General features: G+C 44.5%; 3 protein-coding genes and 1 long non-coding RNA gene across 5 annotated transcripts; all 4 read left to right on the plus strand.

Annotated features, from left to right (window-relative positions):
* The first annotated feature begins 2,626 nt into the window (after positions 1-2,626).
* Positions 2,627-4,750, plus strand: LOC130401513 (uncharacterized). The gene is made up of 5 exons (XM_056605321.1): positions 2,627-3,585; positions 3,685-3,811; positions 4,107-4,405; positions 4,562-4,652; positions 4,736-4,750. Exons 1-5 carry the CDS (start codon positions 3,320-3,322, stop codon positions 4,748-4,750), a joined length of 798 nt encoding a protein of 265 aa, XP_056461296.1. The 5' UTR covers positions 2,627-3,319.
* A 144-nt stretch (positions 4,751-4,894) lies between these two features.
* LOC130402671 (uncharacterized) lies at positions 4,895-5,278 on the plus strand. The gene is made up of 3 exons (XR_008903962.1): positions 4,895-4,985; positions 5,068-5,143; positions 5,219-5,278. It is a non-coding gene; the product is annotated as an uncharacterized LOC130402671 (long non-coding RNA).
* Positions 5,279-38,020: 32,742 nt separating this feature from the next.
* On the plus strand, positions 38,021-50,135 carry usp30 (ubiquitin specific peptidase 30). Of its 2 annotated transcripts, XM_056605621.1 has the most exons (13): positions 38,022-38,351; positions 39,175-39,281; positions 39,439-39,612; positions 40,797-40,900; positions 41,001-41,099; positions 41,230-41,275; positions 46,493-46,587; positions 46,679-46,738; positions 46,818-46,904; positions 46,983-47,063; positions 47,402-47,627; positions 47,856-47,970; positions 48,975-50,135. In XM_056605621.1, exons 1-13 carry the CDS (start codon positions 38,281-38,283, stop codon positions 49,222-49,224), a joined length of 1,515 nt encoding a protein of 504 aa, XP_056461596.1. In that variant the 5' UTR covers positions 38,022-38,280; the 3' UTR covers positions 49,225-50,135. The 2 variants fall into 2 exon arrangements, with proteins under 2 accessions (XP_056461597.1, XP_056461596.1); XM_056605622.1 differs by lacking the exon at positions 41,001-41,099 and having other exon boundaries at positions 38,021-38,351.
* A 3,684-nt stretch (positions 50,136-53,819) lies between these two features.
* On the plus strand, positions 53,820-58,491 carry LOC130401697 (uncharacterized protein K02A2.6-like). Its single transcript, XM_056605618.1, has one exon. It carries the CDS (start codon positions 54,088-54,090, stop codon positions 58,006-58,008), a length of 3,921 nt encoding a protein of 1,306 aa, XP_056461593.1. The 5' UTR covers positions 53,820-54,087; the 3' UTR covers positions 58,009-58,491.
* The last annotated feature ends 12,831 nt before the right edge of the window (positions 58,492-71,322 follow it).

A 71,322-nucleotide genomic window follows, 5' to 3' on the forward strand; every position in this document is an offset into this window, starting at 1 on the left:
TATTATTATTACTATTATTTAGGGACACGTTTCATGGTTGCATTTCTTTCCTGTGATTGTTATTATGTAGTATTTGTGTGATTGTTGCATTTTTGTTTATTGTTTACTGTTTGTTTTATTGTTGCATTTCGTTGTTATTATTAGGGTTTGGTGTTAGCTTTGTTGTTGGTTGTTGTTTTTTGGTATCGTTTGATATTTGTTTTTTGTATTATTGTATGCTTGTGGTATGTTTGTTTTTTGTGTATTACCTGCTGCCACTTTACTTGGTATTGTCTGTTCGCGATGTAAGGCCGGGGTGGATGCCACCCCCTAGGTGGGGTGTGTATGGCATACCCATGTCTGAAGCATGGGTGGCGTTTCTCCCACGTGGTTCCCCATACACCCGGTCCAGCGACTTATTTTAGTCCCATGCTCATGGTTGTTTGTTTTTATGATCATTTTGCCTTCTTTCTGTTATTTCTAAAAGTGTTATGATGGTAGTCCCGCGCTGAAGTCCTATCCCTCGTACCCCTAATGAGTAAAAGTCGTCTTGCGATGACTTGAGGGGGATATGTTGGGCAAAATAACCTGCTCAGCACATATAAATATAGCTAACTCCCACCCTAGCTTGAGGAGCACAACACATGGCAGTCACGTTACAATATAGTCAGCTTTTAACACATAACACATACTTGATAACATAGTCAGGTGAAGGCCAGAACCAAGGCCCCATTTCTCCTCCCAGCAAATGGTAAACACTCAGACAATGCACCGTTTCATCCTCAGAACAGGAGGGCCACAAACAGGAGATTCTGTGAGGTTCTCCCCCGTCAGGAAGAACACAAGAAGATACACATGCATACACTAGGGCCTGGGAAGCAAGGTCAAGCAAAGACACACAGAACCATACACATCTTAAACGCACACACCTCATCGAGAGGAAGATACAGCATAAAACTATCACACAGGGACTCTGCCCCCCTTTCTTCTGAAGCAGACCTTCCACGGAGGCGAAGCTCTGGACGAACCATCAGCGCTGATTAGGGACTTAGACATATTCGATCTCTCACGCTTTATGACTCTGTATAACCGTTGCCACTTTACTTAATAAATCCAAGGTCCTCGTGCCGACAGACTTTATTACCTCTCCGTCTCATTTCATCTGGTCCAGTAACTAGACAGACCGTTTTTCCCAACACCAGTAAAAGAAGGACCTGTCCCTTCCAGAGTGAGAGTACCACCAGTGTACCTAAAAGACTATGACTGTACCTAAAAGACTAAGTCCATGACCGAAGAGAAAAGAGAAAGTGATGTGCAAATGTTGTAAATGTTGATGCTTGTTAGAGTATCTATTTGTTGAAATTGAAATGCAACTGTTTACATTTGACATGATTTCATAGTTCCAGTAAGACTGACATAAAGGTTAAAAGTTTATGAGATTAACATAAAACAGTCTTAGTTTAAAAACCTGTTTGCTTGAAAAGATGCAAGTGTTTAGTTTAACTCTCAAGAGGAGTGAAAGTAATAATTAATGTTTTATTAACAGGAGTTTTATTGTTTTGTTATGCATTTTCTTAGACAGCATCCTTAAAGGGCATGGTGCAGGTTTCTATTTTCTTCTATTCTGGCAATTTTCTAGTTGGTAATAAACATTTAAACAATTATCCATTGTATTTGATGTTGTAGGGTATCGCAAAATATAAATATTAGGAAAAGTAGGTGATATATTAGTGGTTATTAGCCACAGGTTAGCGATGATTCTTATTTCTCCCACAATGCATTGCATGACGTCACATAAGGTACTCCGCGCTTTTGGACGACAGCCGAAGCCGCTAGTGAGAGAGTGACAGTGTCAGATTATATAAGTAAATACATAAATAGAGATAGCCTAGATATAGATAGATAGATAGATAGATAGATAGATAGATAGATAGATAGATAGATAGATAGATAGATAGATAGATAGAATAGCATAACATCGATAGATAGATAGAATAGCATAACCTCGATAGATAGTGAGGGATAGCATAGCATAACATAACATAACATAACATAGATAGATAGTGAGGGATAGCATAGCATAGCATAACATATATATAGATAGAGAGAGAGAGTAGATATATAAGTAGATAACATGGTTTTCTACTGTATTTGTGGCGGGTGCAACAACTCCAGCAAAAGTGGACATAGGGTACATTGCTTCCCCAAGGACAAAGGGATTCTCCGAAGCTGGGTGCAATTTGTCAAGTTTAGGCGGGCAGATTTTTCAGCTAGCTCTGTTACCGCGTACTCCAGAATATGCAGCGCGCATTTCAAGGAGGAGGATAACCACTCAGGGGATGCCAAGATGGTCTCACTTGGTTTAAAGAGTAAGAGGACGGCGAAGTTAATTCCTACAGCCGTGCCGTCTGTGCATGCAAACCACTCTGCCTGCCCTGTCCCGAGGTCGAGAGACACCGTCTGCCTCAAGCGAGAGATTGCCACGGTAAGCATCATGCTATAGCTGCTAATTACAAGCTGCGCGTTAGCTAGCTCTGTGTATTTTGCATATCGTGTTCCCTTTGACACAGCCTCCTCTACAAGCATGATCAGTCTGACATTAGAAGAGCATATTTATTGATTCACGAATATGAGCCAAAACAAAATTGCCCTGAAGTAAATGTCCATATCGTCATGAAAGCTTCATGGCTAGTGTTTTGATCAGTGATCGTCATCATCAAGCGGCTTTCACAACAGTGTGTTTGCGTTTTGTGTTAGTGCTAGACTGCTACGGTTCTCTTTCACATATACTGTATTTGACCGTGACCGTGTCGTCAGGGCTGTAGTGGACGCTAAACGCAAGTAAACGCAGTTTACCCACCTCTGAAATTTGAGAAACAGAGTTTATCCACTTCTCACTTCAGAGTTTAGCTACCTCCCAATACAGTAAATGTACTACCATTGGTTGCGAATCACTGATCTAAGTATTCAGTTTACCTACCTCTTATTTCACCACTACACCCTTGCATTTCTTTTTTATATACTTATATATACTATACTTTATACTAATATACTTTTTTATATTTGTTTTCGCAAGATGTTGACAGACGCCTCACAGCAGGAGACCGTGCACAGTGTAGACACTGTGGAGAGTGTCGATACTGGGGATCAGCCCTTGCCCTCCTCCACTTCTGACGCTGGGACACAATGTTATTTGAAGCCCCCCCGATGGTGTCACGGTAAATCTTTGGTATTTTAAGGGGTAGATATTATGTCTAAAACATTGCAAGTAGGACATTTCCATACACATTGATGAAATGAATACATAGCCTACACCAAAACATAGCCGCTTAGATTTGCCATGATTGTCATATGTTTGGGTATGTTTACTGCCTCTGCCACAGCTGTGCAGGTTAACCTGAAGCCCAAGATGGTTAGCGTGGGCACACAGACTTCAATCAGCCCACAAACCTCCACTCCCCTCGCTAGTCCTGAACAGACAGTTGACGACGATGATGATGATAATGCCACTGTCATCAGTGACTTGTCGTGGGTGCCCGAAGAGCCGATGGATGAGGAGGAATTGTTTGATGAGGAGCCACCTTACACGTGTGACCCCCACCACAAGTGAGATAATCTAAAACCAACATAGACCATATTGAATGTTCAATGCTTTGTTAGTTTGAATGACACCGCCCCCCTCCCCCTCATTTTTTGTTGTTGTAGTTGCATTGACAAATTCATTGTTTGCCAAGAGGAGCTGATGGGCCTTTTTGCCATCTGTCCGGCCTGTTGTGAGAGGTCGGATAGGAGCATCGTGCAGCAGGAAGGAACTTTTGTTAAGATCAAGCAGGTACAGTTTTGTTTATGCAGTTTTGTTTACGTGGCCATCTGATTAGAAAATCTGAATATCTAATTAAAATCTGATAGCTCTGACTGTCTTGCCAGTTAATTTACAATGTATGTACCAGGCTGGCTTAAGTCTGCTGGTTTGTGATGCCATCATATTTGAGTGTTATACTGTATTGGTCATGTGTGTTTCATTGAAAATATGAAACCTTTGACCAGTAATGTACAGTACTTACTCTATATTGAATCCTGATATACTGTTGATTACAATGTTTTATTTTATTTTCTTACATATCTAGGTCTGTGCATCATGTGGCTACCACCGTTTCTGGCAAAACCAGCCAATGCTCCACAGGAACATGCCAACCTGCAACCTCCTGTTAAGTGGGGCCATTCATTTTACTGGATGTTTGGCCACACAGACACTAAGAATGTTGACCCTGTTTGGCCTGCAGTGCATCAGTGCGAGCAGTTTCTTTCGCCATCAGCGCCGCTACACCATCCCAGTAATCGTTCAGGCCTGGCAGAATGATCAAGCCAAGAATTTTAGTGACCTACGGGCAATGGATGGCGGGCTAGTTCTTGCTGGTGACTGCAGGTAAACCAGTGTGAGAGCTAGACCAGTTCCACGTTTTGATTTTGTTATTTGTTATCATGTAGGGTGGCTTTAGTTGGCATTTGCAGTTGACATGGTGGATTGTCTTTACAGACCATGGTTTTAAAAACTTGAAACATAAATTGTAATTAATTCCAGGTCAGATTCTCCTGGGCACTGCGCAAAGTATGGGTCATACTCTCTGGTAGAGGACAGAGTGAACAAGGTGGTGGATGTTCAGCTTGTTCAGGTAAACCTGATGTTATTAGACAAAGAAATGAACTCTGCAATTTGGTAAAAGGATTGTATCTTAATATAACATCTTTCCACTAGTACAACCATGCATAGAGCTTTATTGTGTATTGCCTAACTAGAGTAGTGTATCATAATGCCTGGACCAGCAACGCTTCGGTTCATTAACGCCTCCTTCAACACCACCAGCATTCTACACTTACACTGTTATGTCATGTTGCAGAGCTCAGAGGTCCCCAACAGCTCATGGTGTGAGCTTGAAGGGCTCAAGCGCCTGCTGAGGGGAAACGACCTGCATTTGGCAACGCTGATCACGGACCGACATCGCCAGGTATTTACAATAAAAATGCAGTATAGAATGTAAATATCTGAATTGCACTGAAGCTGGATGTTTGCGGTTTTTTTCTCCTTAGGTTGCCAAATGGGTGAGAGAGGAGCTGATCCCTGAAGGGACACAGCATTATTTTGACGTGTGGCACATTGCAAAAAGTATGTATCCATTGTTGGAACCTTGAAGCAGTTTTTGTTAGTGCATATCAATTAATACCATTTGTTCTAAAACAGGTCTGGGGAAGGCATTGGATGCAGCATCCAAAGAGTGTGACCAACTACAGTTGTGGAGGCCAGCTTTAGTGAATCACCTCTATTGGACTGCAGCCTCAACCCCAGATGGCAACCCAGCGGTCATGGAGGCCAAATGGAGAAGTTTAGTGAACCACATCCAGGACATCCATGACCATGACACCCCTGCCTTCTCCAGTTGTGCCCATGGCCCTCTAGACGAAGATCAGCGCAACAAAGAGTGGCTGGACCCAGGTACAGTACTGGTATTATGCACGCTCTACATAGTTTTGTTTTAGTTGCTGTCTTTGAGTAATTGTCTGGATGCTTTGACATGTGACCTTCGTGATGAAATAATTTTTTCATTCCCTGGCAATCTCATAACATTCTGTTTACTGTTTATGTTTGCTATAATTCATATGCAGGACAATTTCATGTGTTTCCATTTCAAAAAGGAATTCTGTCTGTATCCATCTTCCTGTCTATTTGTACGTTTTCCGTCTGTCTGTGTGTCTGTCTGCCTCCCTGCCTACCTGTCTTGGTCTTTTCAGGCTCATTGGCAGCAGTCAAGTTGGAGAACATAATGATGAGGGCTGCCTTGCTGAAAGATGTTCGTCAGCTGTCTCCACAGCACCAGACCTTCTCCCTTGAGGCTTACCACTCCCTCATCTTGCACTTCGCGCCCAAGCACACAGGGTTTTCATACCTTGGGATGTATAGCAGGTCAGTGCTATCCGATGGAATAACACTGCCAATTATTATGCCTTTTATAGTAATAATAGTACCTATTAACGTGCCTATTGTAGTATTTTGTCATACACCAAGTTTCAAAGGTTTTCTCAAATGTGTTATTTTGTAGGCTTCTCTTAGCGGCGCTGCATTATAATCATAATGCCAATCGCGAGACAGCACGGAGAAGTGACGGGACGGAGAAGTACTGCGTGCGGTATCCGCGCTTCAGAAAAGGTGCCCATGTGGTGCGTCCCATCAAAGAGGCAGCCTCATACGGTAAGCAGTGTCAGGCAGTTCTATCATATTTTGAGATGGCGCACGAGTGATCAGTGACAATGATCTTTATAAAGTAATATTATTATTATTATTATTAATATTATTATTATTATGTCTGCAGGTTATGCAACATCATTAATGAAGGCCCTTCGGGAGAGCTACGCCAATTCACCCGCGGTTCTTCGAGAGGTTGGCGCCAATTTGTCCTCCGATGCACCCGCCCCCATCGCCAAATCCTTCGAACAGATTCCTAAGGAGGAGGCCATCAGCCTCTACCTAGCCCGGCAGTCACGCTTCAAGAAAACCTAATTTCACATTATTATTTTTTTCCACGGACAAGTCCAATGATTTAGTTGTTATTATTTGCATGAAATTTCTTTGTATATAATTCAAAATAATTTGGTAATCATTTTACCTGTGCCTTGTCAACCTGTGTGCGGTGTTGTCTGGGCTCACTGTGTGTCTGCTTGATGTGCTTTTGCATGTATCACTGCATGTATGCATGCATGAAATAGTGTGTGTGTGTGTGTGTGTGTGTGTGTGTGAGAGAGAAAAAGAGAACCATCAACTGACCCTCGGGTATGACTACACTATTGCAGAATTAATTAGAATTAGAATTAAACATTGCGGGTCTAGCCCTTCATCAGTGTTCCTTGTATGTTTTGTGCCTAACCATTTTTTTATATAGATTTAATTCCAACCTGTGTCTTTGTTCAGTAACCATTACAAGCAATGCCAATCAACTTTTTTTTATCCAAAATGCATGTGTTCTGTGTACTTTATAACATTTTAAGGGCAAATGAATGATCACAACAGAATAAGCATAACTATTATTTTTATTCATTTTCATCCAAACAAGGCCATTGAAAGCCCTGATAGGTCTGGTCATCATTCTGGAATTGCTGTCTGATGGTTGAAACCACACAAGAGGGTAGAGGCTTCCTTATACTCCTCCCTAAAACGGCATAAACCCAGCGTATAGCTTGCCTGTACGCAGTGTACCGGTATTGCCTAGGGATAAGTAGGAAAGATTCTTACGTTTAAAACTCTGTAAGTAGGTTGGAAACGTCATTTTAAGCCTGTTTCTTATGCATGTTTATTGTGTATGCAACACATCTCCTGTCACCTATAACTGTTGGTTCAAATGACTCAGTGTAAAAAGATTTGTAAAGTAAACATAAACCATGAACATACTCGTGCGTGCTGGCTTGAAGGGGACCATGATCCTGCCTGAAGTGTGTGTATGCTATTTTTAGCACAAACGGATTCAGGCAGCATGCCTCAAATCCAGGATGCTGCGTAAGGCACGTTACATCTGCTGGCCGCGGGGTGAGCTCCTCGACCAGCGACCAAAACGCGCTCACCTCCCTACAACACAAGCTCTCCACCACAGTTTCCATGGGATGGGACGACACCGCCCACACAGACACCTGCCAAACACAGCGACACAGACACGCTTACTGCTCTCTCCCGGTAAGCGGTACCCTGACAGTTTCAATGACAATCAATCACGAGGAAAACGAGTTAGCACTATCGAAAATAATCACACTGAAGACATAACCAGCCTACTCGGCGTCGGCTACGTTTGCAAACAACATTTTCACCGGAGAAAGGTAAAAGCTTAGAATAAACACTAGGGGTTCACAGGTGGGACTGTCAAGCTATTATGCCTTCTATTTCTGGATCTTCTGACTAAGTTTAGGGTACTTATCTGAGCCAATGACATAATCACTGTCACTAGATATAAAGAAAACGTTGACTTTCATTCGATGCTATTCACTGAAAAAATAAGTTATTGTATGCACTGCTGTTCATAGACTACTAGCTCCAGCGCTCCTTGCTACGTTTCTAAATGGTAGCAACTCACCAGGACACTTCACCAACTCTCCACTCATTCTCCTCTGACCATGCATTTATTTGTCTTTGACGGCCATCGGCTCTCGGTATTTCCTCATTTCCCCTCATACGCCTAACCGGTTCGAAATTATATGGCTGTGGGCCATCATAAATGTTGAGAGTGGGTCTTGCTACCTCTTCCGCCATAATGCTAGTTCTAGTATGCGTCTACCCTACGTGACGTCATCGCCAAATTGCGTAAAAAATAACCGTTACTAACCAAAAACTACAAAAACTGGACTTTAACACCATTTTGGAGACATATCTAACTTTATATACATATTTTGAGTGCTTTATGTACCCATTAATCAAAACTTCCGGTTAACCTGCACCATGGGCTTTAAGTCAGAAAGGGGGATGTAGTATTAGAGGTAATACGGTAATACGTCGGAACGTTCTGTATACATGTAACCTAGGCAACGAGTGGCGGGAGCCATTAAAAGAACGGAGTTCATACCATGCAGTCACGTCTCTACGAGTCTCCTTGATATCTTAATATGTGTTGCAAGGCCAACTGAACCGAAGTTATCACAGACAATTTTAAATAGAAACGGGTGGCCAAAAGCTGTCATTTATTAGTTATCACAGACAATTTTCAACAATGAATGATCTGTACGGCGCTCCATAACGGACATTTAGGGAGAACGCTCCGGACAGAACCTTAGTTTGGAAGTCGTGCTTATAGTGACACGACAAATAGCCTACTTCCAATTGAAATACAAAATTTAGAAAATAGGCCTACGTGTCCCTGATCACGTTTCAATAGATGAAATAACGTGACAGTGTCACGTATTTTCGTGAGACCATACCCGTACTTCCATGAGTATACTTAAAGGAAGTATACTATCCGCACTGTCTACTACGTTCATTTTTCAGATGTGAGTGCTGTTCCAAATCGAGTACTCCGTGGTGCACTAACCGGAAATTACGATCAAGTTTGCCGCCGTGGCTCCTCCCCCGCAATAAACATCCCGCTTTGAACGGTGAACTCTTTAAGGTGCGGACACACCAAAAGCGTTACCCGCGTACCACGCGTATAAAATCGGCAATTTTTCCATAGGGAACCATTGGTTTACGCGCGTATGAGACGCGTACACGCGTTACATGCGTATAAGCAACATTTTACTCGCGTTATGGTGCCAACACACCAAGCGCGTACCTCGCGTACCATGTACGATCTCGGATATAAATAACAATAATCGGGTTAAATAACTTCACATGGTGTGTCTGGTGTGTTTCCAGCATTCGTAGTGTTGATCAGCAGAGAAATAGTCCGCCAAGACGTTGAGGTTGCTTAGCAATCAGAGACTCTGTCGATGCAAGTGAACGGAGCGTTCACTCTTTGTCATAACTATCAAACCAAACATCCTTCACATTCACCGAGCGAACATTATGAAAGTAAAATGCACATTTCTCGCTAGAAATGTTTCCAAAAACGCATTTAATGGCGTAACTATGTTACTATTTCCACCCAGAATAAAGAAAGTTGCCGGCCGTGGCTGCCATGGACATGGCTGCGCTGGAGTCCGAGGTAGGAAACCCAAACGCCGCCGTGTTTGGGTGATAGAGTTTAGATCGGGTTAGATTAAATAATCTCGGATATAAATAACAATAATCGGGTTAAATAACTTCACATGGTGTGTCGTCTGGTGTGTTTCCAGCATTCGTAGTGTTGATCAGCAGATATATAGTCCGCCAAGACGTTGAGGTTGCTTAGTAACCAGAGACTCTGTCCATGTAAGTGAACGGAGCGCTCCCTCTTCGTCATAACTATCAAACCAAACATCCTTCACATTCACCGAGCGAACATTATGAAAGTAAAATGCACATTTCTCGCTAAAAATGTTTCCATAAAAGCATTTAATGGCGTAACTATGTTACTATTTCCACACAGAATAAAGAAAGATGTCGGCCGTATGCTTCTGTCCAAGCTCACTACTCTCTGCCAGTGACGTTGGGTCAAGCTCAACGCTGATTGGCTATTGCGGCGCGTATGAGCGTAAAAAGTTACATTTTTTGAACTCCTCGCGTACGCGCATATATGTACGCGCGTATATATACGCGCCTCATACGCCCCTAACGCGAGTAAAATGTTGCTTATACGCATGTAACGCGTGTACGCGTCTCATACGCGCGTAAACCAATGGTTCCCTATGGAAAAATTGCCGATTTTATACGCGTCGTACGCGAGTAACGGTGCGGCCACACCAAACGCGTTACTCGCGTTAGGGGCGTCAAAATTCGGCATTTTTGCATAGGGAACCATTGGTATAGGCGCGTAGACGCGTTACATGCGATGAAGCGTCAAGTTAGGGGCGTTAAGGCTGGTTTATGCTCGGTTACGTAAGCGTAAGCGCAAGCGCAAGAGGCCCTTGCGCGCCCTTGCGCCCCCCTTGCGCGACTTCTCACGTCTTGCGTGCGTCGGGCGATTTTTCTAGACTTGCGTCATTTTTTACGTAAGCTTTTACGCGAGCCGCCCAGCCTGCAAGGCTGTGATTGGTTTGCTGGTCTGGTTACTACTTCCTGTCTGGAGTATCACCCGGCAGGCTCATATACAAAAGCATTAACCTGAAGTGAAGTTAACTTTGCTGCCAACACATTATGTCGTTTTAAAATGTAGAGAGATATGCACATTTATACAACCCCAATGATCAACAACTTCATCACCCCTGTTCCTCTGTCTGTTGCCATCATTCACTGTGTATGGGGAGAACACGATCTGGCACATAAACAAACCAACGACTCCCACAGACAAAGACGTCATTCTCGAGGTCGTCTTCAACGAAAAACTTTCCTCCACATATTACTCCACCTACTGTTCTGGCGGTAAATTGCTTGGCAACACGCGCAACACGCGCAACCTAAAAGGGAGCATGAATTGCTTTGAGTAAATTTTGCGCAACAACGTAACACCAACGCTGAAGCATGCAGCCGCCTTAACGCGCGTCAGACGCACGTAATTACGCACGTAAACGCAGTAACGCGCCCAACGCGCCAACGCCCGGAGTTCAGAAATCTGAACTTTCAACGCTCCAACGCGTGACGCTTGGCCGCGATAGCCAATCAGCGTTGAGCTTGACCCGACGTCACTGGCAGAGAGTAGTGAGCTTGGACAGAAGCATACGGCCGACATTTTTCTTTATTCTGGGTGGAAATAGTAACATAGTTACGCTATTAAATGCGTTTATGGAAACATTTTTAGCGAGAAATGTGCATTTTACTTTCATAATGTTCGCTCGGTGAATGTGAAGGATGTTTGGTTTGATAGTTATGACGAAGAGGGAACGCTCCGTTCACTTGCATGGACAGAGTCTCTGGATGCTAAGCAACCTCAATGTCTTGGCGGACTATTTCTCTGCTGATCAACACTACGAATGCTGGAAACACACCAGACACACCATGTGAAGTTATTTAAACCGATTATTGTTATTATATCAGAGATTATTTAATCTAACCCGATCTTCACCCTGCTACCCTTTGGCAGGCGCTACCGGGCCACCACAGCCCGCACCTCCAGACTGCAGAACAGTTTCATCCCCAGGGCCATCACAGAACTTAATAATAACACTACACTCCTACCCTCCACCCAGCACAACAGCACTTTTGTTAGTGGTTGCACAAACAAATGTCGTTGTGTATCCAATGCACAATGACAAATAAAGTAAATTCTATTCTATTCTATTCTAAACTCTTCACCCAAACGCGGCGGCGTTTGGGTTTCCTACCTCGGACTCCAGCGCAGCCACGGCCGACAACTATCTTTATTCTGGGTGGAAATAGTGACATAGTTACGCCATTAAATGCGTTTATGGAAACATTTTTAGCGAGAAATGTGCATTTACTTTCATAATGTTCGCTCGGTGAATGTGAAGGATGTTTGGTTTGATAGTTATGACGAAGAGGGAACGCTCCGTTCACTTGCATGGACAGAGTCTCTGGATGCTAAGCAACCTCAATGTCTTGGCGGACTATTTCTCTGCTGATCAACACTACGAATGCTGGAAACACACCAGACACACCATGTGAAGTTATTTAACCCGATTATTGTTATTTATATCAGAGATTATTTAATCTAACCCGATCTAAGCTCTATCACCCAAACACGGCAGCGTTTGGGGTTCCTACCTCGGACTCCAGCGCAGCCACGGCCGACAACTATCTTTATTCTGGGTGGAAATAGTAACATAGTTACGCCATTAAATGCGTTTATGGAAACATTTTTAGCGAGAAATGTGCATTTTACTTTCATAATGTTCGCTCGGTGAATGTGAAGGCTGTTTGGTTTGATAGTTATGACGAAGAGGGAACGCTCCCGTTCACTTGCATGAACATGGACTCATCTAGCTGCGTTGGCGCGTTGACGCGTTGGAAGCGTTGAACCGAGTAACCACCCCACAATGATCAAGCGTCAGGTTAGGCGCGTTACTCGCGTTATCCAACGCGAGTAACGCGTTTGGTGTGGCCGCACCGTAACGCGCTTGGTGTGTTCGCACCTTTAGGGGCGTATGAGGCGCGTATATATACGCGCGTACATATACGCGCGTACATATACGCGCGTACATATACGCGCGTACATATACGCGCGTACATATACGCGCGTACATATACGCGCGTACATATACGCGCGTACGCGAGGAGTTCAAAAAATTGAACTTTTTACGCTCATACGCGCCGCAATAGCCAATCAGCGTTGAGCTTGACCCGACGTCACTGGCAGAGAGTAGTGAGCTTGGACAGAAGCATACGGCCGACATCTTTCTTTATTCTGTGTGGAAATAGTAACATAGTTACGCCATTAAATGCTTTTATGGAAACATTTTTAGCGAGAAATGTGCATTTTACTTTCATAATGTTCGCTCGGTGAATGTGAAGGATGTTTGGTTTGATAGTTATGACGAAGAGGGAACGCTCCGTTCACTTGCATGGACAGAGTCTCTGGTTACTAAGCAACCTCAACGTCTTGGCGGACTATATATCTGCTGATCAACACTACGAATGCTGGAAACACACCAGACACACCATGTGAAGTTATTTAACCAGATTATTGTTATTTATATCAGAGATTATTTAATCTAATCCGATCTAAACTCTATCACCCAAACACGGCGGCGTTTGGGTTTCCTACCTCGGACTCCAGCGCAGCCATGTCCATGGCAGCCACGGCCGGCAACTTTCTTTATTCTGGGTGGAAATAGTAACATAGTTATGGAGTTAGATTCATGCCAAAACCCCTCACACACGCAAAACGTGTTTTGCTCACGCATAACGATTCACACGCACACAAAACGTGTTTTACTCACGCAAAATGATTCACACACACGCTCAGTGTGATTTGCAAATGCAAAACATCATTCACAAACTAAAGCATTTTGCTTCAGAAACAAATACAGTATGTTTTACACAAAGTACAAAAAAAAAATCCTTCAAGTACACAAAACAATTCTACAAGTACGGAACACGAAAGCTGCGCGTGGATCGGAATGCATTTGCGCACGGATCGGATTGCATTTGTGTGAGGAACAGCAAGGCGGAAAATTAGTGCCAAAAGTCACGTGACAAATAAATGTCCTGTTATTCACACTACACAACAGCAGGTGACGGTGTTGAGTCAGTTTAAGGCCGCCAGGACAATCTTTTTTCTCCCCAAAATCTTTATTTGATTCCAAAACAGAGTGGCGACACTTCCATTGGACTCACCTGTTGGCCGCTCATTTTGCTCAATTTAATCTCCCAAACTAGCTTTTCTCCGTGTCGTACGATTCCGTGACAAAGGGGCGGCAAGTCGCATAGTATGGAGTTGAATCCACACACGTTTGGCCGGCATCAAATAAAGATTTTGGGGAGAAAAAAGATCGTCCTGGCGTCCTTAAACTGACTCAACACCGCCACCTGCTGTTGTGTAGTGTGAATAACAGGACATTTATTTGTCACGTGACTTTTGGCACTAATTTTCCGCCTTGCAGTTCCTCACACAAATGCAATCCGATCCGTGCGCAAATGCATTCCGATCCACGCGCAGCTTTCGTGTTCCGTACTTGTAGAATTGTTTTGTGTACTTGAAGGATTTTTTTTTGTACTTTGTGTAAAACATACTGTATTTGTTTCTGAAGCAAAATGCTTTAGTTTGTGAATGATGTTTTGCATTTGCAAACCACACTGAGCGTGTGTGTGAATCATTTTGCGTGAGTAAAACACGTTTTGTGTGCGTGTGAATCGTTATGCGTGATCAAAACACGTTTTGCGTGAGCAAAACACGTTTTACGTGTGTGAGGGGTTTTGGCATGAATCTAACTCCATACATAGTTACGCCATTAAATGCGTTTATGGAAACATTTCTAGCGAGAAATGTGCATTTTACTTTCATAATGTTCGCTCGGTGAATGTGAAGGATGTTTGGTTTGATAGTTATGACGAAGAGGGAACGCTCCGTTCACTTGCATGGACAGAGTCTCTGGTTACTAAGCAACCTCAACGTCTTGGCGGACTATATATCTGCTGATCAACACTACGAATGCTGGAAACACACCAGACACACCATGTGAAGTTATTTAACCAGATTATTGTTATTTATATCCGAGATTATTTAATCTAATCCGATCTAAACTCTATCACCCAAACACGGCGGCGTTTGGGTTTCCTACCTCGGACTCCAGCGCAGCCATGTCCATGGCAGCCACGGCCGGCAACTTCCTTTATTCTGGGTGGAAATAGTAACATAGTTACGCCATTAAATGCGTTTATGGAAACATTTCTAGCGAGAAATGTGCATTTTACTTTCATAATGTTCGCTCTGTGAATGTGAAGGATGTTTGGTTTGATAGTTATGACGAAGAGTGAACGCTCCGTTCACTTGCATGGACAGAGTCTCTGATTGCTAAGCAACCTCAACGTCTTGGCGGACTATTTCTCTGCTGATCAACACTACGAATGCTGGAAACACACCAGACACACCATGTGAAGTTATTTAACCCGATTATTGTTATTTATATCCGAGATTATTTAATCTAACCCGATCCAAGCTCTATCATCCACCCAAACACAGCGGCGTTTGGGTGGATGATAGAGAGGGGGGGGGGGGGGGGGGGGGGGGGGGGGGGGGGGGGGTTTGGGCGGTCTCATCTACGCGCGTATGCGTACGCGCGTATCTGACCATTTTTGACACAAAATGGTCAAGCAACATTTTAGCTGCGTTACGCGCGTACATGGTACGCGAGGTACGCGCTTGGTGTGTTCGCACCTTTACGCCTAGCAGCTATAAAAAGCTATAAAAACTATAAAAACTACAAAATGACTATTAATGTGGGATATGCGCCGACTTTGGCTCAGCCTGGCTCCGCCTCTTTCGCTACGTAGCTAAGATGGCTGCCGTTGAGTACGGGGAGTGTCCTTCGATCCACACTTCACGATTAGCCCGTTTTGAGTACGGCATCCGGGTCCTTGAAGTATACTTCTTTTCGCCGGATCTGAATTGGAACGTACTGCGTACTCAAATTTTGGCTAGTAAGTACGGACAGTACGGGTATTGGAACACGGCACTGTACTTACGTGACACAAACCAGCACCGCAAACGTTCTCTCCCGCTTGAGATGACGTCTTTCTTTATAGGTTCATGGGTCTGATTCGCCGATTTCCCATGCTGATATCCCCGGAGATCCTCGGGCATCTTCGACAATTTGGCTATAGATTGTCTCATTACACACTAAATAATATAATTATAGCCTAATTATATATATAGCCTATACATATATATAGGCAATATATATAATTAGGCAATATATATATATATATACATATAGCCTTTGTGGTTTTGGCATAAACATAACTAGGGTGCACTGTACTATCTGCGCACACCCTTTCTGAAGCCTCTCTCTCTCTCTCTCTCTGTCCCTCCCTCCCCCTCTCTCTTTCTCTCTCTCTCGTAGTGTTTTGTGGAGCACGTTCATTGTCTGACAACACTCCCATTCAGAAAGCATTGGTTTACATTTCGTTCTGTGTAGCACGCAAAAAGTCGGACTATCGTACTCTGGAACACGCTTCAATAGATTAACGTTCGTGCGCATGAGCACGCAATCGCGTGATACCGGGTTGCAACCATTTAACTGTTTTGCACCACTTTACTATCTCTCTTGTAAACCAATCCTTGCAGACATTTGGAAATAAACATGTCCTCTGCCGTTGTCCCATGTCCATTGTGACAACATTGGGCAATGTTGCCGTGTCATGTTTTTGCTGATTTTGTTTGGGTTGGGTATTGTGGGTGTGTGTGTGTGTGTGTGTGTGTGTGTGTGTGTGTGTGTGTGTGTGTGTGTGTGTGTGTGTGTGTGTGTGTGTGTGTGTGGGCGAAATTTTTATACACACATTTATAAAAAAGTAAAATCTATTTACATGTTGTAAAGTACAATAAAAAAATACAAAATACAATAAAATGCTTATTTAACACTATTGTGGTATTAGCACTGAATGATTGAAGCATAAAATAGTTCAAAAGCATCTAACAGAAAAAATAGACATGAGCCTATATGATTACATTTGTGTTGCGGTTATGAGGGGGTCCTTGAAATAATTTCTGCCCTATGGGGGGGTCCCCGGCCCCATATAGTTTGAGAACCCCTGCTTTAGAGAAGGTCTAGCACGCAACTTGAATAAGCCATGTGCGATTTTACCCGGGTTCCAGCGCAACTTTCCTTACCAGGTGCAGCCTCAGGTAGCCTAGGACCATTCATACAGGAGCAAGCAAGAACGTTATCTTTTTCTGTCCTTGGGAAACGAAAAGACGGACAATCCGTTTCCACTGTTAGTGCAGTTTATCATTGCACATTTACGAGGCATTTCTTTTTTAAACTATCTTTATTTTTCGAAAAATAGACAATGACAGATGAAATAATTTTGAGCGGGACATTTACTGTATTATTTAAGGTGGTCATACCGTACCTACCATGTATATAACACATTGAACATTGAACACAAGAAATGGAAGAAATTCCATTTATGCCCATGTACTTTCATCATGCATACTATCTAAAAAATAAAAGGGCCTGCAGGAAAATATAAATACAGTACGCAAAAATTAACTTCGACGGAAAGTCGAAGTTAACACCATGTTTCTGATTGTGCTTCAGCTTCAGATGCCGTCAAGGGGGGTCTCTGGTCGTAATCAGTCGCAAGTCCGTCCCTGACCAATCAGCATTCATTAGAAGAATGCTAGCGTGTACGGCCAACAACGGCCCAAACTGTTAGAAATCGAAAGGACATAAGTACTCATTCATTTGATTTTTGATCTATGATCTATATTGAACTTGCGGAATCTACAATAAAATTTGCGATATTTCAACGACAAGCAGGTGAAAGAGACATATTTAGCCGTCTAGCCCCATAGACTCCCATTCAATCTGGACTCGCCCGCGATCACCCCAAGTGGATGTCTAATGGAACTACAACCAATATCGGTAAATTGGGGCGTATAGGAAGTGCCCAGGCTCTTCGTAGACGGGCTCTGTTATAACTCTAGTTCTATGATTGTAGGCGTAGCCATCTAGGCTTCGCCTTATGGGCTTGTCCCGTGCGCTGCTGAAAATTCAAACTATGCACCAATCAGCGTGGGCACCGCCCACATTTCCCACGGTATCGTGTCTATATAACGCGGTGTATACCGTCGCTCATCCTCCACGCTTTTCTTTCAACATTGGAGGGCACAGCAGGTGGGAAACGATAGTTACGTATTGTAACTCTAGATTCTATGAGTATAGGCCCAGCCTTTTAAGGCTATCGCTATTGGGTTAAAGGGCGAAGTACGATATAGTCTATGCCTCATTGGTCCCGATCAGTAACAGAAACACAGCTACATACGCGCTAGTATCATGCGTCAGACGAAGCATAACATACGTCATGCGTCTAACGGCACGTCATCAACGAGCAGCTCCAATGTGTCTGATAAGACACAAGAGCTCTCAGCATGAATATTTGACTCCTCCTCACATTGTCTAATATGCGAGGGGAAAAGTCACACAATCACACTCACTCTGACAAAGCACCTAGAACTGAGTGTGTCATAGAGAGGCGCGACATGTCTCTTAGGTAAAACCTAATAAAAGAGCATGGGGAAGCCCAGGAGGCTACTTTGCAGATATCCTCCATAGGCATCCCTCTTTGCAGAGCTACAGAGGACGATATTCCTCTGGTCGAGTGAGCTCTAATAGTCTCAGGCGGCTCTGCCCCCGCTGACACATAAGCCTGTGTGATAGCATCACACAGCCAATGCGACAGCCGTTGTTTCGTCAGGGGGAGGCCCTGGGAATGTTCTCTGTAATGCACAAATAACTGTTGAGATTTGCGCAGAGCCTCCGTGCGCTTCACATAACAGGCAAGCGCGCGTACGGGGCACAAGAGATGAGCTGTTGCCTCCTCCTCAGATTGATGAGGAGGGAGAGAGAAACCATTGAGTGTTATTACTCTCGATCTGAACGAGCAAGTAATACTCTTAGGTGTAAAAGCCGGGTTCGGGCGTAATATGGCCGAACTGCCATCTCCTTGTATTCTAAGACAAGAAGGGGCTACAGAGATTGCAGACAGGTCGCTCACTCTCTTAGCTGACGTCAGGGCCAGCAGCAAAGCTGTCTTGGCTGACACAAACTTCAAGAGGCTCAAATGGGGCTTTAACCAGTGCGCGCAGCACCAGTGTTAAATCCCATTGTGGAGTGAGAGAGCGCGTCTCTCTCACGGGTCTCTCTATCCTCACACCTTTTAGGAAGCGCTTCATTAAGGGGTGACTAAAAATAGTTTTATCCCCGAAGCCTTCGTGGCATGATGAAACAGCAGCCGCGTACGTCTTAACCGTGCTAAAGGCCAGCCCTCTTTCCATCAGCGTCTGGAGGAAAGAGCACACGCGGCAAAGGGCAGGAGATGGGATCACAACCCCTCTCCGTGCACAATTTCTGGAAAGCCGCCCATTTAGCCGAGCTCTGGTGGGGTCAGCTCTGGCACCCTGAATTGTCCGTACGACCTCCTGGGAGAAGCCGAGACCCTCTAGGCGCTCGCGTTCAGCGGCAAAGGCCCACAAGCGCTTGCCGATCTCTGGGTAATCTATGATTGCTCCCCCTGCCTGTGAGAGAGCGTCCCGCCGCCAAGGGAGTTCCTTCGGCGGCCCCGAGAGCAGACGCTGGAGGCAGGAAAACCACGGTGCACTCGTGTGTTGCGGTGCTATGAGAATCATACACAGCCGCTCCTCTTGGACTCGGTCCAAGACTTGGGGAATCAGGGGGACGGGCGGTAAAGCGTACAGGAGAGTGTTCGGCCACGGTCTGTGAGCGAACGCATCCACCCCGAGTGGGGGATTGTCCTTCGCGCTGAGGGAGAACCACAGCTCGCACTCAGCTCGTGTGTTCTCCCGCGTGGCGAATAGGTCGACCTCCGCCTTCCCAAACTCGCTCCATATCTGATTGATCAGATCGTGGTGCAGAGTCCAATCTCCTGGTTGGGGACCCCCCCTCGACATCATGTGACGTGTCTCCGGAATTTCTCTGCCTCCTCGGAAGCGGCCTGCATGTCATCCACCATAGATGACAGACGGGGCCCGAACAGCACGTCCGGGCTGATGGGGCACTCCAGTAACTGCCGCCTCATCGACTCAGGGTTACCTGAGGGGGTCTGCTGCAGCCACAGGTTCCTCTGTATGAGGTGCTGCCATGCCGCCGTCCGGGCCGCTGCCACCGCGCCGGTGGAGCAGAGGCAGAGGATGACACCGGCGGTTTTCACCATGTCGACTGCCTGTTCGCCCAGACGATGAGGGTCAACCGCCATGGTGGAGATGTTATGCTTCAGCAGGGCGATGTTATTCATAACAGCCTCTTACCGCATCATACAACGATGCGCTCTGTCTGTAAGCTTGGCCGTCAGCTGGTCTTTGGGAGTGGTCCACTCCAAAGACAGCACACAGAGCGGGATCCAGCGGCAGTACCGCCCTGTAACCCCGGTCTGTCAGACCCTCCGTCTTCTTCACCTGGATAAATGTTTTCACCGGGGCACCGAGCCTCCCGGGCTCCGCCGCAGCCCCACTGAAGTACGGGCTGATGGCGGGAAACATCGGCCAGATCGGGTCGAGACGGGTGGGGCGTGTCGCGGCCTCGAGCCCCCAGATGCCACGGAGCTGGTCTGGGCGTTGGGGGCCCTGAGGCATGGGCATCGCAAGGCCAAGGTTTGCGGCTGCCCTGGCGATAATGCCCGGTAGCTCTGCCACCAAAGCTCCAACCACTGGAAGTGAGGTGGCGGAAGAGACGGGCAATGCTGCTGCCCCGGGCCTCTCCGTTCGGAGAGGGGAAGCCGGGGGAGACGCCCCCTCTTCATCGCGGTCGGAGTCGTCTGACTCCGAGCTCACAAGGAGAGAGAGGGCATCGTCGAGCGGGACAGTAAAGTCGTCGGCCCGTTAAGCAATGGCTGAACGGTGTCAGTGTCGGCTCTGCGCTGTCGGGGCAGCATAATGCGGACACAAGCAGGGCGGCGAGAGCGCCAAGACGGCATGTTCATGCCCAAGGCAGCCCTCGCACACCTCATGGCCGCCACACGGCAAGATGTAACCCGCGTTACATGTCTTGCAGATGCCGTTCGCCGTTGAGTCCATAATATCTATTTATTTACTTCAGTATGCTACAGGATCATTCTGAAGAAAATGGGAGCAGAACGTCCGCCGGCGCCCGACTATATCTGAGAAATGCAGACGTCGTTGAGGCACGCCGCACACGGACGTAATTGAGGCCCACGCTGTTGGTGGGCGGGGATTACAAATTTTTCAGTGCTACGGTTCACGCCTAGGGATAACCCAATAGCGATAGCCTTAAAAGGCGAAGCCTATACGACATAGAACTAGAGTTATAATACCATAACTATCGTTCTATTTCATGTAGGCTACGCCGTCTAGGCTTCGCCTTATGGGCTAAGGTGAAACTGCGAGCGGAGCCCGATCAATGTACGGGGTACATTGACCTGCTGGACCCCAGTCAAAACAACCTAAGTCACCAGAGCACATTAAGACTCAAAAAGCCAAGGAAGTGTAAAACACAACAGCTTAATAAAAAACTAATTTTTTGGACCCCAGGACCCCAGTCAAAACGACCTAAGTCACCAGAGCACATTAAGACTCAAAAAGCCAAAGAAGTGTAAACACAACAGCTTAATAAAAAACGAATTCCTCCTAGATCAAGCAAGGCAATGATCAAGAGAGAAAAAAGTGAGTCTGTAAAGACTCCGGCTCTAATCCGTGCTTCATGGAACCCATGAAAAGGAAAAGAAAAACCAGAGCAACACGGTTTACATTAGGTCCGCTACCACCGGGGGCGGAGCTACGGAATCCGGCTCTCCAATAAGGGGTCTCTCTTGGCCGTTTCTCATTTGCACAGCCGGCGAGAGGAAATCAAACCACGTCGCTTTAAAGAACATGTCTATATTCTTAAGCCGTAAAAGGGGTCCCGGACTCCAGCACAGAGTTTCCGAGTGAGCCCCTGGACATGTCTAACATGTAAAAACTGACAAAGGGGCCGGGGGAAGACCAAGACGCAGCCGCGCAGATGTCTTCCACCGAAACGCCCTTGAGTAGAGCCGTTGAAGCGGCCACGCTCCGTGTGGGGTGAGCTTTAACGCCCAACGGTGGCGCCAAGCCCTGCCGAGAATAGGCTAAGCAAACACCCTCACATACCCAGCGAGAAAACCGCTGCTTAGAGAGAGCGCGGCCCCTGCTAGCGTCGCTATAACACACAAACAACTGTTGTGTGGAGCGGAACACGGCCGAGCGATTCACGTACATTGCCAATGCCCGAACCGGGCACAGGAGATGCAACTCCGCCTCCGCCTCACTAGAATGAGGCGGGGGGTGAAAAGTCTTAAGCACAATATCCCTCGACCGAAAATAACTATTAATGTTCTTCGGGAGGAACGCAGGATTAGGTCTGAGCAACGCGAAGGAGCTGTCCTCGTTTAGCAAGAATCCCTGAACAGTCCGTGCAACACGGTGGGGAGATCCCAGCGTGGTGTAAGCACGCGTGAAACAGGCCTAACCCGTCTAGCCCCACGCAAGAATCTCTTGACCAGTGGATGGCTGAAGATCGGGCCACCATCACAGCCTGCATGGCCAGCCGAAACGGCTGCTGCATAGACCTTGATAGTGGAGAAGGCCAAACCTTTCTCCAATAAGTTTTGCAGAAACGAAAGCACGCTTCCCACCTCGCATTGAGATGGGACAGCGTGGTTCCTCTCACACCAATTAGAGAAGGCGCACCACTTCGCCACATAGAGGGAAGAAGTAGAAGGCGCACCTGTGCGCATGCGCTGTCCGCAGGCTGTAGCCACAGCGCGCGGACCCGTCTCCTCACCTTCCACAAACTGTTGAAGGGAGGTAGAGGGGATAATGTGGGGAAGCAGGAGACCGGTACAAGCGGCCGTATCCACGGGCTCGTGCAACGAGTCTCTGATCCGTCCACGAGGCTCCAAGGGACGCCGCTTCTTAGAAGCAGGTGAACCAGAGGCCATGTGAACACGCCATCCGACCGCCACCCTACAGCAACCGGGCTGAGGGGGGGAAAGAGGCAACATGGAGGAACGCACCACAAGCGTAGGACGCAGGTGGCCTAAGGAATAACAGTCTGTCCGTGAGAATCGTTCCCGGTTCGGGGCGATTCTCACGGGCTCCTCCCACCAGTGAGCATTCTGAATTTCCTCGCGGCAACGAATCTGTTGAACACGCGAAGATCCAGAATAGGTCTCATTTCCCTTGACTTAGCGGGAAACCAGAAACCAGGAAGTAGCGGGAATAAAACCCTAGGTGAGACTCGTGGGGGGGAACGACAGTGATGGCCCCCTTCACCAAGAGACGGGCCACCTCCGCTGCCAGAGCCGTGCTCGCAGCCGGGTCCCGTAGCGTGGTCTCCACCAACCCCATAAAGGGTGGGGGACTACGCTTGAACTGTATGGGATGGCGGCCCCATCTCAACGTGTTGTCCAACCACGATGGTAGAACGCACCGCCGACAATCTGTCTCTGGAGGCGGTCGGGGGGCAGCGGCTTTTCGTCTTTTCCTTTCCGGACAGAGAAGCGCTGCCAGGGGAGGCTCCAGGCGAGGGATCCCACTCGCCTGAGTATCGGCCGACCCCTCCACGTTGGTGAAATCCGTGAAGGATTTTCACCGGGGCCTTAGGGTCGAAGGGTCCCCACCGGCAGCAGTGAACAGGTGCTGCACAGGCGGGAACAGGCGGGAACAGGGGGCACTGGGTATCCCGCCGGGAAGAAGATGGGGTGCGAAAGCACTCGCCCTGCATATCATCAGATAGGGGACGAGAGGCGGGGCCGGCATGGGAATCCCCTTGATGGCCGCCGCCTCAACCATGATCTCCCCGAAGAGATCGGCCATCCTGCGCAGTTCCTCACGTTGGAGGACGGTGGCGGTTGTAACCCGGGAGCGGACGCCGAGTCACCGAAGACGTAGTCCAGGGAGGCGACGTCGTCGATGTTTCCGCCGTCGTCGTCCAGGTCAGGGGCCCCAGCCCTGAACAGGTCGATGGCCTCAGCGAGGTCCACCGAAGGGGAAAAGAAGAGATGCCTGGAGAGGATCCCCTCTTCAGGCAGCTCCAGGCAAGGGACACAGGAGACGGGGGCCGCCATAGCAGCCGCGGCGTGGTCGGCACAGAGCCACCGAAAGCACGCCAAGTGCCCGACACCCGGTGCCAGGGAGGCAGGACAGGAGGCGCATAGGGGTCCTGAAAAGGACCTAGCTCCAGGAGCGCTCTCAGGTGGCTCTGAAGAGGGCCGTTTGTCGCCCGAGCTAGGTGACTAGGTGGCGCCTCGCTCTTTTGTTTTTCTTTTTGGTTATACGAGATAACGTGGAGTGAGAAGTGCGTGCTCTTCCGCTCTGCTAGAATAAACAGCAGTTTTCGATCGAAGTCTCCCTTTTTTATGAGTTATTTAGTAACTGATTTGTTGTAGGCAGGAATCCCGGACTTTCCACCTGTGTGTTAAATATATATAGTGCCGTGGAGACCTGGCGTGGTATGGTCAAAAGCTTAGTTATACACTGGAAAAAGGGTTTTAAGCCGTACTTCATCTGATTATTATTTTGTAATTCAATTCAAATAAACATTTTTTGTTTTATTTTTAAAATAACTTTTTTTTATTTCAAAATACTGTGAAATATAGATATTTTTAATTAGGAGCTCAATTAAGAAATATCCATTTTGACAAATGTAAAATTTTAAGGTTGTGTATGAACTGATTAATAATTTTGTCATTCAATCCAAATAAAAAATAATTGTTTTCTTCCTAAAACACTGTTATATTTGACTAGGAGCTCAATTTAGAAATATTTGTTCAGGCAAATGTACAATTTCAAGGTTACGTACAAGCCTGTGCATGCGCATTAAATACAAAGACGCTTACGACTACTGGACCAAACCGCAGTGTTGCCAACTTAGCGATTTTGTCGCTATATTTAGCTACTTTTCAGACCCCTTTGGCGACTTTTTTTCAAAACAGCGACAAGCGACAAATCTAGCTTATTTTTCAGCTGCTATTGGTGACTTTTTGAGGTGAAAGCCTTGACCAGAGTGACGATGACCCACTGGTTCTGTGAGCTAGGACAGTCTGTCTGTGTCTGGAGGGAGGTCTGGAGTAGGTCTAACTTTGCCATTTAGATTGTTCATATATATTGTAAAATGTGTGGCGGCAGTAGCTCAGGTGGTAGAGCGGGTTGGCTGGTAACCTGAAGGTTGTTGGTTCGATCCTCGGCTTCACCAAGCAGAGTATCGAGGTGTCTTTGACACTGCTGATGCTGGAACAGAGATTTCCAACTCTCCAGCAGAAGCGCCCCAAGGCCATGAAGCACCGAGCGGGAAAAAATGATGATGATGATGTATACAAAAAAATGTTCATGTTTAAATGAGAAACAATTGTTCGATTAAATTGTCATCTTTTTGATTGGATAAAACAAATTATTTCTGATAGATATTTCTTAAATGAGAAACAATTGTTGGAGTCAATCAATATTTTTTTGTTTAGGATTTAACATACGATTTAAATGTATTAACTTCATTCAAAGAGTAGAATTATACTTGGTGCCAAGTTGTATTATTTTGTTTTTATGAACATAGGAAATATTGTTTGAGGCAAGCTATATATTTGTCATTGGCTCAAGTTATGTAATATAGATGTGAACCATTACCCTTGTTTTTTTTAATAGGTTCAACAGAAGGCTTTTTCCAGTGTAGTAGTACCGTGAGGAGAATCTCGCATGTTGCCTCCTTCATGCTAACCCTGACCTACACCATTGCACGTTACACAGTATGTGGATAAACCAATTGCCTCTATCAAATAATGCTCCCACTGCAGAATCACGTTATTTTACACCACTACTCACCCCATGTGCATTGTTCATGCTGTTTTATAACGTATATATTGAAGATTTCATGGATACAGTATGTGCAATGTATGTAATGTAAAAAAAAATAGCACTTCAAGAAAAAACATAAATAATCTATTAAACTAAATAAATAACTTCAACTAGAAAAGTGTAGCAAGTATTGTTAAAACTTGGATATATATTTGTGAATGGGATTATGCATGTGTGGGTTTATATATGCAATAGCTAGTAATTATTCAAAATATCCAATAATACAAAGTTTGAGTTACGTTATTTCAATGCATAAATATTCAGTGCTTATAATTCAATGGGTTTTTATTTTCAAAATCCGATGGCACAGATTCACTGCTTAGAGGGCTCAAAATTAACACTCACCAAACTGGGTAAAGTAGTCTTAAGTTATTGAGTCCACCCGCCACTTTGGCTTGACACATCTTGTCCTTCAGCTGCAGAGAGAGCTGAGAGCAGTCAACAGTAGCCTAATAGACACATTTTGAAATAAGCCATAGAAGAACTACTCCAAAACATTCACAACAACCTATTTAATTTATCCTAAATTGTAGAAATATGTATTCTAATTAATTGATTAGGCTGTGTTCAATGTATAAAGTTTGGTTTTAATTAAAAGGAAATGTTCTAAAAATGTTTATCATTATTATAATAATTATGTGTATTGATAAACAATATACAGATATAGATATTAATATTATTGTTTTGGGGGGGAAACAATTATGAATCAGCAAAAGTTGCTATTGGCAGGTTAGGCTCTTGTCTAAATAAGTGCAGCCCTATTAATTTTTTCTGCAATTATTACTGCACACAAGGATATAATATTGATTGTGAATCTCAAATGAGACCAAGATGACATGCTCAAAGGCAATTAGAGTGAAATGCAAGGGTTAAGGTTATGCAAGTTTTCGATCACACTTTGTGTGCTAAAAAAATATTTTTATGCTACTGAATTTTTGTGCTTGCTGGCACCGGTGCTACCACTTAAAAAAAATAAGCGAACAGCCCTGGATATGCATTTATAGTTCTTCCTTAATGTATTTACTGTTTTTATATTCTTGCTTTTAACAGGATGAGTTTGATGACACTGCACAGGTCTGGAACACACACACCATCAGGCCATCGAAAAACCTTAACGTCCCCAGCGGTCGGCCGAACGTGATGTTTGCATTATCTGTGGGACAAGAGACTTCCTTTCCCCAATTGAAGATGGTGATTTTCAACTGTGCAAAAAAATTAATGTATCTTTCGCCAGACCAAACTGTGTGATCCAGATCTATATGAACTATGCAACATCTTTATGGCTGAGTCCAATCTCACTCTAGCAAAAGATCCATATCAGGCAGTGAATTTGTAAATGCACCTCAGAGAGGCCATCAGGGCATGTGTGTAGGTCAGACGTATTTAGGTGTGTCTTGTGTTGAGCTTCGAATACTTATTCTTAGTCTTTCATGATCGAATATCATTGGATTTCAAATGATGGGAACAAAAAAAATGATGTATCTATCGAACTCTGAACTTCTGATGGCCAATCAGTACAAATATTGACATGTTACCGACAGAAAAGCATTTTGAAATTATCTGTGCATTTACAACCTGTAGTTTCAAATACTGAGAGAGGGGTTAAAAAACGACAACACACGCTGTTCATGTTTTTGTTGAGACTGGAACATTTTTATTACTGTAACTATATTGCTATCCCACATGTGGAACTCTGAATAAACAAAAAATTGCCAAACAAGTTTGGTGCCGTTTCCTGATATTTTCAGGCCATATTTATCATGGCCACGTTAGATGAAAAACATAACAATGAATTAATAATTGTACTTGTTCAAGAAAAATTGACTTAATTGTTCTTGTAATCAGACAAGTATTACTTTTCATACTGTGGCATCCCGCCCCTTAAACCTCGGCCCGGGCGGGGCCGAGGTAAAGTGGTAGACGGCGTGTACCGCCGTCACCCACCAGACGGCGACCGAGAGCAGCCCTTTCGCCTCCCCAATCAGTGTGATTGGGGGACACCTGGCCGGTGGCAGGGGAGCCATGTTAAAAGGAGGTCGAGACAGACAGGAGGAGAGCACGGCATCGACGCGGAGATAGAGACTCACGGAGACCCTATAGAACTTGAATGAATGTACTCCATTTGAACAGTGTCTGTCTGGAGCAATAAACGCCGTGAACGGCTTTAAACTCTGACCCAGTGTGATTCATACCTGGAACCCGACCCTCCAAGGACCACCCGGTCCTTGGAGGGTCGGGTTCCAGGTACCACAATACCATGACATGTTCCTGCAGTCTTCTTCTTAATGTCAGATGATCTTGCTGTGATGTCAAGACAGATGATTGTATACAGCAGGGGGTGCGTCGTCCAGCCGGTTCAAGTAGGATGACCTGAAACCTGTATAAAATCAGCTGTCTTGACACCACAGCAACATCATGTGACATTTAGAAGAAGACTGCAGGAACATTAACAATCAAAACAATGTCAGGGTATGAAAAGTAATACTAGTTGTATATTATGTACACTATCTATTATTATCTACACTAGTCGTTAGTTTCGTCGTCTGAGACGTCTCGCTAGCCTTCGTGACACTCCTCTGGGATCGAGCTCTTTCAACAACAGCCGCACATCCTCTTTCCTCACACGCAGTCCATGCTCCCTGCATTTAGCGTACATCCATCGGTACCCGTGAAACTGTCCTGAGCACTGCAGGTGGTCGCTAATAAAATCCACCAGGACCGACAGGTCAGAGTACGCCTTGCGGCGAGAGTGTCCCCTATCTCGCAGTATCCTCTTCAGATGTCTCTCACTTACGTGAAAGGCGTGCCTACTGGCAGGTATTGATTTGATGTCCGAATATTTGAGGCCAAGCTCAAAATAAACGTCGATAAATCTCCAAAGCTCCATCGTTAGTTTTTCCTCTGACCTGGAAGTTAAATTCTGACCCGAAAGTTGGTTTGCGATATCTCGCAAACCAATTCTTTTTTTTCTCTCTGCTTTTTTTTTTTTTTTTTTTCCTCCATGTCCCTTGGGGGGCTCCGTACCATTACTGCTGCCGTTGGACATGGCTAAATCTGTTTTGCCTTCCCGGGTGAGAGTCAGGTATCCAACGAGAATGATGCGCCCACTCGTTTGACCGCGATCTAGCAGCTAGGATCGATTGCTCTTTCTTGGGTCCCCGGATGTTAACACTGAATTTCGTACATTGAATTTTGATGGTGACTTTGGCGGACTGAATTTTGGGACGTTGAAAATATTTGAGTTGAATATTTTTAAGGTTGAAGTTTTTAACGTTGAACTTTTTAACATTGAAAAATAAAGGTGAATATGATGTATGGAAAATGTAAAGAGTTAAATTCAGAGGCAAAAAATTCAAAAAATTCAATGCATAAATATTCACTGCTTATAATTCAATGTGTTTTTATTTTCAAAACCCGTTGGCACAGATTTACTTCCATATATGATAGTAATTTATGTGGCATTCAGTCCAATGCTGAAAGTACATCTGTGGCATTCAGTAGGCCAATGCTGTGGTAAAGTGTGTAAAGTATGACCAAGAGTTTCTTTCTGTTCAATATATATAACTTTTTATAGGATACATTTGTTAATGTTTTTCCCTACAAAACAATAATGGTAAAAAAATAAATACAAAACACAACGGTAACTGAGTAAGTCAAACCGTCCAATCTGAAGGCTCTACTTAACCACTCCCCCTACTCACCAATGCAAAGCGAACAGAACTGAGTAGGGGAGGGCATAGCCTAACTAGTTTGTGAACAACCCAGAGAAACGCAAAGCAAATTCAATCTGAACTTGTATGAGGCTTTAATAAAATCCCGGACGATTTTTGAAATTCCGCCACACATTTTTTAAAAGTGTCTCAAAAAGAGGGCATGTCCGGGCAAAAGCGGACGTTTGGTTACCCTACGTACGGGAAACCCATTTGATTCCTACCTGTAACACTGTTAAATAGTGGCCCAAATTGGTGGGCGCTATCCTAGTAATTTCTGCGTGAGAAATACGAAGTGTGGCGTGTGAGCGTGTGTATGAGTTGAATTGCGTGTGGCTCACGCCGAATGCGTGAGACTTGAGAGCCCTGCTACCGGTATATTATCCCGCATGTTTACAGTCGCAGTTCAGCAAAAGAGGCGTAGAAGAAGAAGGGGACCGAATGTTGACAGTAATGGTTGTGGAACTGTGCAATACACCTAAATACAATACAAATATAAAGTTAGGAACGCTAATAAATGTAATTTGTAAAATAAGTGTTATCTGTCTTGTCGCGCTGTATGAACGAGTTCGCAAATGTTCTTGAACCTTCCCACGTCATTCGACGCGATCGTCCGTTGCCCGGCAACGTTCGACACGATCGTCTGTTGCCAGGCAGGTTTGGAATGGATTACGTAAGGATGACGTACCCGGGACAAATTTGAATTAAATTAAATTCGATTAAACAATTAAATGCAATACAAATATAAAGTAAAAGCAAGTGTTATCCAGCGATCGGTTATCTGTATTATGTTATTTAATCTATGGCAACATAAGCGGGAATGTTTTCTGAAACCTGCCTGGCAACGGACAACCCCTTACGTAATCTGTTGTTCGTTGCCTGGCAACGGACAACTGATTACGTACCCACTACAAATTTGGCAGCCGGTACAAATTTGGTGTGACACTGCCATTTGCAAGACCTGTCTCGCCTAGTATGGCCGCTGTCACACCAAATTTGTACCGGCTGCCAAATTTGTTGTTCGTTGCCAGGCAACGAACAACAGATTACGTAAGGGGTTGTCCGTTGCCAGGCAGGTTTCAGAAAACATTCCCGCTCATGTTGCCAAAGACAAAATAACATAATACAGATAACAGATCGCTAGATAACACTTGTTTTTACTTTATATTTGTATTGCATTTAATTGTTTAATCGAATTGAGCTAGTAAATTGAGTGCTTAAAGTGTATCATAGTCTACCTAGCTTGTCTTAATTTAATTTAGAGAATAGATTATAGGTAATAGATAGATAGATAGATAATAGATAGCTAGATGGGTAGATAGGTGAGCAGGCATATACTAACTGGTAAATGTTTTTTATTATTATTCACGTTATCCCCATAACATTTAGCTATTACTGTGTAGGGAAATAGATAAATACAATGCAATGCGATACAAATATAAAGTTAGGAACGCTAATAAATGTAATTTGTAAAATAAGTGGTATCTGTCTTGTCGCGCTCAATGAACGAGTTTGTGAATGTTCTTGAACCTTCCGACGTCATTCGACGGGATCGTCTGTTGCCAGGCAGGTATTGGAATGGATTACGTAAGGATGACGTACCCGGTACAAATTTGGCACCCAGTACAAATTTGGTGTGACACCCATGGACATATTATAAAATGGACAACGGACTCCAAAATGGCGCCTACTCACTGGTTTACTCATGTAAACCAGTGCCGTGTTCCAATACCCGTACTTCCATGAGTATACTTAAAGGAATTACACTATCTGCACTATCCGTACTCACTTGAGTACGCTAATTTTTCAGATGTGAGTGCTATTCCAAATTGAGTACTCTGTGGTGCACTTACCGGAAATGACGATCACGACTGTCGCCGTGGCTCCTCCCCCGCAATAAACATCCCGCTTTGAACGGTGAACTCTTTTACGCCTAGCAGCTATAAAAAGCTATAAAAACTATAAAAACTACAAAATGACTCTTAATGCAGGCTATGTGGAAAATGCGCCGACTTTGGCTCAGCCTGGCTCCACCTCTTCCACTACGTAGCTAAGATGGCTGCCGTTGAGTATGGGGAGTGTCCTTCGATCCACACTTCACGATTAGCCCGTTTCGAGTATCGCATCCGGGTCCTTGAAGTATACTTCTTTTCGCCGGATCTGAATTGGAACGTACTACGTACTCAAATTTTGGCCAGTAAGTACGGACAGTACGGGTATTGGAACACGGCACAGCCCGTCTACGAAGAGCCTGGGCACTTCCTATACACCCCATTGTAACGATCTTGGTTGTAGTTCCATTAGACATCCACTGGGGGTGATCGCGGGCGAGTCCAGATTGAATGGGAGTCTATGGGGCTAGACGGCTAACTATATCTCTTTCACCTGCTTGTCGTTGAAATATCGCAAATTTTATTGTAGATTCCGCAAGTTCAATATAGATTATAGTTAAAAAGTCAAATGAATGAGTACTTATGCAGGGCTGTACAGTGAGACAGTTTTGATCGCATTTGCTATTGAAATATTTAGCGTGCGAAGATAAGTACAAGTCCACCCGCACCGGGGCGAAAGGGTGAGAAGGACCCGTGCCGAAAAAAAATACGTCTTTCTGTACGGCATTCAATGGCACCACTAAGCGCGAGTGTGTGGGACTCGGGAGCTGGGGCGCCGAAAAGGGGGGGTAAAGGAGACGGATTCTAGGGGCCCATGATGGAGGGGGGCCCAGAGAGGCCCCTAATGATGATGAAATTATAATACAGAAATTATTATACTATTCTTTTCATGGGGCCCAAAATCCCTAGCGGCGCCCCTGCTCGGGAGCATGATGAATGTTGGGAAATGTATTTTGAGTTATAGGCTCGCCAGTTCCGCTCGACTACTAAAAAACTAAATTTCCCGAACATTCGCACATTGAGGAAGAGGCTTTGTAATGGTCGCGGAAAATTCACTTTTTAAGCAAAACAGAAAAATTAAAAGGTATTTTCCTGTATTCGGAAGTTCTTCTTCACCACTAAAGATGGAAACTAGGAAAAAAATCCACGTATGGAAGAGATTGACTCGGCGACCACAAGCACGGAACCGGCACCTTCGGACGAAGCCGACTCCACCCATGACTCTGTCTCGGCCAACGGGAAAACGTACAGGTTTAACCCCCAGTGGTTAAAAACATTCAATTGGCTGGTCTCCGACCAATCCAAGAAGTCTACGTTTTGTAAATAATGCCTCGAGGTAGGGGAAAGGACATCAGAGGTTAATAAATAAGTGTTTGTCAAATTTGTAATAATTACTTAATTTTGTTGAATGTGTTCACCACTTTTGGCGGCTGATGTTTTAAAAGAGGCTCTCATATCACTTTACTATTTAATATGTTCAGTGTCACTTTACTGTTGTTAAATTTGTTCATTTAGTGTTACTTTTGTAGACACGTCCTATTCTGTTCATATAGTATTTTTATTTTTTTGACTGTAGTATGCGTGCTACCAATTTCTTTTTTTGTGCTACTGAATTTTTTTGCTTGCTAGCACCAGTGCTACCATTTTAAAAAGTAAGCGTACAGCCCTGACTTATGTCCTTTCGATTTCTTAGTTTGGGCCATTGTTGGCCGTACACGCTAGCATTCTGCTAATGAATGCTGATTGGTCAGGGATGGACTTGCGACTGATTACGACCAGAGACCCCTCTTGACGGCATCTGAAGCTGAAGCACAATCGGAGGACTTTCCGTCGAAGTTAATTGTTGCGTACTGTATTTATATTTTCCTGCAGGCCCTTTTATTTTTTATAGTTATGTATGGTGAAAGTACATGGGTATAAATGGAATTTCTTCCATTTCTTGTGTTCAATGTTCAATGTGTTATATACATGGTAGGTATGACCACCTTAAATAATACAGTCAATGTCCCGCTCAATATCATTTCATCTGTCATTGTCTATTTTTCGAAAATAAAGATAGTTTTAAAAAAAAAGGCTTGTAAACATGTGATGATAAACTGCTCCAACAGTGGAAACGTTTCCCAAGGACAGAAAAAGGTAACGTTCTTGCTTGCCCTTGTATGAATGGTCCTAGGCTACCTGAGGCTGCACCTGGTAGGGAAAGTTGCGCTGGAGCCCGGGTAAAATCGCACATGGCTCATTCAAGTTGCGCGCTAGACATTCTCTAAACAAGTGTCGAGACTCAAGCACTTAACTTACCTTAACCGATTGTTCCATACAAATTGTTTGTTAACAATTTAACCACTTCAACATCTGCTATTACAGTCTCTTTTTTTTGTAGGACTTGGGCCAAAGACTTTGCACAGAGGGAAAACCATCTACACCACTTGTCATTGATTTCTATGCATTCACTGATCTTTACAGACTGGTTGGTTTCAAGCCATTGAATATAATTGCTCTGCCCTGCAACACATTATAAGCTACACATGTTTGTTGAATGAGAAATATGGTCTGAGTCACATTGAAACAGTAACAGTTGTATAACAGTGATTAAACAAACATTATACCATCATTGAAACAGGCAAGTTTATTCAAACATCACACTAACAAGAACACAATAAGAACAGTAAGAATAATTAAAAAAAATAGAGAAATGATTTAACAACACTGAACATACTGAACAGAGGCAGGTAAAAAAGAACAGAGGAAGAAGACTCGTCCGTTGTCACAGCATCAAGGTCCAAATAGAGATCAAGAAAGGAAGAGGCATGAGGAGGAGTACAACAGAACACTGCTCTCTAGGAGATTGTTTACTGATGTAAACTAAATTGATGCAGTCTTAAAATTATGATTCTAATCCAGGTTTCTATTTCAGGAGAAAGAAATGGCTCATAATCGTTAAAAAAAAAAAAAGCTTTATCATCGGCACTAGTGAGGATTAAAAAAAAAAACACTCTCTGTAAGTAACATACTTATGTAAAACATTCGCGCTTTTTTTTTTCTTACATTAGCTCACTAAAACTCTGTAACTAGTGTCTTAACCCTTATAAGGTGTTCGGGTCTGTGGGACCCGTTTTCAGTTTTTAGCTTTATAAAAGTGATACAAATAATTATTTTTTTGAACTAAGATTCATTGGCTTTGGCTCATTTTCTGTGAGGAACATGAATCAGAAAACATTTTCAATGACCCCCCCCTGTATACCCCCCCATCACATTTATATTACACACAGGGTGTTCGGGTCCAGTGGACCCGGAGCTGTTTAAGTGTGGAAATCATAGGTTCTGTGCACCCTAATTTTCCCTTCTTCCTCTCTGTGTGTGTGTGTGTGTGTGTGTGTGTGTGTGTGTGTGTGTGTGTGTGTGTGTGTGTGTGTGTGTGTGTGTGTGTGTGTGTGTGTGTGTGTGTGTGTGTGTGTGTGTGTGTGTGTGTGTGAGTGTGTGAGAGAGAGAGGGGGAAAGAGAGAGGGGGAAAGAGTGAAGCAGGTGAATGGGCCCTTGGTGTGAGCACCCACAGTGTGCACCCACTGTTTGCAACCTTGTGCATCCCGCACAAGGTTGCAAAATTGGAGCACCCAACACTATCAAGCTTGGGGACCTGACACTATAAAAAAGCTCTGTCAGCGTGGTTCCATACCACAACTGATCAAGATGGCAAAGCGATTCTCTGTTCAGACTGCCCTACAGTTGATATTTGAAGAGACAGAGGGTTTTGATGGTGATGCAGAGGAAATAGTTTCGGAAAGTGAGGATAACATTTCAAAGTCTGACACCGAGTTTGAAGAGGAGGATGAGCATCAGCCAGCTCCGAAACGTAAAAGAGCCTCAGGACTAGCCCTTCAGCAGCCAGGACAAGCCTGCGAGCAGCAAGCCCCAGGACCATCCCGTGAGCAGCCAGGACCAGCCCGCGAGCAGCCAACCCCAGGACCAACCCGCGAGTAGCCAGCCCCAGTACCAGCCCGCGAGCAGCCAGCCCCAGGACCAACCCGCGAGCAGCCAGCCCCAGGACCAACCCGCAAGCAGCCAGCCCCAGGAACAACCCGCAAGCAGCCAGCGCCAGGACCAACCCGCAAGCAGCCAGCCCAAGGACCATCCCGCAAGCAGCCAGCCCCAGGACCAACCCGCAAGCAGCCAGCCCCAGGAACAACCCGCAAGCAGTCAGCCCCAGAAACAACCCGCAAGCAGCCAGATGTAGGACCAGCCCGTCAGCCAAAAAGAAACGCTGTGAAGTGTGTGGACCCATGATGGACAGAAAAACACAATATACATGCAACCAGTGCAAAAAATACATATGCAATACACACACAGTGAGACTCTGCCCCTCATGTGTGGTATAGTCTGATATACATATAATGGCTGTGTTCAAAGGCTTTAATGTGTTGTTCAGACAGATGTTATTGAGTATGTTTCAATTTCTAATGATGTTGATTATTTCCCAGTTATGCCTGTTTTATGAGGCATTTCCTTATTTTGTTGCATTTTAATACAAAAAGAAACAAAAACGAGTGGCACCTCTATTCATTAATGTGATTTAACAAAGGTAAAGGGATCAAATTTCACATATGTGTTGTTTATATTACTTGCAATTGGGTTGAAGTAACCATTTGGTGAGTATTTAAAAAAAAAGTTAGATTATGTTGAATTAAAAGGCCTAAAATGCAATGGGTCCACCAGACCCAGCAGCACCTCCTGTGTAACAAAAACACGAACACCCTATGAGGGTTAAGCAATAAAAAGCCTTATGTAGCTCCCTCCAGTCAATAGTCACGGACACAAGGCTTTCTTGTTTACGGGCATTTATTACCTGAGTCTCATCAACCTCTTTGCCATCAAACATGCCGTGAGAACTAAACAAAAGCAAATCATACATGTGTTACATAAATACGAATATTATCAGAGAATAGCACATGATAATTACAAGTTAAAGAACTATGCAAACCTCATTGGCCGCGTTAACTTCAGGGAGTGAAACAGGTAACACAGAGGCAACTTTTCTCCTGTGTGTCTCTCGTTGAACTAACAAATGTAATATTACCGCACTTATCTCAACGAGCGGTTCCGCATGCGCTGCATGCTCTAGTGTTGGCTCGTTCGTTTGCGAACCGGTTCGAATGACCGAGTCTTTAGGACGAACGAACTGAACCGGTTCGTCTCCCTCGTTCGTTCGGTCGTCTCGTTCACCATTCGATTCACTGGAAACTCGACTGAACGAACAAACGAGTTTCCGGTAGCACTAACTCCCCTGAGTCTGACTGACTCAGCTGAGAACCGTGCAATGGCGTGCATTCCATGATGCGATTCACCGTTACCGGAAACTAGGCTGAATCGCGAACGACTCCTCCACGTTCAGTCGAGTTTCCGGGCAGCCGGCAGCGCGCGGTTCAGTCGACTTCAGGTTGATGTGAAAGTGGAAGAACCAGAGACGTTGCAGAACCCGACAAAGTAGTTTGTGATTCATAATATCGTCTGGAGGCGCACACAATATGTTATAGATATCTATGTATTATATGATATTATTTAGATATAGAGCTCCAGGACTGTGATAATATATATTATATGATATAGATATCTGTGTAGGCTATATGATAATATTTAGATATAGAGCTCCAGGACTCCCGTGTGTTCTAGAATATTTACAGATTCACCGGAAACTCGACTGAACGTGGAGGAGTCGTTCACGAATCGTATGTTCGTTCAGAATGGTTTCCGGTAGCGTTAAATCGCATCATGGAATGGACCCCATTGCACGGAACGAAGGAACGATTCGCGAACGACTCCTGGTGGCGAACTGAATCACGCGAACTGGGTCACGGAAACAAATCATTGAATCCACCACTAGCATGCTCCGATGCTGGTGCTACAACAATAAACGTGAGCTCTTGCACCTCAGAACAGTAGTTCCGCTATACATTGATTACATTAACAGGTAAGCTTGTAAACATACTTAAAAATAAAATAAATGCAGATACATATATACTATATATTTAAATGTGGTGTCATTCTACTATTCTTTTATGAAACTTAAATTTATTCTAATAATCCAAATTATGCAAGCAAGTGATGATTTAACAACACTGAACAGAGGCAGAAAAAAAGGACAGAGGAAGAAGACTTGTCCGTTGTCACAGCATCAAGGTCCAACTGTAGAGATCAAGAAAGGAAGAGGCATAAGGAGGAGTACAACAGAACACTGCTCTCTAGGTGATTGTTTACTGATGTAAAATAAGTTGATGCAGTGTTAAAATGTGACTCAATGCAATATTCAGCTGAGTTTATTTTCTTAGCCCCTCCTTTTGAACGCAACTTTCAAATTACTTGTCAAAAAATTACATCGTGAGAAAAGTGGATTCTGAGGATAAAACCCTAGGCTCCCATTCATTCTGGACTCGCCTGCGAGCGCCCCGCGTGGACAGAGATTATTACTGCAACCAGTCCAGAAAACCGGAACTAAACAGCGAGTGCCCATTCTTCTCATATTAGACATTCTCTGTGGTTAGTTCCGGTTTTCTGGACTGATATATATATCTATGTTCTCTGTATCCACTTACATACACAACACTCCCGTATACCAAAATGCAATGCGGTCGTGTTTTTCCGGAGGAGAAGAAGAACCTGAATAACCGCGAAAACGAATACACTTAATGATGGAGTCTCCGGCTTTCGTTTAGAAATGTCAACAATTTATTTGGGATTTAACATAGAAAATGTAACATTCAAAATTTATAAAAAAAACCTTGATCAAGGAAATGTAGCATTCAACATCATTACAAGCTCCAGCTTTCCTCGTGAGTGCCCGGTTTGTTTACATGATGTGGGCGCATCTTTCTGCGTCACACAAATACCGGCGCATTTACTGACGGAAATGACGCTTAGAAATGTTCAGCGTAGTGTCCGAATTCTCGTTTGTTCGTTCCCTATATAGTGCAATATATCATGAACACTATATAGGGAATAGTGAGGGAGTGAATAGGGAACGATTTCGAACACGGCTAGGGAACTATTTCGTACATATTATATCGCGTTTCCGTACACAGCGGTGCGGTTTATTTTGTATTCCGCCGAAACACGAGTCCATAGAACAGAGTTCCGAATGGTAACACAATGTTGTGGCGCCGACTAGAGACCTCTGAGCAGCTTGTTCGAGAGTTCCTCAGTACTGGATCCGCAGTAAGGTAATAATAATAATAATAATCTCTTAATTCCTCAAATAAACATGAGTCTATTATTTACCATATAGAGTATACCTAAGCTAACCGTAAAATTGCGGTAGTCAAGAAATCCAGTACGTCAAAAATGATATGAAAAGTTTCATCTGCAGACATCAACCAAAAACAAAACTTGTATATGTTTAATGAAGTAGTTAAATAAAAAGCACTACTAGCAGAAAGTCGTGTGCTTTTTCAATGTTGTGCATGATCTATTTCTGCAGGGGTGTATTGTGTAGTGAGGGGCAAATAGAGGTCTTCACGTTACGATGTTATGTTAACTACGATGTTAGTTAACATGCTATGGCTGGCTGTTTTTAGTCGAGGCTAGGGGCCCCATCGCTAAGCTTATTTTACATTCAATCGATTATTCTAACACTGTAAGGTTTCATATGGCATAGCGTCGCCATGTAGTAAACAGCAAAATAGAGCTGTACAGAACAACATATTGGAATAAGGCACCTTATATCGATACGCGTCGTACTGCGCTTTATTCACAAAAGAATGGCTAAACAATCGTCCTTAAGTTATGTCTATATAAACGAGAGACTATAGAGACTGTATGATAAATATGGAGGCACTTTCGTGTGCTTCCTCTTGCATTTCAGGTCAGACTTCTAAACAAAACACACAAAAGGGGGTTATATTTACCCAACTTTTCCACAATATTTCAATTCATTGAGGTGTGTGTGTGTGTGTGTGTGTGTGTGTGTGTGTGTGTGTGTGTGTGTGTGTGTGTGTGTGTGTGTGTGTGTGTGTGTGTGTGTGTGTGTGTGATATACAATTTCAGAAGCTTGATGAAGAACTGGGGTGTTGTCGGTGGTATAGCTGCAGCAGTGGCTGCTGGAGCTTACATTATATGGGGACCAATCACAGGGCAAAAGAAGAAAAAGAGAGGTACTGAAATGAAGTGGCCATCTCTGACTAGGGATGAGTCTGACCACAGTAAACTCAAGCAAGAGTTCATTGACGAGTCGACTCTCAAAGTAAGCTGTTGTGGATCTACATGTTTTGCAGAATGTGGTGATTTACCAAGACTCCTTTCCTTCCACAGGGATGGTTCCAGGTTTGTTGAACTTGGGCAATACCTGCTTCATGAATTCATTGCTCCAAGGTCTGGCAGCATGTCCCTCCTTCATACGCTGGCTGGAGAGCTTTTCACAAAGAACTGAGGGACAGTCCAGTCAAGACAAGCAGCTGTCCAGCATGCTCCTGAACCTTCTCAAAGGTTAGATAGCCACTATATGCTACACAAGATACATCTTCAGCTAAACTCCAAGTTTTTAAGTATTTTACATTGTTGGTAGAGTTTTTGTGATCATTTAGTCAAAAAACACTGCTATAACCATCAATATTATGGATAATACCGTGAAGGTATTTCCCCTGGTAAAGTCATACACATCCGTTCCCAATCCCTCCTACGTTTTGTTAGTTTAGTAGTTTGTTACCCTTTGTTGGTACTTGTGTGAAGGTGGCGGATTAAGGTGGTCATTGGCCCCAAGGCTACCTTTTGTGTGAGGCCCCCTTACTGATCATGCAAAATAACTTAATTTAGACCAAAAAAAGTGTAATTTAGTGCCATGTGTAAAAGCGTTTTAGGAATATTACATGGCCCATATGCACATCCTGGGGGCGCAATGGCACACACACCCATTGCGAAAGTCTCTACTAAAACAGCAATTATGCAGAACAAGTGCGAATTTGCCATAGCTGCAATGACCCTCTGTGGACCGACCGACAGCTTATAGCTTTGTTACCCTTTAGCTTCGTGAGGTAGGCCTACAACATCAGCAGCAGTGGGTGTTTTACTGAGGCAAAATCACAACATCCTTACTGAAACAAATCAAACTGCTGTGCAATACTCGCAGAATATCGCTTTCAATGGACAGATCAGAGACAGGTGATTCAGTATGTTTTAGCATTTTTTAATGTTTCTTATTATGGGCCAATAGGGGTCACGTTTTTTTTTTTTAAATAGTCGTGTCATCCAGTGCCCCTTGCAGACGTGGGCCCCTAGGCTGCAGCCGAGGCAGCCTGTGAGTTAATCCGCGTCTGCTTGTGTTGTCCCTTCCTCAAATGACCTCATTTGACGTTGCTGTCTCTCATCGCAATGTTATAAATAATAATGAAAACATAGCTTTACCTGTTGTTAACTTGGCAGCGAAATGACCCCCTTCCTTTTATCTCTCTTCTCCTGCAATTCTTTCAAAATCGTGACCCAGACTCAGACTGTTCATCTTGGCTTCAAATAACCTCAATCAATTACTGTTGGCACAAACTTTGACTTGTAATGACCTTATTCCTTCACATCTCCTTGATCCATTATTTTATTTATCCATGCATGGAGACATTGTTGGCATTTCCTAAACATAAACACATGACAGACATGATCAGAAAAGGTTTGATCAACAGCCCTGTCCAGTGATGAGCCTGGGGAGGAGAATGTGCTTGATGCTGGGTGCCTGTTGGATGTCCTCAGATTGTACAGGTGGCACATCAACTCTTTTGAAGAGCAGGTATGTTGACTCGCCCTGTGGACTAATCTTCAACATGGCCTTTGATGTGAGTACTCTGTGTCAACAGTCTGTGTTTGTATCTGACTTTGCTCCACCATAGGATGCTCATGAGCTTTTTCATGTGCTCACGTCCTCTCTGGAAGAGGAAAGGGATCGGCTGCCAAGAGTCTGTCATTTGTTTGACATTAAGTCCCTTAAGGCAAGTAGTCTAGTGGACTTCCCCTGCCCTCTCATTGTTGGAATGGAAACAGGTTGCTGAATTAGACTGGTGAAGTAAAAGATGCATGAATTGATGCATAATATGATGATTGCCTTTTTCTATACAACAGAGTATCCCGGAGCAAGCTGACAAGACTCTGAGTTGCAGAAGTACAGGTATATCTTTCGCGAAGGGTGCTCTGAGGACAGAAATACATTCACACGCATGGTAGCGTAAATGCACATGCTTATACTGTATATTGTAATGTCTGTTCTAACAATAGACTAATAATAATAATGCATTTAATTTATGGGCGCTGTCACGTTAAAATTGTACCGGGGGCGAAAATTGTACCGGCCTACGTCATCAGTTGTTTACATCTTGACAACCTGCCTGGCAACAAACGACGCGATCGTCTGTTGCCGGGCAGGTTGCAAAGAACATTCGGCTCATGTTTCCAAAAGACAAAATAATAATAATAATAATAATAATAAATTGTATTTATAATGCACTTTATATTCAAGAATCTCAAAGTGCTTATAATACAAATAAAATAAATAACAATAAAATAACATAATACAGATAACGGATCGCTAGATAACACTTGTTTTTACTTTATATTTGTATTGTATTTAATTGTTTAATCGAATAACAACAGACGACACGATCGTCTGTTGCCGGGAAACGGGCGATCGCGTCAAATGACGTAGGACGCGAATGTTCAAGAACCTTCCTACGTCATTTGACGCGATCGCCCGTTTCCCGGCAACAGACGATCGCGTCGTCTGTTGCTATTCGATTAAACAATTAAATACATTACAAATATAAAGTAAAAACAAGTGTTATCTAGCGATCCGTTATCTGTATTATGTTATTTCGTCTTTTGGAAACATGAGCCGAATGTTTTTTGCAACCTGCCCGGCAGGTTGTCAAGATGTAAACAACTGATGACGTAGGCCGGTACAATTTTCGCCCCCGGTACAATTTTAACGTGACAGCGCCTTTCTTGACACTCATGGTCACCTTACAAAATCAAACATTCATAAGAGCAAGCAAAAAACAACAACAACAACAAAATAAAACAGTGTACAAGAGAAAAGAGTAGGGTCATTCTAGTCCCAAGAATGCAACTGACTTAAAGGGAGTAGGCTTGTCTGAATAGACACGTTTTCAGGTGAGATTTGAAAGTGATAATGGAACTGGAGTGTTGGATGTCATGAGGCAGAGAATTCCAGAGGTGGGGGGCTGAGCGACTGAATGCTCTTGACCCCATGGTAACCAGGTGAGCAGGTGGGAGGGTGAGCTGGATGGAGGAAGACGATCCGAGAGAACGGGTGGGTGTCTTGATATGGAGTAGCTCGGTAAGATACTGAGGGGCAAGATTGTTGATGGCCTTGAAAGTGAGAAGCAGGATCTTGTAAATGATGCAATATTTGATGGGGAGCCAATGGAGTTGCTGCAGGACAGGTGTTATGTCACTGATGAAGGGGGTTTTAGTAATGATTCAGCCTGCAGAGTTTTGTACCAGTTGTAATTTATGTATGGACTGGTAAACCAAAGAGGAGAGAGTTGCAGTTGTCCAAAAGCAATGCGACCAGGGTGTGAACCAGAATTTCAGCTCTGTTGGGGGAGAGAGATGGGCGCAGGCAAGAGATGTTACGTAGGTGGAAGTAAGCTGATCGAGTGACATTATTGTTATGGGACTGAAAAGATAGGGTGCTATCCAGGATGACACCCAGACTCTTGACTTAGGGAGAGGGGGAAACTGAATAATTGACAATGGAGATGGAGAAGTCATTTATTTTAGAGAGGGTGGATTTGGTGCCATTAGGGGGATTATTTGTTTATCAACACGGCGGATGTGCGCGAAGAATGATCGCAAAAAGAACATTTGTTTGACCGGTTGCCATCGTTATCTCTGACTGTGTGGTTAATTTGCAGTTGCGGTGTTAATTAGCGATGTTGTCAGCTTACTGTTACATTAAACTGTAATCAGAAAACGCGGTTATATGCTAAGCACGTAATTTACACAAGGGACTTGTTTTAGACAAGTTTTGATTTACGGTTCCTTTAAGGTTCCTTAAGGATTGCGCGTGTTGCAAGGGGATTCTCCGCCAGAACAGTAGGGGGAGCAACGAACGAATCTGTAGGCGTGGAAGTGGAAATCGCTGGCTTGTTTATATTTATAATTATCATAATTCGTTCTTGTGTTTTCTTCTTCTCCTTCTTCAAAATTCTTCATTTGCTTCTGTCACGGCCTTTTAAAAATGGCGCTATTATGCTGTAAAACCGGAAATGTGAGACTCCTGAAAGGATGTGGTTAGCTGGCCAATCACAGTCTTTGCGAGCTGCGTAGGGCCGTAGTGTTTTAGTCGCATAGTCAGGAATTTTGGCCGACGCACTTAAGCACGTAAGGGGGGATATTTTACCGCGCAAGGGGGGGTTATGTATCTTACGTGCTTACGTGTTACGTCTAAAACAGAGCATATATCGGCCTCAGTCACACGTATACCGACCGGCCCCTTGAGTCACTGAAAATAAAATGTGTGGCCCCTCATCATTTCTACTTGAGTACCCCTGCTATAGACCCTATAGTATCTTTGGTATAAAGGCTGGGACGAATTTCAAATTATAAATATGTACACTTTATGTTGAAAGCATAGACCGGGGGTTGGCAACTAAGTTTGGCCTCAGGCAAAAAATTCCAGCCAGTAGGTGGCGGGCCAGAACATTATCAAAGGCTAGTTCAAGGAATTGATTAATGAAAGTGCAACTGGAACTGCGACACAGGCCGGTCAGCTGGCTTATTCATATGCCTACCAAGCACTAGATGACTCTTAAAAGACGTACATATAAACAAGTCTATGCCCTAATCACGTAAATGTCATGCCTGATCACTTTGGGTAGAGGTGTTGCTGCACAGTCTCCACAGAGACCACGCAGCAATATCGTCATGAGCAGTTCTAACTGGAGAGAAAGGCAAATCCGCGAGCTGCTGATCATGTGAGAGAAGGTGATGCAGTCATATTAAACAAAGACGTTGAAAGATGGTGCGATCTACCAGAGAGACGAAGAGGAACTGTCCTTACGAGGCTTTCGTTGGGACAAAAAACCCTAACCCATCCCTAACCCAAAAGTGGTCAGCAAAATAAAGAATATGTTGGCGTTTTTGCACTTGTAAATAGTTAAAAGCGTTTATAGCCTACACTTAGATGTGAACTCATTCTTGCATGCGGGTGTCTTCATTCATAAAATGTTTTAAACATTCGGGAATATGCAAATTATTCTAAAGAGTTCTAGACTCTTTAGAATGCACAGCCCCGCCTTCTCCAGTGAACCAAGAAAGCCCGAGACGTGACTAACGGGGGATTAAACCCCCTAGTTTTTACACAGGAAACTTTAAATAAGACAGTGAAATCGCTGGGCGTGCAAATCCTCGACCGAACCGGCTTGGCAGTGTAGAAAGGCCTTATGCTGGAGAGAGGGCAGTAGTGCGCACCTCAAAAAGCAGCCAACCACTCTTAAAACTCTTCACACAACACAACACACACACACACGCACCACGGCGGGTGCTGACTGACTGCACACACACACACACGCACCACGGCGGGTGCTGATTGACTGCGCACACGCACATATACACACACACCATGGCGGGAGCCTACGCACTGTAGGCGAAGTAGCCTCATCAGAGTCTCAGAGCTTGCCGTCTTAAATCTTTTGTGGACTTTTGTCAACAGCTCCTGCCTTTATCTACGTGCAGTATCACACAAAAATACGTAATGTCGGGTAGCCATGGTTGTTGTATATAGGCATATAGAGGGGGGTTCCGTTTAATTTAATATTGCATAGTTTCCAATAACTCCCGCTCAGCCCCTCGCAGCTTATGCGTGACCGTGACGCGTGTGTCTCTAACCTTCCGGGAGTAGTAGCAGGATTGATACAATTAAATTCAATATTGGTTGAGAAAGAAAAAAAAATTCCCTGTATCCGGCCCCTTACATTTAAGCTAACAGATATAGATATTCGATATTTAAAAAAATAAAATCATATAACTTCAGAATAATCTGGCGGGCCAGACATTATGTCGGGCCGCCAGTGGCCGACCCCTGGTATAGACTGTCGTGATTCCCATTGAAACGAATGGCACGGTGATTATTCTTCAAAGCGAGAGCCGGTAAATTGTGCAAAATGAATTAAACTGTAATCAGAAAACGCGGTTATATGCTATAGACCCCAGAGTATCTGCGGTATAAAGGCTGGGACGAATTTCGAATTATAAATATGTACACTTTATGTTGAAAGTATAGACCGTTGCGATACCCATTGAAACGAATGGTGCGGTGATTATTCTTCAAAACGAGAGCTGGTAAATTGTGAAAAATGAATAAACTGTAATCAGACAACGCGGTTATATGCTATAGAAGCTAGAGTATCTGTGGTATAATGGCCGGGATCTTTATTCCACACACAACAAGACATGATTGCGGCTCTTGTCGCTCTCGTCTCTTTCTGCATATGACATGCGCTTAGAGCGGGGAGTGACGGTAGACTGATAATCCCTCTATAATATATCTATTTCAGTTCTTCACAGATTTCCTGGAGGCAATCGGAGAGGGAGGTGGGAGGGAGGGTCATGGTGGGTTTGGTGGTAGTAGTAGAGCTGGGTGTCATCTGCATAAGAATGGAACTGAATATTATATTTCTGGAAAAAATGGCCAAGAGGGAGGAAATATAGGCATACTTATCTGAATTAAGTCTCTACGTACAGGTTCCTTATAAATTATAGGTGCCATAAATACCTTATCTACTATATGTGTTCTACATATTGTTTTTTATATATGCTAAATGGCGTTTGGCTAAATAAGAAGCAATAATAGAGGTTATATGAAAGGATCGATTGCTACGCTCCCCACTGCCTCCCCAACCCACTACAGGGCCTGGGAGACAGTGAATGTAGGGGGTTCCAGGAGACAGTAATGTTGGGGGAAGACAGTGAAGGTTGGAGGGGGACAGTGGGTGGGGGGGGGGGGGCAGTGAATGTAGGGGGGGGAGACAGTGAAGGAACGGGGGAGACAGTGAAAGTAAGGGGGGAGACAGTGAAGGTAGGGGGTGTGGGAGACAGTGAAGGTAGGGGGAGACAGTAAATGTAGGGTGGGAGACAGTGAATGTGAGGGGTAGACAGTGAATGTAGTTGGGGAGACACTGAAAGTAGGGGGGTCCGGGAGGTAGTGAGTGTAGGGGGGTGTCCAGCAGCCAGTAAATGTCTGGGGGTCTGGGAGATGAATCCCAGGGAGAACGTTTTGGAATTGTTTGGAGTCCAAACGGATCCACAAGTTGTTTCCTGAAACCCATTAAATGGCACTCTTCCGGTCCTTTATTTATTTTTCCAGCCACACTTCATCCAATCCTGAATCCTTGGAAGTTTCAACATCCTTTCCATGGCCGTTTGACAAGCAATATGTCTTGCAAGCGCTGCAAGCATCAGGTTTGCTTCATTCATCAATAGAAAGACGATAAGACAAAGATTGTTGCTTATCATATATATTGTGTAATGTATTCTTATCTTTGCGTTGTAGAGTCCAGTGCGGTACGACTCATTTGAAAGCCTTTCCTTACCCATTCCGTCTCCTCAGTGGGTAAGGGATGAGAGAGGATAACATGTATGAATATAAAGAAGAAGTGGAATGATAATAATGAATCGTTTCCCTTTCCCAGGGGCGGCCCCTCTCACTCGATCAATGTCTTCAGTATTTCATCTCCTCTGAAACCATCAAAGAGGTGGAGTGTGAAAACTGCACCAAGGTACGAAGGCTCCTCTCAAGCATGCTTCCATGGTATGAAAGGAAAACAAGTGTTAGTATTCTATTCTTCATCTCATAGCTTCAACAGGGTCCCAGAGAAAAGGGTCATGTTCTGGAAAACCAACGGACCACATTTGTCAAACAGTTGAAACTGGGAAAGGTAATTTTCCTTCCATCAGGCATGAAGATGTTTTAATCATGGTTGCATCCGACTGTATTTCTGTTTACTCAATGCTGGCTCAGAAATGTAATAAAACAAACCACGATTATCCATTAATTAAATTGACTATTGATTCTATTCTGATCCATTATATTCTATTATATTCTTTCAAACCTTCCTTGTTTTCTACATGGTCATGGCCAGCTTTTATTTAAACCAAATGAGTACTCAGTTTCATCCTAATAGGTTATTTTGAAATCCCCAATTTCGGTATAGATGATGAGTTCTACAGTCTTGTTGAATTGATTACACAACTTGAAGAATGGTTTGTCTTCCAGCTGCCACAGTGCCTGTGTATTCACCTGCAGAGGCTCACCTGGTCCAATGAAGGGACTCCCATCAAGAGACAGGAACATGTGCACTTCACAGAGTTCCTCTCCATGGACCGCTACAAACACAATGGATCCTCAGTCCAGAGGATGCAACGCACCAAATGTCCCCCCATATCCGCCGACACGGAGACCCAACAGGACCTGGTTGACAAGCCAATGCAAAATGGCACCGGTAGACCGGCATCTTTTATTTAAAGTGTAGGCCAATGGTAAAAATAAAATGCAGTAACGGCGCTGTTTGTGATGAAGCTCACGTTAGTGAAGCCATACCATCACAATGCAAACTGCTCGGCAGTCATTTCAACCAATGACTGCCGATGATGACTTTTGTTAATCTTTATCGTTAATGAGCTAGGGAATTGTTTCCCCCTAATTAACCAGCAATGTTTTCATTTATTAGACGGCAACCACCATAACAACAACAAGCCCCTTGCCAATGGATCAATGGCTTCAGTTCATCAATTCATCCACTCCCCTGCCGTGAGAACACAGCTCAACTTCTCACATGACTACAGGTTAACGATCTGTTCTTTCGCAGTACATTTTTTTTTAAATAAGATGGAAAGTCGCATACATTCACTAAAAAAATCACCATAGGTGCTATGTTGGGAATGTACAACCATTAAAGGTTGGGTATGGAATTCTCTTTTTTGGCAATTTTTGCAAAATTACTTGAAATCCTTATCATAACCCACTTACAGCCACTGAGTTAGAAGTACTGACATGACAATTAAACAAGTCAATCATCTGTGGAACGGGCAGGGCTCAGCCAATGTTTTCCAGAACCACAGAGTGGCATTGGACAGTAAGTACGTCAATCAAACGGTCGTACTGCACTTGGTGCCTTCGGGCACGTACTCAAAGCTCGTGACCCAGAGCAAGCTTCTGTTTGTTGTTATCCTGCGGTAGCTACTGGAGCTAGCTAACTAGCTAATCCACATTTGGACATAGCACTAGAAGACAAGCCTAAACGCCAACCTAGCTAGCCTGGCTCGCTCTCGCGCATCTGTGTTCGCGCTCGTGCATGATCGCGCGTCCATTACCTTGGAATGGGTAGAGTCAGTGTTTGAAAATACACAACTCAAATGGTAGGACCATTTGAGTTGTGTATTTTCAAAATCTGCGTTTCGCAAATCCCATACCCAACCTTTAATAAATGACCTCACACAACCCCCTTCTTTCTATCATGTGCTTTTCATCTTGAACATCTGGTCGGGTTTATCCAGCAATACTCTGCATAGTCCTGCTTCTTAAAGTTTCCCCATCATTCATATATGGCCCGTCCTTTACGTAAGTCCCTGAAACTGCAATTTGTGTTATTTTGTATTATTTATTAAGAAATGCTCCCAAAACTTTTTTGTTGTGGGATTGTTAACATTATGTTGCACTGCTTTTGGGGCACCAAATGAGAGTAAGAAGTATTCTGCCTCCATGCGGTAACTACATCAAGATATGCAGGCATTCCATCAAACTGTTGCCATTAGATTCCTGTGCCGCTTATATGTGCTCCTGCTCACAGACCGTCAGAGTACCTGTTCCAGCTCACCGCCGTGCTGGTGCACCATGGAGACATGCACACGGGACACTTCATCACCTTCCGCCGCTGCCCCGCCCCGCACCCCCAAGGCCAACACCCCTCACAGTGGCTCTGGACATCGGATGACTCTGTACGCAAGGCCACCCTGCAGGAGGCACTCTCCTCCAATGCTTACCTGATTTTCTATGAAAGGGTTCAACGGTCAAGCCGAGCTTTGCGGGCAGAGGTGTAGCCACCTTTCGTATTTATCGTACGCTCACTTGCGCCGCAAGCGATCGTGAAGATGGCTCCTTTCGGTTAAGCTCTGGAACAGGGCAATCGCTGGTTATTGCAATAACTTTTTTGACTTGCCATAAACGCACACCTTTGTTTGCTCTGCATACTTATTGTTCAATCTGTTTAAGAGTGAACCTCCATCCTTCTACTCTGCCAGGTCTGTTATCTCCATCAGAGAGGACTGGAATGATGATGATGATGATGATGATGATGATGATTGAGATAGGAAAACAATGACCTAAAGGGAGTTGATTGAGACCAAGCCTATGGTCCTGAACCAATTGAAAACACTTGCCATTAGGACCTAACGGGACCTACTTGATCCCCTAGATGGTGATTTTGCCCCTTTTCATTATTCTTATGCTGTAAACTCGCCTCTCAACCCTGTTAATTTATTCAGTTCAATATTTTTGAATAAACATGACTGATGAACTAAGGGTTGAATCATGACTTGATAGATTACATTCATTGCACAAAAAATAAAGAACAGCGAAGGATTGACACTTTTCTATATCTCAGACTAACTGCTATACAAGTGTAGCGGTTGCGTACTCTCTCGTTGCGTTGTGTGATTGAGACCACGATGGAACCATTGGCAGCCAGCCGTTTATTCTGGTGGAATATTTAACATGGGAAATGCTCGTTGAGAACCCTCACAATGGCAGCCACTCTCAGCCGGGGTATACGTAGACTGACCATTTACATGAAAATAAATATCACATTAAACAAATGACTCACAAAATATTTGAATGGGCGTTTGGTGACATACCTGGTGGAATATTTAACATGGGAAATGCTCGTTGAGAACCCTCACAATGGCAGCCTAACATGGGAGAAAGACATGCTGAAGTACACTTTCTTGGCGAAGTCGACACTAACTAAGTAGCGTGTACGCATGTAACGCGTACACGCGTTACATGCGCTAAAGCAACATTTTACGCGCGTAACGCGCGTATTAGGCGCGTATATTTACGCGCGTACATTTCAAGAGTTCAAAAAATGGAACTTTTTACGCTCATACGCATGACGATTAGCCGCGTTGCCCAATCAGCGTTGAGCTTGACCAGACGTCACTGGCAGAGAGTAGTGAGCTTGGACAGAAGCATACGGCCGACATCTTTCTTTATTCTGTGTGGAAATAGTAACATAGTTACGCCATTAAATGCTTTTATGGAAACATTTTTAGCGAGAAATGTGCATTTTACTTTCATAATGTTCGCTCGGTGAATGTGAAGGATGTTTGGTTTGATAGTTATGACCAGTGGCGTCTTTGCATCAGGGGCCAGTGGGGCACGGCCCCACCAGCGAGTGCTGCCGTGCAGGGCACGATTATACTTTTTTTTTTTTTTTTTCAAAAATTAAGTTAATAATACATTAATTGTTAATAATGAATTACATGTCCGCAGTTTTAATTTGATGAACGCAATTGTCTTACTTTTTGTAGTGTAGTAGTTGTGTGTGTGTGAAATAGTTCGTTGCTCCGTCTCGTGACGTCTGTTCCGCTCGGTGGGGCACAGCCGAGATGGCCCTTTCTGCTGCAGTGTAGAAAACTGGAGCTGTTGCGCGAGCAAGCGCGTGCGCAGCGCCCGCTTCTGTTTTGGCTGTGGGGCCCGAAGTTTTGGGCCCCAAAGCTCTTCTCATTGGCTGATTTGTAGAAAGGGCGGGGTTTACGGCGGGAGCCGATCAGATCTTGCTAGCTAGCTAACTGTTACAGTTACAGCACAGTAATTATTAACAACAAATGGACGTCACGTTTCATTCATTAAATGATGAATAGTGTTGAGCATCTGTCTCATGTGAGATTTAGCACTTTACCACTTGAAGAGAAGTTAGAGATTAAACGTTTGGGACCACATCGGCCGACAGATTTAATCATCACCCAAGAGGGAAAGGACAAGAACAGATCGTTCAACCAGGAGTGGTTCCAGCGGAAAACTTGGCTTACCGGGAGCTCGTCAAAAAAGGCGCTCTACTGCTTTCCATGTCTGCTCTTTGGAGGGGAAACCGTCTGGACAACCACTGGATTTAAAGATTTAAAACATCTGTCAGAAAGGCTGGTAAAACACGAAAGCTGTGCTTCTCATGTGGATAATGCCATCAAGCTAGGTCTTTTGGGGAGAGCAAATGTTGCATCTCAGCTTGACAGTGCATACCGACGTGGCATTGAACAGCACAACCGGCAGACCGAAGAAAATAGGTATGTTCTTGAGAGGATTATAACCTGTATAAAACTGTGTGGCAAGTGCGAAATTGCCCTGCGTGGACATGATGAGTCGGCTGGCTCGTTAAACCCCGGCATTTTCAGGTGCATTTTTAACACCATGTGTGAGGGAGACTCCAGGCTGAGGCGCCACTACGATGCTCAACCCTATTTCAAGGGCACTTCAGCAATAATTCAAAATGAACTTTTGGAGTGCATGTACAGTGTCTACAAAGAAGAGGTTTCTCAACAGTTGGCAAATGCACCTTTTGTAGCCGTGCAGGCTGATGAGACCACGGATGTGTCCTACAAGTCACAGATGGTCATCGTGCTGCGCTACATGTTAAATAACACAGTGACCGAGAGGTTTTGGGAATTTATCGAGGTGAAGGACAAAACGGGTGCTGGTTTAGCAAATGTTATAAAGGCATCTCTTGAGTCCCTGAACCTGGGTAACAAGCTCATCGCCCAAACATATGATGGAGCGGCAGTTATGAGTGGAAGTGTGCGCGGGGTTCTGGCTCTTCTCAAGGAGCGCTATCCAAATGCGCATTTTGTGCACTGTTACGCACATCAACTTAACCTCATACTTCAGCAGATCTGCTCAGCAAGAATTTCCGAGCTGAAGGTATTTTTTGCTGATTTGTCAGCATTCGCCACATTTTTCTCCAACTCACCAAAGAGAACAGCTGCTCTTGCCGAGACGTCACATAAGCGCATCCCCAGACCTCCAGCCACGCGATGGAACTTTAAAAGCAGGACAGTCAATGCTGTTTGTGAACGCCGTGAGGAGATAATTGAGTGTTTGAACAACATTCGCACACAAGAGGGATGGGACAGTGTAACCATCAGTGAGGCCTTTGGTCTGTCCATGCACCTGCAGGAACCGAGATTTCTACACTTGGAGTTTTTCTCAGAGCTAATGCCAGAAGTGGACATTTTATACAGTGTACTGCAAAAAAGAGACATCGACGCAGCTGGCATCAACCGGGCCATGGACGTTTTCCAGAAGAACGTAGGGCGTCTCAGGGAACGAGCGGATGTGATTGTGCAAGAAAGTGGAGCGGAGGGAAATAAGAGGAGGAAAACAACCAACACGGCCGCAGTACTGAAAGAAGCCTGCGACACCACGATAAGTCAAGTGCAGGACAGGTTCGCTAAAAGTGACCATTTGATTGCAGCAAAACTCATCGACTGCACACTTTTCCCCAAGTTTGTGCAAGCCTTTCCAGAGGCTGAACTGGATTGTGCTTTCAAACTATGGCCAATAAACAACAAGGTGAAGCTGAAAACAGAGTTGACGTCCCTCTACCTGCACAGTGAGCTCAGCAATGGCAACAATACCGCACTGTCATTACTGAAATCCATTCATGAAAACAACCTCCAGGAGGCCTTGTCTGTCACAACCTCACGTGGGCTCCCAGAGGGAGCTGTTCACCTGTCTGTGGGGCTGAAATTGCTTTTTGGCTGTGGTATATTGTGAGTGGTGGCTCTGTATATTGATTGCTGTGTAAAGGGTGTGCGCCGTTGTGTTTTTATTGTTGCCACGTTGTTGTTTCTTGAGTTTTGATATTGTGAATGTGAGATCTTGAACGCTGCCATTTGGTGGTGCTATTGCTATAATAAATATATGTCGTCAGATTCGCGTTTGAGTGATGGCATTATTCAGCTATAATTTTGGTCCCCTGTGTCACTTGCTACTTTGTTTTTGTTGTGATGGTAGTAATATGTGGTATTTCTGGATTGCGTTATAATATTTTCCTGCATGGGCCCCACCAGAGTTTCCAAACCAAAATCGCCACTGGTTATGACGAAGAGGGAACGCTCCGTTCACTTGCATGGACAGAGTCTCTGGTTACTAAGCAACCTCAACGTCTTGGTGGACTATATATCTGCTGATCAACACTACGAATGATGGAAACACACCAGACACACCATGTGAAGTTATTTAACCCGATTATTGTTATTTATATCCGAGATTATTTAATCTAACCCGATCTAAACTCTATCACCTCGGACTCCAGCGCAGCCACGGCCGACAACTTTCTTTATTCTGGGTGGAAATAGTAACATAGTTACGCCATTAAATGCGTTTATGGAAACGTTTTTAGTGAGAAATGTGCATTTTACTTTCGTAATGTTCGCTCAGTGAATGTGAAGGATGTTTGGTTTGATAGTTATGACGAAGAGGGAACGCTCCGTTCACTTGCATGGACATGGACTCATCTAGGCGCGTTATAGGCCGCAAGGTGAAGCACGAAAAGTCCTTTAGAAAATGAATCCCGTTCCACTCACTGGCATCTACACAATCTTTAGCTTATAAAAAAGAACGAGTCGTGGTTAGTGTAGTATTAGAGGTAATACGGTAATACGTTGGAACGTTCTGTATACATGTAACCTAGGCAACGAGTGGGGGGAGGCCATTAAAAGAACGGAGTTCATACCATGCAGTCACGTCTCTACGAGTCTCCTTGATATCTTAATATGTGTTGCAAGGCCAACTGAACATGGTGTCAGAAGTGAAGACAGTGAGCTGCAAAGTGTTAGTGGTATTCGCTGAGTTAGGTTAGATAAGCCAGTCAGTGAGTTAGCGTTAGCAGCTTGACGGCGGGAGCAACGATGGCTCAGTACCAAGTTAAGCCTCCGGAGCCGTTTTCGTTCAAGGCAGAAGAGTGGACGAAATGGATAAAACGATTCGACAGATTTCGCATCGCGTCTGGAATGGACGCTCAGGACGAGGAAAATCAGGTCAATGCGTTGATTTACACAATGGGAGAACAAGCAGAGGACATTGTAGTTTCTCTACATTTAAACGCAGAAGAGGCGGGAGACTATGGTACCGTGAAAAATAAGCTGGACGCACATTTTGTAACGCGCAGGAACATTATATTCGAACGGGCTAAGTTCAACCAGAGGCAACAAGAGGTCGGCGAGTCAGCAGACAGCTTCCACACCGCGCTGCATTGCCTTGCTGAGTACTGCGGATACGGTGCTCTACACGACGAAATGGTGAGAGATCGTCTAGTCGTGGGCCTGAGGGATAAACGCCTTTCAGAACAGTTGCAGATGGACCCTGAACTGACGTTGGAGAAGGCAATTAACAAGGCACGACAAAGTGAGCAGGTAAAGAAGCAACTTGAAATGCTAAAAACAAACTTTAAAGCAGAAGCCAGTAGCACTCAGCTAGACAGTATGCAATCGTGGCAGCGCAGCGGCTCAAAGCAAAGCATGCAGCGAGATAGGCAGACATTTCATAAAAAGACACTGGAAAGACAAACACAATGTAACAGATGCGGGGACACACGAGGGCATCATCCGCAGCAGTGTCCAGCTAGAGAGGCTGTGTGTAACCAGTGCCGAAAGAAAGGACATTATGCTAGAGTCTGCCAAGCTAAAAAGAAACCGGGAGTTCATGTAGCTGCAGTGACTGAGGAAGACAGCGATGAGGAATACAGCGATGAGGACGTCGCGTTCTTGGGCTCTGTGGAGTCCACAGGTGCCTGCCCATGGATGACAGAGGTTAGGGTGGACAATCAAAAATCAGTGTTTAAGATAGACACTGGAGCAGATGTCACTGCAATCCCAGCAAAGTTGTACACCCAGGGCCAGTTCAGCAAACTTTCCAGAGCCACAAAGACTCTTTATGGACCAGGAGGGACAGCATTAAAGGTGAATGGAAAATTTACAGCTACTCTCAGTAAGGGTAACAAAAGCACACAAGAGGAAGTTTATGTTGTTGATGGGCTACGTACGCCACTCCTGGGTGGACTAGCCGCCATGACACTTCAACTGGTTGCTCGTGTGAATAACATAGGCCTGGATACTAAAGAGACTGTGAAAAGAGAGTTTCCAAATCTTTTCTCTGGACTAGGGAAAATGGAGGGAGAGTACACCATTGTGCTGAAGCCTGGAGCAAAGCCCTTTTCTCTCTCGACCCCGCGACGCATATCCCTCCCACTCATGCCAAAGGTGAGAGAAGAGCTCACTCGCATGGAGCAGCAAGGAGTGATTTCAAAGGTGGAGGAGCCTACAGCATGGTGTGCACCCATGGTTGTGGTGCCCAAGAGCTCTGGCAGAGTCAGGATTTGCACCGACCTCACGGAGCTGAACAGGTCAGTGATGAGGGAGAAGCATCCGCTACCATCTGTTGAGCACACTTTAGGACAGCTTGCAGGAGCCAAGATCTTTTCTAAACTCGATGCCAATGCTGGATTCTGGCAGATTCCGCTGTCCGAAGAATCCTCTCTTCTCACCACCTTCATAACACCATTTGGGCGGTACTGCTACAACCGTCTCTGTTTTGGAATTTCGTCCGCTCCAGAGCACTTCCAAAAACGCATGTCTCGTATCCTGGAGGGCCTGGAAGGTGTTGTATGTCAGATGGACGATGTGCTCATATGGGGTGCCACGCAGAGTGAGCATGATGAGAGGCTAAGGAAGACATTGACACGTCTGCAGGAGGCAGGGGTGACACTCAATGACAAATGTGACTTCTCAAAGAGCAGGATAAAGTTCCTGGGACAACTTATCGACGCCACTGGAGTCAGTGCAGACCCTGACAAGGTGGGCGCTGTGAAAGCCATGGCAGAGCCCAGTAATGTCAGTGAGGTGAGGCGCTTCTTGGGAATGACCAATCATCTGGGAAAATTCCTGCCTCACCTGGCGGAGAAAACGCGCCCTCTCAGAGATCTATTGAGGAAATCAAACATGTGGGCCTGGGGTCCACAACAGCAGCAAGCCTTTGAACAGATTAAGGCTGAGCTTACAACACCGCCGGGTCTTGCCTTGTATGACCCAAATGCAGACACACTTGTCTCAGCAGATTCATCTTCATACGGCATGGGTGCTGTTCTCCTCCAGCGACGAAATGGAAAAGACTGGAAGCCGGTGGCATATGCTTCGAGAGCCCTGAGCAACACGGAACAGCGGTATGCTCAAATCGAAAAAGAAGCTTTAGCCACAACATGGGCCTGTGAGAGATTTGCAGAGTTCCTTATAGGAAAGGACTTCCACGTAGAGACAGATCACAAGCCTTTGGTTCCCCTGCTAGGCTCAAAGAGTCTGGATGAACTGCCACCTCGCATACAGCGTCTACGTATGCGGCTGATGAGGTTCTCTTACACCATCTCACATGTGCCAGGCAAGGACATCGCCACCGCTGACGTGCTCTCCAGAGCGCCAATCGAGAACACAGCGGAGGGCTTACAGGAAGAAGAGGTGAGCCTGTACGTGGACACTGTGATGGCAAACCTGCCAGCTACAGACAAAAGACTTAAAGAAATAGAAACACATCAGGACAAAGACACTGTATCCCACACACTGAAGAGATACTGCAAGGAGGGCTGGCCTGATAAATTCTCCATACAAACAGCATTCCGTCCCTACCTGCCGTTCTCAGGTGAGCTAACAGTTAATGAGGGTTTGCTACTTTACGGCTGTAGAATAGTAATTCCAGTGTCACTTAGAGCAGAGATGCTGAACAAACTGCATGAGGGCCACCTGGGACTCACTAAATGCAGAGAGAGGGCCAAGCAATCTGTGTGGTGGCCAGGCCTTAGCAAAGACCTGACACAACTGATAGAGAACTGTGATGTTTGCAGTCGGGAGAGAACCAACTTTAGAGAAACACTGCAACCCACTGAGTTCCCAGCAAGACCATGGTCCACTGTGGGGGCAGATCTATTTCAGACAGAAAATAATAAGCACTATCTGGTCATTGTAGACTATTTTTCCAGATTCTTTGAAGTAGCCAAACTCACTTATACAACATCTGAGGCGGTGGTGGAGCACTTCAAATCCATATTTGCACGTCATGGCATACCAGATGTGGTGCGCTCAGACAATGGGCCACAATTTGCATCCGAGTACTTCAGGAAGTTTGCACGAGAGTGGGGTTTCAGTCATGTCACATCCAGCCCCCACTTCCCACAAAGCAACGGTGAGGCCGAGCGGGCCGTTAGGACAATCAAGGGTATCCTGAAGAAATCCAGTGACCCTTACCTTGGCCTCATGGCCTACCGGGCCGCTCCTCTGGCGAACGGACACAGTCCAGCAGAGCTCCTCATGGGCAGAAACATTAGAACACCTGTCCCTGTCATCCCATCTCAGCTTAACCCGGGCTGGACAGACATGAACAGTCTAAAAATAATTGAACAAGCATACAGACAGAAGCAGAAACTGAACTACGACCGTCGTCACAGAGCTCGAAACCTGCCACTCCTCCGACAAGGTGACCATGTGTGGGTCAAGGACATCCTTGAGAGAGGCACAGTGGTGTCAAATGCAGGCACTCCAAGATCCTACAATGTGGAGACACCTAGGGGCACGTTGCGAAGAAACAGGTACCATCTCTCGCCCACCCCTATTGCACCAGCAACACGCACCGACTTACCTGAGGATGGTGCATCCACTGCGGTGAACACACCTGTCACACCTGCAAATCCTTGTGACTCGGGGCAGCAGACACCAGTAAAAGAAGGACCTGTCCCTTCCAGAGTGAGAGTACCACCAGTGTACCTAAAAGACTATGACTGTACCTAAAAGACTAAGTCCATGACTGAAGAGAAAAGAGAAAGTGATGTGCAAATGTTGTAAATGTTGTTGATGCTTGTTAGAGTATCTATTTGTTGAAATTGAAAATGCAACTGTTTACATTTGACATGATTTCATAGTTCCAGTAAGACTGACATAAAGGTTAAAAGTTTGAGATTAACATAAAACAGTCTTAGTTTAAAAACCTGTTTGCTTGAAAAGATGCAAGTGTTTAGTTTAACTCTCAAGAGGAGTGAAAGAAATAATTAATGTTTTATTAACAGGAGTTTTATTGTTTTGTTATGCATTTTCTAAGACAGCATCCTTAAGTCAGAAAGGGGGATGTAGTATTAGAGGTAATACGTTGGAACGTTCTGTATACATGTAACCTAGGCAACGAGTGGGGGGAGGCCATTAAAAGAACGGAGTTCATACCATGCAGTCACGTCTCTACGAGTCTCCTTGATATCTTAATATGTGTTGCAAGGCCAACTGAACAGTTAGTTACCAAAAAAAAGTTTGTCGCTGATTTTCCAGTCGATTGTCTATATGGCTTTGTTTTATGCAGAACTAGAGACTTCAGAGCATAATACGATTTTTGTCGGGAGCCGTGCCACGGTTCGACATGTGATCATGCTTATCCAATGAGAGGGCTGCTTTTTGTAAACAGAATGGCAATATGGCGGCTCCCGTGTGGTTAGATCCAACGTGAACGATATATATAATATATATATATAATATATATATAATAGAGGAAAACACTCAAACAGTCACCATGCCTTCGTCGAGCACTACGGACGACGAAGATAATGAACCAAAGAGTTATAAAAAACTCATAAAAACATTGAAAAGCAAACAAAAATATACATGTTATATGCATATTACTTCGAACAAGTACGAGAATGTAAATTGTTTCACCACTGCACGATGGAATACATACAGGACAAGCCTACAGAAGTGGCTCGGTTTGGAGGGTGAGTCTCGGGACCTGGCTGAGAACTTTAAACACTGTGTTGATGTCGAGTTTGACAATATTCCCGAGGAAGCTGTCTTCCATCACACGTGCTACCGTAGATTTACGGACAAAAATGCCATCGCAAAGGTGGAAAGACGTCTTGCACGTTAGAGACAAAAAGCTACGGAAGACCCCGAGGACACAGAAGACCACGAGGCCATTCCATCGACTTCTAGCAGCAGGAGTCCAACAAAGAAACTGCGATCCAGGTCAGGGCTGCCAATCGCAGGCTCAGGGCCCGTCCTTCCTGCCCTGTACATAATTTGTAAAAAAAAAAGGAGAACAAGTTTATCTACCGAGGAGGCCATCGAAAAAGGGATCCTTTGTCCAAGGCTGAAACATTAACAGCAGGTAAACACACACACACACACACACACACACACACACACACACACACACACACACACACACATACACACACACACACTGTGGTTGAGTGACTGAAAGGTTCAATTATGTGTGAGATATGTCAACAAACTCATTGAGCCATCCTTTTTGTTTCATTAAGGCCAATTGCAGAAAGCTGCCGAGTTGAAGGACGACCAAAGTATTCTTTTGCATATAAAAGACAAAGATTGTGTGGCTCTGGAGGTGCAGTACCACAGAGGCTGTTCCAATCGGTACACCAGGTTTTTGACGAAGCCTGAAAAACCGGAGAAAGAACAGTAAGTTATTTTTTACATTGCATTTCAAGGAGCTACTAACTTAACATTATATAAGTAAACATTTCATCTGCATTCTGTTGTATGTGCACACAATCACAACACTTATTCATTTCTTTACTTCTCATTCATATGTGTTTTAGGAATTAGCCCATGTTTGATGTCAGCTATAAGATATTTAAGTAAACATTTCATCTGCATTCTGTTGTATGTGCACACAATCACAACACTTATTCATTTCTTTACTTCTCATTCATATGTGTTTTAGGAATTAGCCCATGTTTGATGTCAGCTATAAGATATTTAAGTAAACATTTCATCTGCATTCTGTTGTATGTGCACATAATCACAACACTTATTAATTTCTTTACTTCTCATTCATATGTGTTTTAGGAATGAGCCCATGTTTGATGTCAGCTATAAGATATTTTGTGAGCGGATCATTCGCCAAAGGCTGCTTGTCAACCAAGAGGTGCTCAGAATGGTCCAGCTGAGGAAGGCCTTCATTGAACTGGTGAAAGCAAATGAAGGTCTTGATGCTTCAAACTACAGGTAACTGCAATGCATTTTTCTTCAAGTCTTATTATTTGTCATGTGCAAGTCCAGCTTTACACAACCTGTGTGTGACAGGCATGAGAAACTGTTTTTAAGTCTGCTGTTGCACATACATGTGCCAGTTGGCAACCAAGAGAACAGCTGATGTGTGGTTTGTGATCTTGTGTGCCTTTCTTGGGCATCTTTGCTGTTAAATGTGCTGTATGGCAGATAGGTTCTAGCCTGTAATGTCTTGTACCATACATATGAAAACATACATAGAGAGCAGCAGAGAGAGGTCATGTTTCCCGAAGCTCCGCTAGGCATTGGAAAAAACTACTTAATTCATCATTTAGATCTACTTTATCTTATTTTATTTCATGATCATAATACCTAACAGTATATAGTTTGTTTTCGTCGTCCTCCATCGCTCGATTCAACAATACATTTTGGCACTTTTTACTCCCGGATCAGACCGCAGAAAAAGCCTTGGACTTTCCTATCGACAACATGCCTCTGTACTCGGATATCTCAGGCACGGAGACTGGGAAATGCACAGACTGCACCAAAATGCAACAGAGGGTGGCTTTAATTGAAACGAGACTAGCAGCATTAGAAAAATGCAAAGGACCCCTACAGGATACAGTGCCGATGGGTGAGTTTGCTGAGCTCACTCAGATACAGCAAGATGATCAAAGCTACACTGTATCCTTCCCGAAGCTGGACAAGAGAGAGACAGTTCCAGCTGCGTTTCACTGGCACAGAGTCGGCGCTAAGCCAAAACAACATACCAAAGTGAATCAACAAGATCACTCAACGCCAAATGCTAAACTACCCAAAGCTAAAGTTATCAGCCGGATTAGCCCGTCACTGAAATTAACCCTGCCACTGAAGAACCGGTTCCTGCCACTTCAAGAGTCCACGAACGAGCCTGCCACCCATGCACCCCTGAGCCCCGAGATGCGTCCGGACGGACAGTGCGGACAGAGACGGAACATGAACCAGTCGCCATGGAGGCGAGCTGCGCATGCCTCGGCCACCCGTGCACCCCTGACCCCTGAAATGTGTCCGGACAGACGGTACGGACAGACATGGAACAACCAGTCGCCACGGAGGCGGGCTGCGCATGTGTCTGCCACCGTCCAACAAGGGCCCATCTCAGAGGAAGCAGATGAACCAGACACTCTGATTATAGGAGACTCAACCATCAAGGATATAACCGGTAAGAAGATCAAAACATGCTTCTTCCCAAATGGAATTGTTAGTGATATCAACCATAAACTAGCCAAAGTCATATTGGAGAACCCCAAAATCTCACAGATTATTGTGCATGCAGGATTTAATGATGTTCAAAGAGAACAGTCAGAACTTCTGAAGAGGGATTACACTGATCTATTGGATACACTGGACAAAATACACATCAACTCATTCATCAGTGGACCCATACCATCAGTTGACAGGGGAATAAACAGATTCAGTCGTCTACTTGCACTGAATACATGGCTTTCCAGAGTCTGCAATGAAAGAGGAAGGGGCTTTATTGACAATTTCAACTTATTCTGGGGGCGCAAATATCTTTTCAGAGCAGATGGCCTACACCCAAACAGGTTAGGCTCAAAACTGTTGAGGGACAATCTTCTCTTCTCGCTTTACGCACAGGCCACAATCTTGCCATGGTCTGACGCACAGGCCGCAATCAGAGCACAGGTTGAGAAGAAGCGAGACTACAGCCTCCCCCACACATCTACTCTGCCACTATCTGACACACAGATAGCAGACAGCCCACAGACCTTGAAGAGAGACAACAGCCCGCCCGACGCCATCAACACTGTGCCTTCCCCAATCGCTGATGCTGGCTTGACGAGGAACGGCCTCCCCCCCCCTCCTCTGCATTACAGACCAAAGACCTTGAAGAGAGACAACAGCCTGCCCGACACCATGGACACCGTGCCCTCCCCCATCGCTGATGCTGGCTTGGCGAGGAACGGCCACCCCCCTCCTCATCTCTCCCATAGCCACAACAACTCCAGCTCCACTGTCTCCTCCCTTTGCGATTTTCCAGCTGAATTTAAGAAACAGGAATATGTAGGCATCAAACTTGCATCTGTGTCAATGATAGTATCGCCAGGTCATTCACACAGGCTGATAACACCAAAGCGGAGAGCGCCCCAGCCCCCCGCCCCCTGTACTGATAGTAGTCCTGAGTATTACTGAGACAAAAAAGGGTTCAGCCGTAGACAAAGTATAAAGGACGTTTCGCATAATCTGCTGAACCCAAGGTTGCCTATGTCAAAACATGGCAACTTTTGCATTCCTGCTGTAACCACTAAGAGAGTAAACAAAGGGAAACGTAGACACACTGCTAACCTCACAAATCTCATACATATTTCCTCCAAACCAAAAACAACCTTAAAGCCTATCAACAACACCATCAAGATGGGTCTACTTAATGTTAGGTCTCTTAATAACAAATCATTTTTAGTTAATGATTTTATTACCACCTCTAAACTGGATTTTATGTTTTTAACTGAAACATGGCTGGAACAAAATAACAGTGCAACCGTTCTGATAGAGACAGCTCCTCCCAACTATAACTTTTTTGATGCATGTAGATCTGGGAAAAGAGGTGGAGGGGTTGCTGTTATATTTAAAAATGATTTTCAGGGGAAACAGATGTTATTTGGTGATTTTCCATCATTCGAATACCTTTGTGCTGTATTGAAATGCTCCCCCAGAGTTCTCCTATTAATTATTTACAGGCCACCCACATACTCTGCAAATTTTTTCGATGAATTCACAGAATTATTGTCTAGCATCTCCACAGACTTTGACTGTCTAGTTATAACTGGTGACTTCAATTTTCATACTGATGATTTGAATGACAAGTGTGCAAAAAAACTTTTTACCATTTTGGACACATTTGAACTGTCCCAACATGTGAAAGAGACTACTCATTGTAAGGGCCACACTCTAGACCTGGTTATCACAAAGGGCCTCAATGTTTCTGATCTCTCTGTGACTGATCCTTCCTTGTCTGACCACTTTTGTGTTTTCTTTAATATATCGTTTATTCCCGACATACAGACAAAATCAAATACTGTCAAAAAACGGTATATCAATGAAGAATCGTATGTACTTTTTAGAAAGGCCATCTCCTTACTACCACCTCTCAACCCATGTTCTGCTGATGATCTTGTAGAAAACTTTAATTTGAAAATTTTGAAAATCATGGATGTCATTGCACCTTATAAGGTTAAAACGATTTCTGGAAAGCAAAAGGCACCCTGGAGAAAAGCTGCCTCTGTAACAGCACAGAAAAAAGAATGCAGGAAGGTTGAACGCATCTGGCGTAAAACAAAACTTCAAATTCACCATGATATCTACAAAGAGAGCCTCCGTGCCTACAATTCAGACTTAAAAAGTGCTAGAGAAACATTTTTCTCCAATATCATTAAATCCAATAATAATAATGCAAAAACCCTATTTGCAACTGTTGACAGACTGACCAACCCCCCAACACAAATTCCACCTGATCTCCATTCCACGCAGAAATGCAATGAGTTTGCAGCTTTTTATACTGATAAAATTGAAGGCATCAGACGCGCCATCAATATCTCCACTTCAAACAAAAATGTTGGACTACCACCCTGTTCAGGCAAAAGTAACGTGGCAGGGATGGCATGCTTTAATGTTATTGACTCTAAAACTCTTGTGGAAACTGTTACACAACTAAAGCCATCCACCTGTTGCCTTGATTCTTTACCTACCAACCTCTTTAAGAATGTTTTTGACTGCCTAGCAATAGACATATTGCAGATAGTTAACAACTCTCTCCAGTCAGGCAACTTTCCAAAAGCCCTGAAAACTGCAGTTATTAAACCCCTTTTAAAAAAGCGGAGCCTAGATTCCTCTATTATTAACAACTACAGACCAATATCAAATCTGCCCTTCATAAGTAAAATCATTGAGAAAGTTGTCCTCCAGCAACTTAATCACTTCCTGGCATCAACTGGTTGTTATGACACCTTCCAATCAGGATTTCGACCCCTGCACAGCACTGAGACCGCCCTCATTAAAGTTGTAAACGACATCCGTCTTAACACAGACTCTGGAAAAACCTCAATACTAATGCTACTAGACCTCAGTGCTGCATTCGACACTGTAGACCATACAATACTTTTGGACAGGTTAGAAAACTGGGTGGGGCTTTCAGGCACAGTCTTAAATTGGTTCAGATCCTACCTACAAAATAGGAACTACTTTGTTTCCATCGGCGACTTTGTATCAGAATCAACCAACGTGATGTGTGGAGTCCCACAAGGTTCGATCTTAGGACCCTCTTTATTCAACATCTACATGCTCCCACTAGGGCAAATCATGCATAATAACAATATTGACCATCATTGCTATGCTGATGACACGCAAATCTATGTATCGCTATCACCAAATGACTATCGGCCCATAGATCTGCTGTGCCAGTGCATTGAGCAAGTGAAAGACTGGATGTGCCGAAATTTCCTTCAGCTAAATGAGGATAAAACAGAGATAATTGTATTTGGTGCTAAAACGGAAAGGCTTAAAGTAACCCAACACCTTCACTCTCTGTCCCTGAAAACCTCAATCAAAGCCAGAAACCTAGGGGTTATCATGGATTCTGATTTACATTTCGAAAGTCACATCAAATCAGTTACAAAATCTGCATATTATCACCTTAAAAATGTAGCAAGACTTAGAGGGCTCATGTCCACAGAAGACTTACAAAAACTTGTACATGCCTTTATCACTAGTAAGCTTGATTACTGCAATGGTCTCCTTACAGGTCTCCCAAAACAAACTCTAAGGAAGCTTCAGCTTGTTCAGAATGCTGCTGCTAGAGTATTAACAAAGACCAAAAAATTTGAACATATTACACCAATTCTTAAATCGTTACATTGGCTTCCTGTAGGTCAGAGAATTGATTTTAAAATCATGTTGCTAACCTATAAATCCCTACATGGTTTAGGCCCAAAATATTTAACTGATATGCTTCCACTACATAAGCCTTCTAGAACACTAAGATCTTCTGAGACCAATCTGTTAATTATCCCCCGAGTAAACACGAAACATGGGAAAGCAGGATTTAGTTACTATGCAACAAATAGCTGGAATAAACTCCCTGAGGATTTAAGACTTGCCCCAACTCTGAGCACCTTCAAAACAAGATTGAAGACTTTTATGTTTGCTTTGGCTTTCTGCTAAATCTTAAATACTTTAGCTTTATTTTACTAAAATGCCTTTTTAACTCACTTTCAATTTTACTTACTAAAAAGCCTTTTTAACTTTCTATTTTACTAATTTCTTTGCATATGTTTTCTTTTCTTTTTTAATGTATAACAATGTTTATATGTGAAGCACTTTGAGTCTGCCTTGTGTATGAAAAGTGCTATATAAATAAAGTTGCCTTGCCTTGCCTTGCCTTGCCTACCACCTCCACCACTCTCTGCTTTTCATGATACTCCTGTGACTCTTAATTGTCAATGTTTTGTTGTATTGCAGACAGGATATGTTGAAGAGGAGGCTGACTCGTGAGTTCCCCCAGCTGGTGTTTCATATTCCCACCAAGCTCAACATCTGCGAGCTGGTTTTTGCAGAGACCCTGTCAACCGGTACACTCGTGGACATGCTACCTTCTCCATCAGGTGCGGAAACCACACAGTCTAGTGAGAGCCAGGAAGACAGTGAGACTGAAAAATTGACAACAAAATGGCAAACAACCCAAGAGGACGGAAGGACACTATATACAGCAGCGTTGATCTTGAAAAGACATCTTAGTGACACTCCTGGCATGTCATGCCCATGGCCTCCAACCTCTGAAAATTTGAATGTCACTGAAGCACAAACTGTTGTTCCCCTTGCGCTTTACAATCTAGTAAACTGGATTATAGGCGCCTCTGAGGAGCCAACACTGGATAATTTTGTCAACATTGCTGATGACTTGCATTTGAAAGTGCTGTCTGTTTGTCAAGACATTGTGCCTTGCTTCCAAGGGCCGTAAGCAGACACCTAAGTCCTTGACTTTAGGTTTGACTGTCCGGCATTTAACTGGATCATCCCGCCTTGTGTCACTGCTTAACAAACTGGGACATTGTGCATCATGGGACACAGTTTTGAGTCTAGACACTAGCCTTGCCCAACTGACTCTAGTAGAAGGCGGAGACAAAATTCCAAAAGGATTCTCAAAGAGGGCACCCACAACGCTTGTGTGGGATAACATTGACTTTGGGGAGGAGACTCTATCTGGTCGTGGAACTACTCACCATACCAATGGAATCATGCCCCAGAGTTTTGCCATCGAGCCTATGTCCACAGCAACCAGACAGCCACTAAGGAAGGGAGTTTCCTCATTCAAAGCCCCCCCCCAAAATGCCTATAGCACCGTACCATCAGTCCAAAAGGCATGGGCCAGAGAACTTGCGTCACCAACAGTCAACAGCATTATGCAGAATGCACACCGACCATGTTTCAAAAGCTGAATTGGCTTATGTTTTTGTGAAGGCCACATATACGGATAGCTGTGCAATCCCAAGCTGGACAGGGTTCCATACACTGCTTGTTTACATGTCATGGCAATAAAGTCTTCTGAATCTGAATCTGAATCTGAATCTGAATCTGAATCTGCTTCAAGGTGAAAATACTCTGCAGAAGTCAGCATTGTATTATCTGCCAGTAATTGAGGCTTCACCAACAGAGATGTCAACAGTGAACAGTATTCTGAAGCGAAGTGTCCAGATTGCTGATCAGCTAGAACTGGATCATATAGTTTTAGTGTTTGACCAGGCTATATATGCTAAGGCACAGCAAATACGCTGGAAGAATGATGACTTCACAAAACGTTTAGTGGTTAGATTAGGTGAATTCCACACATGCATGTCCTACCTGAGTATTTTAGGCAAAAGGTTTGGAGATGCAGGACTGCAAGACATCCTCATTGAGTCAGAAGTTGTTACCCCAGGATCCATCAATGGGGTAATAAATGGGCATCACTACAATCGCAGCATGAGGGCTCATAAACTTCTCTATGAGAGTCTGCAGCGCATGAGGTTCATCAGCTTCTTGGACTCATTGCCACCACATGAGAGTGCTGTGTGCATGGATGTCATCGCTAACATGGAATGTGCCTTTCCAGACGGATTGATGGATGTTTTGAGTGGAGATAAGAGGTTTGACAGTACGTGTTCCAAATACGCTGACTTTGTGCAGAGGAAAAGTACAGAGAATGCAACATTTGCTTTCTGGAGCTCGTACATAGACATGATGCAGCTACTCCTCCTGTTTGTGAGAGCAACGCGAGAGTCAAGATGGCAACTTCACCTGGACACAGTCCGATTAATGATGCCATGGTTTTTTGCCTACGATCGAGTCAATTATGCTCGATATTTACCTGCGTACTGGCTGGAAATGGTGAATTTAACCCTCACACATCGCTCTTGCCACAGTGAGATGAATGTGAAAGGCCAATGGACTGTCCAGCGACAAAGTGTTCATGGATTTGCCTCCATTGCTTGCGACCAGGCTATTGAGCAAACACTGAACAGAGATGCCAAGACAAAAGGTGGTTGGACAGGGATGACACAAAATCGGTCTGCAGTGTATCGCTGGATACTGTCACAGCATGAACGAGCCGCTATAGCAAGACAGTGTGAATCAATGGCAGGGATATCTCCTGAGCTGAGAACTCGAAAATACCTTGACACCACACGCATCTATGCTGATGAAAAGGCTGTGAGCAGAATTATTTCCACCATTGATTCCATGCTCAACCCTTTTGATGTATACCAAGACGGCATTGTGTGTCTTAGCTCTGGAAGAGTAGCAACAGAAGAAATCGTGAAGGATTTGCTTGTTGCCTCAGAAAAGGGTGAAAATGCCGCACAAGAATTTATTGACCAGAGACGGTTATCAAAATCTGTTGACATATTTGCCCCCATAAAATCACAAAAACTCAAGAAAAAAAAAAATCTGCAGCAGGCAAGGAAGTGATTTTACGTGCTGAAAAAAAAAAGTTATTTTCCAGGCTCCTCATCCTTGGTCAGAGCAGAAAAGTTGAAATGAGGGAAATTCTGTCATATTCCTTGGGAACTGTGTCCTATCCATTAGCAAGTGCTGATGGTTTACTTGCCAAAACAAATAAATCAGCTCTCATGGATCTATTGGAGAACAAAGGTGGAGACTGCTTGGTTGACCAAGTTCCAGTGGATGGTGCCATTCTTTTTGATGGTATGGCAGTCATACAGGCCATGCGATCCAGCCCAGGTACATTTGGAGAGCTTGCAGAGACCATCCTTCAGAACACACTGCAACTCGCTTTTAAGCACAAGTGTACACGCATTGACTTTGTCACTGACCAGTATCCCCTCATCAGTATCAAAAACCTAGAACGGTCACGTAGAGCTGATGCAGGGTCACAACGCATGCAAATCTTTGGCCCAACTCAGAAAACCCCAACCCAATGGAAAAAGTTTCTCTCGGAAGGAACAAATAAGGAAGCACTTGCAGAATTCCTGTATGTTGCATGGAAAAATGCAGACCTTACAAAATTGTGCAAAAACATCTGCTTGTACATAGCACATCAAAATCAGTGTCACTGTGTGACTGTTAAGGAGGGTGTACAGTCTGTTTGTGTTGTTGAAGACCTGCAGTGTGATCATGAAGAATGTGACACAAGGGTGTTTTTACATGCACAACATGCTGCACGGGAGCATAAAGCTGTAATTATCAAGAGCTTGATAATTACAGCTTTGTGTCTTCTCTCCCGCAGCTTTGTGTCTTCTCTCCCGCAACCAGAGGTGTGAATAAGACGGATCTCATTAAGCAAGATGGCCGCCGAGGAGCAGCCACACAGTTTGGCAGGTCATGTGGGTCTGTGCCAAAAGTCATGTAAATACAAAAAAGGACCTTGGTTTTTGCCATCAACAGTTCTGTCTATCGTCTTTGTAACTTTATATCTTCTTCTGAGTTTGACCTGTCCAAGAAAAAGGGATGATTTGACCCTGCTTCAAGCCAAATGGAGCCAACATGCTCTGTATACAAGAGTACTGGACCATGGCCATGCTAGGCCACCCCCAGGTAAAGATGAACAATTAGTCACAACTAGTCCCTTTACGGGAATTGTTCACCTCTTGATGATACTGCTCTTGGCTGGTGATGTTGAAGTAAATCCTGGGCCTCAGCTCCTTTGTTCTGATTTTTTTGGATGAGCCACAACCACAGCTAATTTGCCCACCATCACAACTACCTAGGCTACTACCACAGTTAGCCTTATCATCATTGCTAGCTGGGCCTCTACCACTGCTAGCTGGACTACCACTACACCAGGCCGGGCTCCCACCACCAACAGCTGGGCCTCCACCAATGCTAGCTGGGCCTCCACAAATGCTAGCCTGGCCTCCACCACAGCGAGCTGGGCTACCACCACTGCTAGCTTGGCCTCCACCAATGCTAGCTGGGCCTCCACCAATGCTAGCTGGGCCTCCACCAATGCTAGCTGGGCCACCACCACTGCTAGTTTGGCCTCCACTACAGCTAGCTGGGCTACCATCACTGCTAGCTTGGCCTCCACCACTGGTAGCCGGGCTTCCACCACTGCTAGCTTGGCCTCCACCACTGCTAGCCGGGCTTCCAACACAGCTAACTGGGCCTCAACCACTGCTAGCTTGGCCTCCACCAATGCTAGCTGGGCCTCCACCAATGCTAGCTGGGCCTCCACCAATGCTAGCTGGGCCACCACCACTGCTAGTTTGGCCTCCACCACAGCTAGCTGGGCTCCCACCACCACCAGCTGGGCCTCCACCACTGCTAGCTGGGCCTCCTCCACCACCACTGCTAGCTGGGCTACCACCACTGCTAGCTGGGCCTCCACCACTGCTAGCTGGGCTACCACCACTGCTAGCTGGGCTACCACCACACCAGGCCAGGCTCCCACCACCACCAGCTGGGCCTCCACCACTGCTAGCTGGGCCTCCACCACTGCTAGCTGGGCCTCCACCACTGCTAGCTGGGCCTCCACCACAGCTAGCTGGGCCTCCACCATTGCTAGCTGAGCTACCACCACTGCCAGCTGGGCTACCACCACACCAGGCCAGGCTCCCACCACCACCAGCTGGGCCTCCACCACTGCCAGCTGTGCTACACCAGGCCAGACTCTCACCACAACAGGTTGGGCTCCCACCACAGCAAGCTGGGCTTCTACTACACCAGGCCAGGTCCCTACCAGTGCCTGCTGGGTCTCCACCAGCTGGGCTTCCATCATACCAGGCCAGGCTTTCTCCACCTCTAACTGAGTTCTCACCACAATATGGGACATGTTCACAAAATGTGCTACAACCTCAAGTAAGTCATCCAACAAAGAAAAAACTAAATTCGCTAAATCCGGCAATTAAGAAGCAACACAAAATGCATTTCTTTAAAACCCTTAATAATGCCAAAACCATTTGGGACTCACGATCTAAACCAAGCGGAATTCTACTGGGCCATATTAACATTCGCAGCATTGTCAACAAAACTGAGCAAATGGAACATTTATTGAGTGACTCTAATATTGACATACTTGGTGTATCTGAAAGTTGGTTGACACATTCATCATCTACAGCAGCTATCAGTATTCCAGGATATAATGTATTTAGAAAAGATAGAGAAACAGGGCGAGGAGGGGGAATATTAATCTATGTCAGAGACAAGTTTAAATGTGAACTAATAAGGTGGCCTAAAGAAGTTAATGTTGAGTGTATTGGTCTTAATATATCACTTAGTTCTGCAATGTATTTTACTGTGATTTGCGTGTATCGACCTCCTTCAGCAAAGGATGTATTTTATGACCATCTTAAGGCAATTTTAAATCATTGCAGCTCTAAAAAGGAAATCACCCTTCTTGGTGATTTTAATATCAACTGGGACATCAAGTCAGATAGGAAAAAAATTAAGCAGCTTACAGACAAGTACAATTTGACGCAAATTATAAAAGGGCCAACAAGGATAACAAATACGTCACATACAACAATTGATCTAATATTTACTAATAAACCTGAAAGAATTTCTAAGACTTTTAATCTATTATCTGGCTTATCAGATCACAAT

Source organism: Gadus chalcogrammus, chromosome 13 (genome assembly GCF_026213295.1).
Source record: "Gadus chalcogrammus isolate NIFS_2021 chromosome 13, NIFS_Gcha_1.0, whole genome shotgun sequence".
NCBI lineage: Eukaryota > Metazoa > Chordata > Actinopteri > Gadiformes > Gadidae > Gadus > Gadus chalcogrammus.

Coding starts and splice junctions, on each gene's coding strand:
- usp30 (XM_056605621.1), top strand. CDS start 38,281: ATGTTGTGGCGCCGACTAGAGACCTCTGAGCAGCTTGTTCGAGAGTTC. Junction 46,739..46,817: donor CCATTCCGTCTCCTCAGTGG/GTAAGGGATGAG, acceptor TCCCTTTCCCAG/GGGCGGCCCCTCTCACTCGA. Junction 47,628..47,855: donor GCCAATGCAAAATGGCACCG/GTAGACCGGCAT, acceptor TTCATTTATTAG/ACGGCAACCACCATAACAAC.
- LOC130401697 (XM_056605618.1), top strand. CDS start 54,088: ATGGCTCAGTACCAAGTTAAGCCTCCGGAGCCGTTTTCGTTCAAGGCA.
- LOC130401513 (XM_056605321.1), top strand. CDS start 3,320: ATGATTGTCATATGTTTGGGTATGTTTACTGCCTCTGCCACAGCTGTG. Junction 3,586..3,684: donor ACGTGTGACCCCCACCACAA/GTGAGATAATCT, acceptor TTGTTGTTGTAG/TTGCATTGACAAATTCATTG. Junction 4,406..4,561: donor GTTCTTGCTGGTGACTGCAG/GTAAACCAGTGT, acceptor AATTAATTCCAG/GTCAGATTCTCCTGGGCACT.